We start from the raw sequence: 72,089 nt of genomic DNA, 5'->3' as shown, positions 1-72,089 counted from the left end.
GAATCTGGATAGTGAGAGGAAGTCACCTTTCAGCAATAGAGATAGGGCATGAAAGCTATCAAACACTGAATAAATATTACAGCATTACTAGTGTTCAGAGGTGAAAAAAAAGGAAAATACTGCACAATTAATCACTTGCATACACACACGGACATGAGTTTTATTTTTGGATGGCACCATTCATTTTATCACGTTTTCTTTTCATTTTATAACCTCTTTGCTTAGGTCCGGAGATGGCTTTACCACCTAATTTTGCACTTATGGGACCAAGCTAAACATTTCAGTTCAATTTTTTATTTGCAGAATTGGATCTTGCCTTCATTAATTACAATTTTACGTTGAAATTTTGTAAAATATTGAAAAAAAAATATGATTTTAATATATTTATTATGTCAATTTTCTTCACAAACTTTTGTAAACTCGTCAGATAAGTTCGGTATACCCAAACTCCTACCAGGTCTGTACCAGTGAGTCTGCATAAATTAATCTTCTAACCTATCTCCCGCCAGTTGTTTAACCGCGAGTTGCATAAATTAATTCCATTGTTTATAGCGTTTTTCAGGAACCATTAATTAAGCGGTTTGGGTATTCACAATCCTAATTATTTCTGGTTTCACTGATTTAACTAACTTTCCTTTAAGAAGTCGATCTCTTTGCTCATCACGGGGCTCGCGTCTCCTGCTCGTCAGGTATTTTCGACATTCTTATATTTACTTATTGATTTGTAAAGAGCATTTAGTATCTCTTTATTGTTATTGATTTGGGATATGCTGAACTTCAATATATTTAGCATGATATTGACTATTTTGTCATCTAGTCTGTAGGACGCCAACATTTTTTTATTTATTTTTTTATTTTTTTTTACCGATTTATTTTAAAATTGTGAACGTGAGTCCTTGGGTGAAAATTTTAGCTGAAAATGAAGAATTGTTTATTTTTTTTTAAACTGCTGCTTATTGTTATGGATTTATGATCCCTGAAAAGGAAATTGTCATCTGGGTTTCCCCGCAATAGACTTTTGTTGCACCAACTAAACAGCTTTCTAATATCACCACCGAAGCTCGGCATGCCATAGAAAAATTACTTTCTGCATCTGCGGCGCTGTATGTAAGCCATCTATTAGGGCACAGTAAAGTACTGCAGTTCGCAGGTGCCAGGGCTCTTTGACCTTTCCTGGTGCCTGCACACTGCACGCCTGTGTGGAAGTGGAGAGACTGTGTGGATGACCTAGGGTTGCCTAATCCACATCAAGCAAGAAGAACGGCATCACAAGAAGAAGGGAGGCGCCGGACCAAGATGAGCGACACCCCTCGGACTGGACCGCCTCCCAGGTGAGTATAATAAAAGCTCTTTTTCTTGTCTTTACAGGTCATATCAGGGGCTTATATCCAGTATTATAGAATGCTGTATATGAGGGCTGAAAGGTGGTGGCCGTATCTCATATCGGTCAAACCTATTGACACGTTCCCTTTAATGCTGAAGAGCAGATGGTTCAGATGTGCCCATTCTTACCTTTTCTTTTGGCTTCACATATCCTGAGATTTGTGGTGCATGGCGTAACAATGCTCCGCTGGGAGACGTTTAAAGACTCGCTTCCAAGGTTCTGTCAATTGTCAATGACGAAGCTGTTTACGAATTTCATTAGAGGCTTGTTGGTTTGGTGAAGGATGGTAAAATCCATGATGAAATTGGTTCCTTTTGTTCTCGAAAAAATCTTGATTTTTTTTTTTTTTTTTCTAGAATGCTATGAGACTTTGGGTATGTGCACACGATGCAGAAATGCTCAGGATTTTTTCCTGAGCGTTTCTGCATCTCTCTGGCAGGAAAAAACGCATGCGGATTGTACATGCGGTTTCCTGCCAGGGACATGCGGAAATGAAGCGGTCTTCACTTTCATTTCCGCATGCGGGTTGACAAGCGCTTCCCAAGCGATTTTAGCATCACTTGGAAAGTGCTTGTCAACTTCACACTATATAAATCCGTGCAACCGGCATGGATTTATATAGTGTGTGATGTCAAAAAATAAAAAATAAATCTATACGTTACCATCTGATGGCCCCCGGTGTCCTGCTTCATCGGTCCCGGCTGCCGGCAGTGAAGACTGTAGGACCTTCCGACGTCAGCGTCACGTGACCCGTCACATGACTCTGACGTCAGCGAAGGTCCTTCATTCAACCGCGAAGTGCGCGGGAAGCCGGCAGGACGCAGCGCGGGCCGTCAGAAGGTGAGAATATATGTATTTTTTATTTTATTCTTTTTTTTTTTAATGGTACCTGGGTCTGGATGAGAGTCCTCTCATCCACACCCGGGTACCATCTGCACATTAGACCGCACGGAATGCGCATCAACATATACAGTGATGCGGATTCCATGCGGTCTAATGCAAGTCAATGGCGGCAAAAGAGCAGCGTTTCCGCAAAATTAATTGACATGCTGCAGATTTTTGACCGCAGCGTTTACGCTGCGGAAAAATCCGCATCATGGGCACAGCACATGCGGATTTCCATTGGGGAACATTGCTGCCCTTCTACCATGCGTTTTTCATGCGTTTCCGCGGCGTTTACGCAACTGCAAAAACGCCGCGGAAACGCATGAAAAACGCATCGTGTGAACTCAGCCTAAATGTCAGTTTTTCCTCAATTAGATTGGTGTGACGCTAGTCACTACTCAGAGACAAGCCATGAGGCAGGGTAGTCAAACATTTCGAGATCAGATACCAGGAGAGCACCTCATAAACTAAACGTGAAAGAGAAAGGCTTAGTCAGGTCACAGTCGGCAGTCAGAATACCCAGAAGATTGCGGATAAGAGCAAAGGGGCTAGGCAAACGGTCAGCATGAGGTCCAAGGTCAGGCAGCAATAGTTCAACAAACAGAGCACAGGAATACAAGGCAACATTTACCACAGAGCAAATGCTACAACTGGCAAAGATCTGGGACTGACAGCTGAGCTAAGTACCTGGGTATCACTTAGAACAGGGAAGACATGAAGGAAGCTCAGCACCTCCCAGTCTCAGATTGGACGGTTGAGCTGTCTATCAAAATACCGAGAGCTCAGCACGCACTAGATTGGGCAACTGAGCTGTCACTCCAAGACACACTGAGCGGAGGAATCGTGACATTTGGGTTAATCCACTGTCGAATTTGGGTCTGGTGATCCTACCGTTTTGTTTGATTTTTTTTCTTTCTAGGTTTTATCAAGAAGAAGTAAAATAATAGGTTTAATTTTATTGTTATATATTTTTTTTTAGATTTGTTGGAGTGTTTTAAGTTGTCTGCGTTCAGTGTCAGTCTTGGTCAACATAGCACAGATGCTTTACTAATCTTACATAAAGAGAAACAGATGCCCTTAATACTAGAGAGGAGCTAACCTGATGAAATTTGCATTTGGCAGATTTGCTTGAATTTGGCGGAGAAATTTGCATTGACTTTATTTGATGCAAACAGAATGTGACTGCTTATGCTCAGAGTTCTCTTCAGACCCCAGAAGAGCAGAATAAATGTCGAGTTTAAATTATAACAATTATACTTACCTTTTCCCGTTTTTCACCTGTCACTCAGCACAGCTCCCTGTCCTTTCTTCTGGTCCTCTTCTAGGTGCCTCTGATCCTCTTTCACAATGATCTTTGATGACTTAGGTGCTGACTAGAGCTCTCAACGTCATGATGTTGATTGAGGCTTTGTCAGTGGAATCTCTACTTAAGATTAAAGAATTTCTGTGACTTAGGCCCTGATTAATTTAGACTGATATTGCACAGGCCAGTCCTAATGAGCGGAGCCACTGGAGTAGGATGCGCCTAATTCATTAAGAAGCATGCAAAACTTAATAATTTAGGTTCATCCTATAGGACATTTGCGTCTTCGGCGTAAATGTATTCCAATCAAGGATTGGAGTAGATCATGAAGTAAGTTACGGCACTAAAGTGACATAACTTTTCATGAATTTGACAGGTGGGCTCAGCCACGTCCCATCTCATACATGCTCCATCCATATTGGTGTAACTATCTGGGACTGGCGTGAAAATGCCAAAAGTTTCAATATTTTTGCCCAACTTCCAAATCTTACTTATTAAGATGTTTTATGCCAGAATTCTAGTGTAGTCCCCATAATGAATTGGTCCTTTGAAGGGAACCTGACAGCTGATACATGTAGCCTAATCCACGGCAGGACGTATCAGACCGTGGCTGCATGATTTTAGACACCTATGTTTAATTTTGAAACATTCCAGAGAAAATCATAGTTTAATAGTCTCCGGGCACTGATCAGTGCAGACAGGTGGGTCCCCAGTGGCTTCTCCCCACCCATTTCTTTAGAGTGACAGGTGCACCCACAGGAAGAAACCTGTCAGTTACTGGCAGTAGATGGGGAGAATCCACCAAGAACCCGCCTCTCTGACTAGTCTCCCCATGCAGCTCGGTCCCCATAACCAAAATGCCAAGTTTTTCCTTAAAGAAACCACTGACTTCATTAATTAGATTAAAATCTCATAATTGAGGATTTGCTATGATTGCATTCTGGCCGCCATGATTTTCAGCCTATATATCCATAGTCCCACTGAACTCAATATCTCTGATGTCAGCAAGAAGGAGCTGAGTGCACCAAGGTCGAGATCAACTTTATCACGGCTCCATTATCCCTTGTTTTAATTGACAATTATTTTCTGTTGAAATCAGCAGGTTGCAGGGACCACCATGGGCTGTTATATTGCACCTACAAATGTTATAAGCTATTTTCGGGATCATTATGGGAAATTTTTGAGTCTGATGTAATTTCCTGCTATCGTTATAACAATCATGTTTTTCTTGTTTTGCAGGGATCTACTAACACTTTCAGCAGCTTTTATAAATACTTTAAAGGAGCTTTTGTTTTGCAGGGATCTACTAACACTTTTAAGGAGCTTTTATTGTTGTTTTAATTTTTTTGTCACAAATCAATGATACATGTGAAAATAAGAAACGTATATATATATATATATATATATATATATATACTGTATATTAGTAGTGAAATCAGCTTTTTTTTCTCCTCCTGGATGCATTATTCATTTTCAACGTTCTCAATTCATGGGTGAAATGTGTCTTCAGTGAATACAAAATTTACCATTACTGTGATAGGAGATGACAGTTGAAGCTCATAGAGTTCTATGGAGAACTGTATGTCACACCGGTGACTAGCACGCCTTCTCAGTACCACCCTACACACTGCATTCGCCGCTCTGCTCCTCCCTGTGTCAGGCTGCTGTGCTGAGTCACCATGCAGCACTTCCAAACTCTGCTGCATATCACTGCTGTCTCAAAGTGGCTATACGAAGGTGGGCCAGAGTCTGCCGGAATTGAACCCCTTAAGAATTTAAGTATCTTGTAGTTTCAATGAACCACTCAGGTTGGCTCCTACCTTCCAATATCCCTTGCTTCTGCCATCCACACTTCCTGCTATTGAGCTGAAGCAAGTGGAGCAGGCCAAACATTCTTTTCAAGAGAGACAGCGTTGGCATAAAGAGAATGTGAGCATGTACTGTGGAAGCAAGCAATATTATGTTTGTCAGTGCCCATTGAGGCTCGGAGGCCCCTAGCACCTTAGGATAGTTGGAGTGACGACCCTAAATAGGAAAGTTAGTTCTCCAAACCTTTTGGCGCAAGTCACCTTGGTCTGGGGAGAGGGTCTTCACAGCAACCCATTTAGACTCCGGCTCCCCTGCAAACTCTATCCCTCTGGACCTGGTTCTTCAGTTTCAGCTTGCTACGCAACAGCTAGATCGTTCCCTGTTTATTGCCTCCATTGACGGACAATCCTACCACAGTGTATTTGTCATTTCACGCTGCCTGTCACCCTGCAGATTGGAACCCAGCATTCTGAAATAATCTCTTTCTATGTGCTACCTAGTTCTGTAAACTCTGTTCTTCGGGGTTTCCCATGGTTTCATTTGCACCCATTGGTTGTTGACTGGTCCACTGGTCAGGTGCTTCAATGGGGGCCATCTTGTTCTACTAATTGCTTTGTCAAGGTCTTGCCCAAGTAATCACCTTCCATGCCTTTGGACCTGCCTTCCCTTTCCTGAGACTGGTGTCTTTTCTTGATCCTTTGACGCTTCTGATTCCGAGGAGGAATCACAGCACATCTTAGCTAGGATTGTTGAAGCAGCTCCTGTTCTCGTAAAAGACGTCCCTCTGGACAATTCCTTTGCTTTGACTAGGAGGAGGAGAATTCTGGGAACACGAATCCAAGCAGGCCAAGGCTGTTTGGCACTTTAAAACCACCTGTCCACAGTGAGCTAGAAATAAGGCATCCAGGAACAAGCCTGCCGAAAACGTCTGTACACCTATCATTCTTGGTAGGTATCCTCAGAAGTCTGGCCTAAAAAGTGGGGGACGTAAGGGTGGGTACTGTCATGCTGGCGACTCTCATGCCTTCTGAGCACCACTCTACTAATCGTGTTTCCCGCTCTGCTCCTCACAGTGTCAGGTCGCTGCGCTGAGTCCTTATGCAGCACTTCCAAACTCTGCTGCATATCTCTGCTGTCTCCACGTGGCTATAAGGAGGCGAAAACAGATCCTTTCATGAATTTATTCCTGCTATGTCCTGCAGAGTTGGTCTTCGCCAGCATATCCCCTGCATCTCCTCCCTCCTCACCTTGCCTGAGCTTAGGTTCTAGTTGCATTAGTCTCTAGGCTCCTGTCAGGTGTACCTCTGTTTAATCTCCTCTGTTATCAACCTGGCTTGTCTACTTGTCTATTCTGATCTCTCCATTCCTGACCCCGGCTTGTACAGTGAACCCGTGCTGCCTTTCCAAACCCCGAACTGTCTGCAAACGCCTCTGTCTTACCCTTCTGTACCTCACATATCTACTCTGCCCCGTGAGTCAGCTGCTGCAAGCTCGGGGACTAACCTGGAGTGACACTTGATGGCTACCTACAGCCAAGCCTATCCTCACCATCAGAGGATCTAGTGAAAACCAGGTAGTCTCTTAGTCATGCAGCTCCAGGGTAAGCCCGGCCCGTGGTGCAGTGGGTCCACACTCACATCCGTCACACTGTAATTGTCGTGTTAGGAGAACTTGCAGCAGAATGTCCACGCTTGCTACCAGCTCTTCCTCCTTTCTCCATAGAATTTTAAAAGCACCAACTGCCATCTACCATCTCAGAAATAAGAAAATATATCTTCAATAAATTCAGATTTCAACCATGGATTGATATTTTTTTGAGAGTGAAAGATCAGTCCGGGAGATGAAAGACACAAATATCTCTGATAAGATATACTATAAAGTTACTTATTTTCATGTGTTCTGTTGATTTATGAAATAAAAATGAAACCTTATTTCCATTCAATTTAATTTCTTTTGAAGTTCAGCAAATCCAAGGTTTCCTTCTTAGATGTTTCAAAGCAAACTCACACTTCATATACTAAATCTACATGAAAGAAGAATATATTGAGATAGTGTCGCAGGCATCGATCAGAGAGCAATAAGTCCCATCTTAATTTTTCAATGTATCAGGAAAATGCAAATATTACAAAAGGACGTCCAAAAATCTTTAACAAAGCATTTTTGACGACGAGGGAATTAAAAAACCTATATGACAATTGAGTTAGGACCAATGTTGATCCCGTAATAAACATTTCATAATTCATGATCATGGGTAGTGATGAGCGATCACTAAAATGCTCGGGTGATCGATGCTCAGGGTCGAGCACATTGGAATACTCGGGTGCTCGACCCGAGCAACGAGCCCAATGTAAGTCTATGGGAAACTCGAGCATTTTTCAGGCGGCTTCACCCGACGGTCTGCAGAGGGCCTAAAAATTGCCCAAATCGATGGGAACAGTGCTCAAATGACATGGAAACAGCATGGGGAAGACCCCTGGAAGCATTTCTGACCCCCAGGTCACTGCTGTCAACAACGTTGTCAGAGTATTACGCCACTTTTACGGACTCACAAGAAAACATACAAAAACGAAACCAAAATGGATTTTCCTGGGAAATATGTTAAGGAACATCCATTCCAAGGTAATGACTTGTATATAAGGCAAAATAACCAAAACCAAAAATACTCCTCCACACCTTGGGCTATGTTCACACGTAGCGTTTTTTATGCGTTTTTGCACTTTTGCATTGCTTTCAACCAAGACAAATGCATTCACCAGGAAATGTCATTTTAACATTTTACAACCTTATCTGGCCATGTGGTATATGACACATCATCAGACACATGCATACAGTGCTGAAAACACATGGTAACAGCATGGGGAAGACCTCTGGAAGCATCTCTGACTCCCAGGTCACTGCCTAAAAGTGTGCCCATCATAAGTGATCCTTTGCGCATGTGAAGATGCCTCCCGCCATGCACCTGTCATTGCAGACTTGCATTAATCACCATCCACGTCCTTGTCCCAGTGCAGAGTTCAGTTGTCCCTACCCCATTCCTTGGCATGCAAGCGCAAGTATGCAGCCAGCCACCCACCCACAGGCTGCAATACTATACTGCCAAATTTTTGACAGCTGCTTGTGACGCGCCCCTGGGCCTGTGTCGCGCTGCGGTGCGCACGCGGGAGCTTACCCGGAGCCGGATCCGTGGAGGGTTGCAATCTCGTGGCGGTGACCCGGTCCGTGCCCAGGGAGTCAAACTAGACGGCAGTCTATTAGTAGTAAATAGTTGATGACTACGCCACCCGTTGAGTGCAGCCAGGAAGCTGCTGCTGCAGGGCAGACCGCTGAGGCCGGTGGTAGGATTGTGCAGCGTGATAGTATAACCCCCAACGGGAGGGGTATGGCCTCAGGGCAGCCGACGTGGATGATGGGGGTAGCAGGAACCACTCAGAGACGGTACGGTGTAGTTCAGGGTCTTTACTGGTAACAACGACAGACCCTCCCGGAGTACTTGCTAGCAAACGGGGCCTGGTCAGTCTTTGAGCAGATGGGATCTCCCCTGGCCAGGCGTAGTTGTAGGCCTCCCAAACTGACTGTACTCTTCTGGCTACCTTGCTAGAAGCTGATGTAAGTAGCCCACGTCCCTGAGTGTACCGTGTGGTGCTCACCCGTATGGCCGGTGACTCGGGGCCTTCTAATGGCTTCCGCTCCACGATGGCGGTGCTGGTCCCACGCGTGTGACCGTGCCTTCGGGCTTCTGGGCCAGAGGACCTGAAATCCCCTGCCCGATGGATTCTGCTGCTGGGTAGGAGTTAGTCCCCACAGCCTCGGACTCCGGGTCCGGTAAAGAATCTTCTTAGTCAGGGCGAGCTCTGTAGCTGCCAGCCCCTGACTCCTTGTAACTCTGCTGTTTCCTATGCTGCTTCTCTTCTCCACTCTCCTTGTCTGACTCACCCTGCCTCAGCCCCGGGTTTATACAGGGGAAGTTCTTCCCCTCCCAAGACTGGGCAGGAGGTGTGGCATGCACAGGATCCCTGACCAAAGGACCTCCCACCTGCTCTCAGACATAATATCTCTATCACTGTGGCAACCAGACCCCTGGGGTGTCACATTCCCCCCTAGTGAAATTTAGTACTCCGGGACTAAACACATTTAGAAAAACATAACAAAGTATAACAATAACAATACTATAAGAAAAACACATAAGATGGTTACGGCGTGTCCGCAACCGGATGCAGTCTTTGAAGAAAAGCAAAGGTGTCCATTTCACCAACACAGGGAGACGTAACCAGGTAGGGGTCTGTCCTACCCCGAGTCCTTAACAGTCTCTAGTCCATCCTGGGTTACGCTCCAACTATATACAAGGATTCCCGGTAAATCCACCAAGGTTTCCTAAAAATAACTAGAAACACAAAATTATACACAAGCAACAAGACACAGAAAAACATAAATAAAACAATTTATACACTTTAAATTCTCCAGCGTGCGGGTAACTGGCCTCTAGTGGCCCGAGTGGACCTACGGAGCTGACTGTCTGGCCCTGAACTACAGGGTGTAGGAGCTGTCAAGGGTAAACTGGGCAGCTGTCTACCGGCTCTTTGTCTCACTAGGGGTACGGCAGGCTCACTATAAGCAGAGGGTTGATTCTCCTGTTCTGCTTGTGTGGAGTCTTCTGCCTCCTGGACCGGCTGTTCTTCCAGCTCTACCCGTTGCTCCGTAGGTTCTTGGGATGATGGTTGGAGGAAGGTGAGTACGGGTACCACAACTGCACCATTGACTTGAGTCCAAGACTGAGGAAAGTCCCCGAGCACGGTACTAACCATATCTTCCCTTTCTTCCACGGGTCGATGGTCTTCTTGTTCCTCTTCAGGGTTCCTCAGTTGTTCGGGACACTTCTTCAGGTGGTCCCGGGATACAATGGCTGTGGTTTCCCCTCCGTCTTTACTGATGGTACAGACCTTCGGGTTCTCGTGGCTTGAGGGCAGTACGGTGTACGGGTCCTTCTCCCACTGGTCGTCCAACTTGTGGAGCCGTCTCTTCCTCTTCAAGACCTGCTCTCCGGGTACCAGGGGAACAGCGGGAGCATACTGGTTGTAAGTTTTCTCTTGTCTTTCCCTAGCCTGACAGAGACTTCGCTCCACGCTCTCCTGTACTCTCCGGTACTGCTGCTGCCTCTCTGTGTCCCAGTCTGTTTCTGGTGAAGTGTCCTCGGGGGTCAGGACTCCCATTTCCAGGTCAACAGGTAACTTACCAGGTCTTGCCCTCATTAGGTAAGCCGGGGTACAGTTGGTGGAACCTACCGGGATGTGGTTGTATAGGTCCACCAGATCGGGCAACTTTTCAGGCCACAGACTGCGTTCTTCCAGGGGCAACGTTTTTAGAAGATCCATTACCACCTGGTTCATTTTTTCACAAAGTCCATTAGTCTGCGGATGGTAGGGTGTCGTCCTTATCTTCCGGCAGCCATACAGATTGCAGAATTCCTGAAAGACCTCCGCTTCAAAGGCAGGTCCCTGGTCCGTCAGCACTTGGTCCGGGTACCCGTGTGGACGGCAGAAGTGCTGCTGGAAGGCTCTAGCTGCTGTTTGAGCCGATAAGTCCTTGACGGGGACGACAACCAAGAACCGGGAGTAATGATCCACGATGGTTAACGCGTAGACGTAGCCACTTCTGCTTGGGGTCAGTTTTACATGATCCAAGGCTACCAGTTCCAGCGGCTGCCGGGTGACGATGGACTGCAGGGGAGTCTTCTGGCTGGCTCGGTCCTTCCTTCTCAGGTTGCACGGGCCACAATCTCTGCACCACTTCTCGATGGTTCCCCTCATGCCTACCCAGTGGAACCGCTCGCGCAGCAGGAACTCCAGCTTTTTCCACCCAAAGTGTCCAGCTCCGTCGTGGTATGCCTCCATCACCATGGCTGCGTCTCTTCGTGGCACCACTACTTGCCAGAGTAATTCATGCGTCCGGGAGTTAACCATTCTGCGGCACAACTTCCCTTTGTAAAGGAACAGTCGACTCTTCTCTGCCCATAGTTGTTTGGCTTCCTCCGGAGCATCTGGTTCAAGGCGAGCCTCCGGCCGAGTCAGCATCTCCTTCACCAGTCGGACGGCAGGGTCGCTGTCTTGCGTTTCCGCCCAGTTGTAGTGGGGTAAGGGGTTCAACGTAGCAGCCTGCTTACTCCTTACCCGGTGGGAATACTGAATAGTCCCATGACGGTGGAACGCAGGGAGTTCAACTTCTTCCAGTCCCTCCGGATCTTCTCCTCCGTCCGGCAGGTTGGGCATCCTGGACAGGGCGTCCGCGTTGGTATTGGAGCGTCCTGCCCGGTATTTAATTGTGAACTCGTAGTTGGACAGACGGGCCATCCACCTCTGCTCCAGGGCACCGAGTCTTGCCGTGTCCAGGTGTGTCAGCGGGTTGTTATCCGTGTACACGGTGAACCGGGAAGAAGCGAGGTAATGCTTAAAGCGCTCAGTGATTGCCCATACTACGGCCAGGAACTCTAACTTAAATGAGCTGTAATTCTCGGGGTTCCTTTCGGTGGGTCGCAGTTTTCGGCTGGCGTAGGCGATTACTCGTTCCTTCCCCTGCTGGATCTGGGACAGTACGGCTCCTAGCCCGATGTTACTGGCGTCGGTGTAGAGGATAAAGGGCTGGCTATAATCCGGGTACGCCAGGATTTCGTCCCCCGTGAGGGCCATCTTCAGCTGGCGGAAGGACTCTTCTTCCAGCTCTTCCCATTTGAAGGGCGGCTTCTGGTTCTTGGCCTTCCGGGACTGGCCTATCAGGAGGTCCTGCATAGGTGCTGCCTTTTTGGTGAAACCGGGAATAAACCTTCGGTAGTAGCCTACCAACCCGAGGAACTGCCGCACTTCTTTTACGCTGGAGGGGCTTGGCCATTCCTTAATTGCGGTGATTTTATCAGGGTCGGGAGCCACTCCGTCAGCGCTCACTACGTGTCCCAGGTACTGCACCTTTGGTTTCAGGAGGTGACACTTGGAGGGTTTCACCTTTAGGCCGTAACTCGCCAGAGCCTCGAACACTTCCGCCAGGTGTTTCAGGTGGTCCTCATACGTCTTGGAATATACGATGACATCGTCCAGGTACAACAGGACCGTCTCGAAGTTTCTGTGGCCCAGACAACACTCCATTAGGCGTTGGAAGGTTCCTGGTGCGTTGCAGAGTCCGAACGGCATGCAGGTGAACTCGCTAAGTCCCATCGGGGTGGTGAATGCGGTCTTCTCCCGGTCCGCCTCTGCTACAGGAACCTGCCAGTAACCGCTAGTGAGATCCAAGGTAAAGAAGAAGTTAGCAGATCTTAAAGCAGCCAATGACTCCTCTATCCTTGGTAAGGGGTACGCATCCTTGTGTGTGATACGGTTGATTTTCCGGTAATCTACACACATCCTCATGGTGTTGTCTTTCTTTTTGACTAAAACTAATGGGGCTGCCCAGGGGCTACAACTATCCCGGATTACCCCAGCCTCCTTCATGTCTCTAAGCATCCCCTTGGCGTGTTGGTAATGTGCAGGGGGTACGGGTCGATACCTCTCTTTTATGGGAGGATGATCTCCCGTGGGGATGCGATGTTCTACCCCCTTGACTCGCCCGAAGTCTAACGGGTGTTTACTAAACACTCTCTCATACTCTTGAACCACCCGATAGACTCCTTGTTTCTGATGTGAGGGAGTGGAGTCAGTACCCAGATGTAGTTGCTGACACCAGTCCTCCATGTCTTTCTTAGAGCCGTTACCTTCCTCCGGGTGAGATGGAGGCAAGGGTTCCACAGATTGTATAGAATTTTGATTAGTGATATATAATTTGGCTAGCGTGGCATACCGGGGCAGGTACACTTCCCTCTCCCCGATATTTATTATGCGAACGGGCACCCTCCCATGGCGTACATTGACGACCCCCCGTGCTGTCAAAATGGTGGGCCTACTGTCTGAGTAAACTGGTTCTACCATTGCCTGGTAATCTCTACCTCTCAGACCAATAGCTGCCCGGCACCAAATCATCATTTCACTTTTTGGGGGCATGGCAATAGGAAAAGGGTCACACATTCTTACGCTACCAATCTCACCGCCGGAGAGTTCCACTTGTTGCCGTTGCATCAGTGCCCGGATCTCTTTCTGGAGCACCCGCTGCTCGCCGGAGCTGGCATTCTTGGCAACCTGCTGTAAAAGGAAAATCACCTCTGCAAGACAATTTTCAATTACATTAGTTCCTAGAGTTATTTTTGGGTGACTCTCATGTTTATCAATATCTACAATGATCAGTCCCTGTGCGGCCAGTTCGACTCTACCAATTTTGATGGTCACCTCTTTAAATCCGATCTGTGGCACGGGCTGACCATTGCTGGCGATGATACTCAAGTCGTCGTCGGGGTAGCGGGTAATATCCGAGTCATTCCAGTACTGCTTGAAGAGCACGTACGGGATGGTGGTGACCTGTGACCCGGTGTCCAGTAGGGCACTCATGGGAATGCCATCCAGTACCACAGGCAAGACTGGACGTCCTCCCACATATCTGTCGCGCCAGTTCGATGGGCCTGGTGATCTTTTTCCTGGGGGTTGGCCCTCTACCCCAGGTTGTGCCCGTTTAAAGAACAGTACCTTGCCATATGTCCGGGTTGATTGCAGCGGCGGCAGATGGGTCGTCCGTCCTCACTGTATCGGTCACTGGGTCTTCCTCTGGCCGGTGGGGTCCTCCTTGGTCGACGCCACGGGATGTCCTCCGGTCCGGATGCCAGCTGGATCTTCCCTGGGGTGGAAACCTGTAAAGACTGCACAGTTCGGGTTAGCGCAGCAACGCTCTTAGCCAGCTCTTGGACCTGATGGTGTAGGTCTGGAGCCGGGTCATTGTCCAAAGCCTGCGCATCAGCTCCCACAGGCCCTGCTGACAAGGGCGCCGCCTCCTGGTAGTAAGTGGTAGTGGGGCGTCTGTGGGTCACAACGCCACCTGGTGCCGGTTCTCGGAGCACCCGGATGGCTCTGTCCTTGAACTGTGCAAAGTCCAGATGGGGATCCTGTAAGGCCATTGCCCGCAACTGGGTTCGGTGGGCATTGCAATATAAACCCTCTATAAATTGTTCAGTCAACAGCCTGTCCTCGTTTCCCACCCCATCAGGGTCGGTCTGCTTTATGGCCCTCAGGGCCTCTTGTAGGTTTAGTGCATAGTCCCTTATACTCTCATGCGCTCGCTGCTTGCACCCGTAGAATCTAAGCTTAATCTCGGCTGAGGTGCGGGTATCAAAGGTGTCCTTCAGCCGGGTTAGTATCCCTGCGACAGTCTTCCTCCCAGGTGGCCAGGATTTTACTTCCCTTTTGGCTGCCCCTGTTAGTTGGGCCACCAGGATGCTCACTTTTTGCTCTTCTGTGAGGGGGTACACCTGGAAGAGGCTATCCAGCTTTTCTCTAAAGTCATGCAGGGTATGTGACTCCCCTGAGTACTGGGGTAGCCAAGCTGCTCCCGGGATATAGGGCATGGTGAAGGGCATAACTGCAGCAGCGGTAGCGCTGGCGGGGGTTGAGGCAGTGAAGCTCTCCTCCGTATCCGACATCTTCCTCCCCCCTAGTGGACCGTGGCCTACCTTGCGATGATCCTCTTCCGTAGGCCGCGGCTCCGCAGTGGATCGTCAGGGTTGAGGACCTTCCGTCGCGCTCCTGTGACGTCGGCGTCTGCTGGGCTCCTTCCAGGACCTTACGCAGCGTCCGGACGTGAGGCGGGGCTTCAGTTCTCGCGCGCTTTCGGAGTCCACGCCCCTCTTCTTCCCGCGCGGCGTCCTCAAGATGGCGTCCAATGGCGGGAAAACTCCACGGATGGCGGGAAGAAGGTCGAAGATGGCGCCGGATGGCGGGAAAACTTCGCGGATGGCGGGAATCTTCACCACTGGTAAGTTTGAACAGTCTTTGCTTTTCAGGCACGCAGTACCCGGTGGTTGCGGACACGAAATCCTGCCGACTACGCCAAAGTTGACGCGCCCCTGGGCCTGTGTCGCGCTGCGGTGCGCACGCGGGAGCTTACCCGGAGCCGGATCCGTGGAGGGTTGCAATCTCGTGGCGGTGACCCGGTCCGTGCCCAGGGAGTCAAACTAGACGGCAGTCTATTAGTAGTAAATAGTTGATGACTACGCCACCCGTTGAGTGCAGCCAGGAAGCTGCTGCTGCAGGGCAGACCGCTGAGGCCGGTGGTAGGATTGTGCAGCGTGATAGTATAACCCCCAACGGGAGGGGTATGGCCTCAGGGCAGCCGACGTGGATGATGGGGGTAGCAGGAACCACTCAGAGACGGTACGGTGTAGTTCAGGGTCTTTACTGGTAACAACGACAGACCCTCCCGGAGTACTTGCTAGCAAACGGGGCCTGGTCAGTCTTTGAGCAGATGGGATCTCCCCTGGCCAGGCGTAGTTGTAGGCCTCCCAAACTGACTGTACTCTTCTGGCTACCTTGCTAGAAGCTGATGTAAGTAGCCCACGTCCCTGAGTGTACCGTGTGGTGCTCACCCGTATGGCCGGTGACTCGGGGCCTTCTAATGGCTTCCGCTCCACGATGGCGGTGCTGGTCCCACGCGTGTGACCGTGCCTTCGGGCTTCTGGGCCAGAGGACCTGAAATCCCCTGCCCGACGGATTCTGCTGCTGGGTAGGAGTTAGTCCCCACAGCCTCGGACTCCGGGTCCGGTAAAGAATCTTCTTAGTCAGGGCGAGCTCTGTAGCTGCCAGCCCCTGACTCCTTGTAACTCTGCTGTTTCCTATGCTGCTTCTCTTCTCCACTCTCCTTGTCTGACTCACCCTGCCTCAGCCCCGGGTTTATACAGGGGAAGTTCTTCCCCTCCCAAGACTGGGCAGGAGGTGTGGCATGCACAGGATCCCTGACCAAAGGACCTCCCACCTGCTCTCAGACATAATATCTCTATCACTGTGGCAACCAGACCCCTGGGGTGTCACACTTGCACTTGAAATTTGTCCTTTTAGGCATGTGGAGGCGGAAGCTTTTCATAACCTCATGCCGTCGGTGGCCGGGTGTCCATACTCGGTCCCCAGCCGCCATTCTTTCTCCCGGTATCACCTCTGCCTTCCACAAGCACGGGTCCCACAACATTACCCGTGCCCTCCCCAGTGCACTTACTGGGAAGGACCGCCTAACCACAAACACGTGGACAGGTGAATGTGGCCAGGGACGGTACGGAGCCAGTCCACAACTTTTTTTGCTGAGAGTTGTATTTAGCTCGGTGAAAGGACTGGCATAGAGGGAAACCGTATCTATCCTGCGTGTCATTTCTCCCACGAAGTCCTCTAATGCAGCTTGTTGCAGAAGCAATGGCAGCCCGTCCAACATCAACTTGCACTTGTCGGTGGTGCTTTGACACACACACATCTTTCTTTGCGCATTTCATTTCTTGAATACAGAGTTGTACAATTTCCTGATCTGTAATGCGGTTTAAGAAATAACATCAATAAGCATGGCCTATCCACATTAAAAAAGCAGCCATACAGTGTCCGGGAACCTTCCGCCACACTTTTCTTAGCCAGGGCTGCTTCTCGGCAGGGTTGGACGGGCCCACCAAAGAACGGGAGACTCCTCCGGTGGGCCCTGGCTCCTCCTTCAGGAGAGTTCATAGTGCCAAGGTGAGGCCATGATGATGATAGAGGCCACCATCTGCTTAGTTTTCTATTACTTGAAATGCAAGTGCAAGTATGCAGTCAGCCACCCACCCACCCACAGGCTGCAACACTAAACTGCCAGATCTCTGGGCCTCTGCTTGCACTTGAAATATGGCCTTTTAAGCTCATGGAGGCGGAAGCTTTTCACAACCTCATGCCGGTGGCGGCCGGGTGTCCATACTCGGTCCCCAGCCGCCACTGTTTCTCCCGGTATCGCCTCTGCCTTCCACAAGCACGGGTCCCACCACATTGCCTGTGCCCTCCCCAGTGCACTTACTGGGAAGGACCGCCTAACCAGAAACACATGGACAGGTGAATGTGGCCAGGGACGGTACGGAGCCAGTCCACAACTTTTTTTGCTGAGAGTTGTATTTAGCTCGGTGAAAGTACTGGCATAGAGGGAAACCGTATCTACTCCGGCTGTCATTTCTCCGTCACCAGGTTCCGCCCATTGTCACACACGACCATGCCTGGCTGTATGTTCAGCGGTGAGAGCCACAGATCAGGCTGCTGTGTTACAGCTTTCAACAACTCTGCAGCGCTGGGCGGTTTGTTAATTAAGCATTAAGCATGTTATCTTCAGCACAGCCTGTTGCCGCTTGGCCAAGGCAGTGCTGCAGTGCTGTCAGCCTGTGACTGATGTGGTGATTTCGGAGATGGAGGAGGAGGTGCATGAGCTGAACAATGTGATTACATTGAGGTTAAATTGGTGACGCTATTTTTTATACTAAAGAAAGATCCTATTGTTTTGGTTTTTTTACGTTATTTTTTAAGACAAATGCATTCACCGGGAAATGTCATTTTAACATTTTACAACCTTATCTGGCAATGTGGTGTGTGACACATCATCAGACACATCCTGTTTTATTTATAATGGAGGGACTCTGAAAGTCATAAAGCCTATTTTTATAGGGACATCAGACGACCCTTACTATTCTTAAAAGGCCAGCAGTCAGCCCTTGCTATTGTTAGAGAGCAATCAGCTGGCTATGTTTTGTTGCTCCCATTATTAACAAGTGGGTCTCCTATACTGTTATTGCGCATCCAGTGACTGCAAGGGCTGCCAAAAATTTGGACGCAACCCAATACCCCTTTGAAGAGACATAGAGGAGGGTCCCAGTAAAAAAATGTTCCCAATATAAAGGAGCAGGTCTCCTTAGGTTGTAATGGCAATGCTATGACTGCAAGGGCTGCCAAAATTTGGGAAAAACCCCACTACGAATTTAAAGACACATAGAGCAGGGCCACAGTAACGACAAATTCCCATTAGAAAGGAGAGAGTCTGCTATACAGTTATAGGGTATGCAATGAGTTTAAACGGCTGACCAATTTTAGGAAAAACCCTACTAAGAATTTAAAGACACATAGAGCAAGGCTACAGTAACGAGTACGACATGTTCCCATTAGAAAGGAGAGGGTCTGCTATACAGTTATAGGGTATGCAGTGAGTCCAATGGCTGACCAATTTTAGGAAAAACCCCACTAAGAATTTAAAGACACACAGAGCAGGGCCACAGTAACGAGTGCCACATGTTCCCATTAGAAAGGAGAGGGTCTGCTATACAGTTATAGGGTATGCAGTGAGTCCAACGGCTGACCAATTTTAGGAAAAACCCCACTAAGAATTTACAAATTTAAAGACACACAGAGCAGGGCCACAGTAACGACAAATTCCCATTAGAAAGGAGAGAGTTTGCTATACAGTTATAGAGTATGCAGTGAGTCCAAAGGCTGACCAAATTTAGGAAAAACCCCACTAAGAATTTAAAGACACACAGAGCAGGGCCACAGTAACGAGTGCCACATGTTCCCATTAGAAAGGAGAGGGTCTGCTATACAGTTATAGGGTATGCAGTGAGTCCAACGGCTGACCAATTTTAGGAAAAACCCCACTAAGAATTTACAAATTTAAAGACACACAGAGCAGGGCCACAGTAGCGACAAATTCCCATTAGAAAGGAGAGAGTTTGCTATACAGTTATAGGGTATGCAGTGAGTCCAAAGGCTGACCAAATTTAGGAAAAACCCCACTAAGAATTTAAAGACACATAGAGCAGGGCCACAGTAACGAGTACGACAAATTCCCATTAGAAAGGAGAGAGTTTGCTATACAGTTATAGGGTATGCAGTGAGTCCAAAGGCTGATCAATTTTAGGAAAAACCCCATTAAGAATTTAAAGATACACAGAGCAGGGCCAGAGTAACGAGTACGACATGTTCCCATTAGAAAGGAGAGAAGCTGCTATACAGTTAAAGGGTATGCAGTGAGTCCAATGGCTGACCAATTTTAGGAAAAACCCCACTAAGAATTTAAAGACACATAGAGCAGGGCCACAGTAACGAGTACGACATGTTCCCATTAGAAAGGAGAGGGTCTGCTATACAGTTATAGGGCATATGTGGCACCCCAGAGGGTCTGGTTGCCACAGTGGTAGTAATACCATGTCTGGGAGCAAAGCAGGAGTTTCCTGGTCAGGAACACATTACAAGCAACACCTCCTGCCCCAGACCAGAAAGGGGAGGATCCTGTCCTTTATAACTGGGTCTGGAGGCGGGGTTAGTCAGTCTAGTGTCAGGGGTCAGATAGGACACAAAGGAGCAAGGAGATGAGGACTGGAGCTGGCAGAGCTCGTCCAGGCCAAAGTACTTATAGAGAACCGGACACCGGAGTCTGAGGCTGTGGGGATTGCATACCCAGCAGCAGAAACCACACGGCAGGAGATTGTAGGTCTCCTGGCCCCAACAGAAGCCCGGAGGCTCAGCCACACGAAAGGACCCGCGCCGCCACAGAGGAGCGAGGAATACATGGGATCTGAGTCGCCAGCCATACGGGTGAGCACAGCACGTTATACTCAGGGACGTGGGCTACAACACGACTATAAGCGGGATAGCCAAAGAGTTTAGTCAGAACGGCAGGCCTACAACTTCACCTGGCCAGGAAGACTCTTGGATTGTTCCCAGACTGACCAGGCCCTCATCACTAGCCGGTACTCCCGTTGGGGCCTATATAATTGCCACCAGTAAAGACCCTAGGACTGCACTGCAACGACTCCCTGTCATCATTACTGATCCCGGCACTATCACCACCATCATCCATACAAGCTGCCCTGAAGCTCCACTCTTCCTGTGGGGAGTCACACACCATCAGCTTCAGTGGACTGCTCCGCAGCGGCGATTCCCAATAACCGCATTCCACAGGTGGCGTAGTCGGACTATACACAAACTACCCTGGTTTGATCGCCCTGGGTCACGGACTGGGTCGCCGCCACGGTGACTACAACCCCCAGCATCTACAGGCCCGGCTCTGGGTACCCCACGGCCCCGGGGGCGCGTCAACATTGGCGTAGTCAGCAGGATTGCGTGCCCGCTACCACCGGGTACTGCGCGCCTTTGCAGACTGTGTCGCATACCGTGGTGAAGATTTCCCGCCATTCGTCGCCGGTTTCCCGCCATTGGCCGCCATTTCTGGATCGCCGCGGGGGAAGAAGAGGGGCATGATCGCTGGAAACGCGCGAAGTCCAAAGCCCCGCCACGGACGCAGCGCCAGGTCCTGGAAGGAGCCACAGCGAACGCTGACGTCAGACGCGTGCGACGCCAGGTCCTCGACAGAGACCATTGCCTACGGAACTGCGGCCTACAGAAGAAAAGAGAAGGAAGGTAGGCCACGGTTCACTAGGGGGGAGGAAGATGCCCAATATGGAGGGAACTTCAACCACCGGCGCGGCCGCTGCCGCGGTAATGCCACTCTCCATGCCATATATACCGGGGGCGGCGTGGTTGCCCCAGTACTCAGGAGAGTCACACACCCTGAGTGACTTCAAGGAGAGACTAAGCAGTTTATTTAAAGTATATCCCCTGTCCGAGGAACAGAAAGTGAGCATCCTCATAGGCCAGTTGATTGGTGCAGCCCAGAGAGAAGTAAAATCCTGGTCAGCCAGAGAAAAAGGCACTGTAAAAGAGATACTGGCCCGCCTAAAGGACACTTTTGACACCCGTACTATGGCAGAGATAAAGATGAAGTTTTATGGGTGCAAACAACGGGCACAGGACAGTGTACGGGACTATGCTTTAAACCTGCAGGAGGCGCTGAGGGCCATCAAATAGGTAGACCCTGACAGTGTGCGTGATGAAAACAGACTGTTAACTGAGCAATTTATTGAGGGTTTACTGTCCAGCGCCCACCGAACCCAGCTGCGCATAATGGCTCTGCAAAACCCTGACTTGAACTTTGCTCAGTTTAAGGACAGGGCCATCCGGGTGCTACGAGAACCAACACCAGGTGGCGCTACAGCTCACCGGCACCCAGCTATCACCTACCACCAGGAGGTGGCACCCTTTTCCCCGGAGCCTGTAGGAGCTGATGCATAGACTCTGGACAATGCGCGGTCTACAGACCTGCACCATCAGGTCCAAGAGTTAACTAAAAGTGAAGCTGCGCTAACCAAAACTGTGCAGTCCTTGCAGGTGTATCCCAAAGGAAAAATCCAGCTGGCTTCCAGTCCGGAGGATGTCCCGTGGCGCCGACAGAAGAGGATTCCACCATCCAGAGGGAGGAACAGTGACCGCTACGACCAGGACGGACAACCCATCTGCCGCCGCTACAACCAGCCAGGACATTATGCAAGGTACTGTCATTTAAACGAGCAAAACCTGGGGCAGAGGGCCAACCCCCAGGCATAAGACCACCAGGTCCATCAAGCTGGCGAGACAAATATGTGGGAGGACGACAGGTCCTACCTGTCTTGCTGGACGGCTTTCCAATGAGCGCGTTGCTGGACACTGGATCCCAGGTGACCACCATCCCCTACATTCTTTTCAAACGGTACTGGACTGACTCTGACATTACCCGCCGTCCAGATGAACATTTGAGCATTTATGCCAGCAATGGTCAACCCGTACCTCAGGTGGGGTTCAAAGAAGTGACCATAAAGGTTGGCAAGGTTGAACTGCCAGCACAAGGACTGATTATTGTCGACATTGATCGCCGAGAAAGTCATCCCATGATAACCTTAGGCACTAATGTCATTGAAAATTGTCTTGCAAAAATAATTGTCTTATTACAGCAGGGATGCGGAGACCGCCAGTTCCAGCCAGCAGCGGGTTCTACAAAGAGAGATCAGAGCCCTGATGAAAAGACAACAGGTAGAACTGTCTGGTGGTGAAATTGGCAGTGCAGGATGAGTGACCCATTCCCTATTGCCATGCACCCAAGAAGTGAAATGCTGATATGGTGCCGGGCAGCAATCGGTCTCCGGGGTAGAGATTACCAGGCCCTGGTAGAGCCCGTCTACTCCGACAGTAGGCCCACCATTTTGACAGCCAGGGGGGTGGTTGATGTCCGCCATGGGAGAGTGCCAGTCTGCATCCTAAATATTGGGGAAAAAGAAGTCCATTTGCCCCGGTATGCCACCCTGGCCAAACTATTCACCGTCAGTCACAATTCTATAAAGACAGTGGAACCCTTGCCTCCATCCAAACAGGCGGAGGATAATGGCTCCAAGAGACAGATGGAGGACTGGTGTCAGAAGCTGCATGTGGGCACTGACTCCACCCCTCAACACCAAAAACAAGGAGTATACCGGGTGGTCCAAGAGTATGAAAGGGTCTTCAGTAAACACCCACTCGACTTCGGGCAGGTAAAGGGGGTTCAACACCATATCCCCACGGGAGACCATCCACCCATTAAAGAAAGGTACCGGCCTGTACCGCCAGCACACTACCAAAATGCCAAAGGGATGTTGCGAGAGATGAAGGAGGCTGGGGTAATAAGAGACAGTCGTAGCCCCTGGGCAGCTCCATTAGTTCTTGTAAAGAAAAAGGATGCACAATGAGAATGTGTGTAGACTACAGGCAAATTAACCGCATAACACATAAAGATGCATACCCGCTACCCAGGATAGAGGAGTCACTAGCTGTGTTAAAATCTGCTAATTATTTCTCTACTTTGGATCTTACTAGTGGGTATTGGCAGGTTCCTGTAGCAGAGGCGGATAAGGAAAAGACCGCATTCACCACCCCGATGGGCCTCAGCGAGTTCAACTGCATGCCATTTGGGCTCTGCAACGCCCCAGGAACCTTCCAGCGGTTGATCGAGTGCTGTCTAGGGCATAAGAATTTCGAGACAGTCCTGCTGTACCTGGATGACGTCATAGTATACTCCAAGACATATGAGGATCATCTGAAGCACCTGGCGGAAGTGTTTGAAGCCCTGGCTGGCTTTGGCCTGAAGGTGAAGCAGTCAAAGTGCCACCTGCTGAAGCCCAAAGTAAAGTACTTAGGACATGTGGTAAGCACTGACGGTGTAGCACCAGACCCCGATAAGATCACCGTAATCAAGGACTGGCCGAGACCTTCCACCATCAAAGAAGTGCGGCAGTTCCTCGGATTAGTAGGCTACTACCGAAGGTTCATACCAGGCTTCACCAAGATGGCGGCACCTATGCAGGACCACCTGATAGGCCAGTCCTGAAAGGCCAAGAACCAGAAACCACCATTCAAATGGGACAAGCTGGAAGATGAGTCCTTCACCAGGCTGAAGATGGCTCTCACAGGAGACGAGGTCCTGGCCTACCCTGATTACGGATAGTCCTTCATCCTTCACACGGACGCAAGCAACGTGGGACTAGGAGCGGTGCTGTCCCAGATCCAGCAAGGCAGAGAAAGGGTGATAGCCTATGCCAGCAGGAAGCTCCGGCCCACAGAAAGAAACCCAGAAAACTACAGCTCCTTCAAGTTGGAGTTCCTTGCCATCGTCTGGGCTGTGACTGAGCGCCTCAAACATTATCTCGCCTCGTCCAAATTCACTGTGTACACGGATAATAACCCGCTGACACACCTGGACACTGCAAAACTTGGTGCCCTGGAACAAAGATGGATGGCCCGACTGTCTAACTATGAATTCACCATCAAGTACCGGGCTGGGCACAAGAATGCAAACGCAGATGCGCTGTCCAGAATGCCTAACTTGCCAGAAAGACCCAGAGGAGCGGGAAGAGATAGAAATCCCCGCGTTACACCGCCATGGGATAAAGCAGTGCTCCCATTGTGTGAAGAACAGGTGATCTGCCAACAGAGAAGCCACGTTCAATCCATTGCCCCACCATGGATGGGCAGAAAAACAAGACAGTGACCCGGCTGTTCGCCTAGTCAAAGAGTTGCTGACACAAGCTGACTCATACCCTCATTCAGATGCTCCAGAAGAGACCAAACAGCTGTGGAAAGAGAAGAGCAAGCTGTTCATCTATGAAGGGAAGCTGTGTCAAAGAACTGTCAACTCCCGGACACATGAGCTGGTCTGGCAGGTGGTAGTCTCGAGGCGAGATGCGTCTATGGTCCTGGAAGCATACCACGATGGAGCGGGACATTTTGGATGGAAGAAGCTGGAAGTCCTGCTACGTGAACGGTTCTATTGGGTTGGCATGAGGAAAGCAGTCGAGAGGTGATGTTGAGAATGCGGACCATGCAACCTGAGAAGAAAAGACCGTTACAGCCAGAGGGCTCCCCTGCAGCCCATCATCACCAAGCAGCCACTCGAACTGGTAGCCCTGGACCATGTGAAGCTATCCCCGAGCAGGTCAGGCTATGTCTACGCTCTCCCCATCGTAGACCACTACTCCCGGTTCCTGGTAGTAGTGCCAGTCAAGGACCAAATGGCTCAGACAGCAGCCAGAGCTTTCCAACAGCACTTCTGCCGCCCGCATGGTTACCCAGAACGTGTGCTAACTGACCTAGGTCCGGCCTTCGAAGCAGAAGTATTCCAGGAATTCTGCAACCTGTACTGCTGCAAGAAGATCAAGACAACGCCTTATCATCCCCAGACCAACGGGATGTGTGAAAAGATGAATCAGGTGGTGATGGACCTACTGAAGATGTTGTCCCTGGAGGAACGCAGCCTGTGGCCAGAAAAGTTGCCAGACCTGGTGGATCTCTACAACCACATCCCAGTGAACTCCACCAACTGCACACCAGCTTACCTGATGAGAGCAAGACCTGGTAAGCTGCCCATCAATCTGGATATGGGAGTTCTGACACCAGAGGATGCCTCACCAGACGCAGATTGGGATACTGAGCGGCAACAGCAATACCGTAAGGTACAGGAAAGTGTTGAAAGAAGTCTGTCCCAAGCAGGAGAAAGGCAAGAGAGGACTTACAATCAACATGCACCTGCTGTTCCCCTGTCACCTGGAGAGCAAGTCCTAAAGAGGAAGAGGCGACTCCACAAGTTGGATGACCAGTGGGAGGAAGAGCACCGTTCTACCCTCAAACCATGATAACACCAAGGTGTGCCTCATAAGTAAGGATGGAGGTGAGACAACAGCAACAGTTTCCAGAGACCACCTGAAGAAATGTCCCGAGCAGCTGCAACACGCTAAAGAAGACCAAGATATCCCTCAACCCGCAGATGAAGTGGAAGAAATGGTCAGCACGGTACTCGGAGAATTTCCACGGTCGTGGACACAAGTAAATAATGCAATAGTTGTGCCAGTCCTTACATTTCTCCAACCAGCCCCTCAAGAAGCTGCAGAAGTTCCAGTAGAGTTGAAAGAACCATTGGCCCCGGAGGCAGAAGATTCCTCATCAGCAGACCAGGAGAATCTACCCTCTGCTAATAGTGAACCTGTCGCACTCACGGTAAGCCAAAGATTCCGTAGGAAGTTGCCCAACCTACCAGTACTACCTCAAAACACTAGTGATGCAGTTCACACTGAACCCACCACACCAGGGGAAGACACAAGGGACCAGGGTAGAGCACTGACAGATAGTGTACTCCGTAGATCCACCAGAAGTACAAAAGGTCAGCCCCCTGCTCGTTGGAGAATTTAAAAATGTAAAGTTTAAAGTATAGAAAAATTTTGAAATGTTTTATATGAGTGGACAAAACAGAATTCATCATCTTTCCGCCATCTCATTCAACCCTCCCAACTGACCTATCCATCATAGTCAATGGCTGCCCACTCTCCCCAGTCCCTCAAGCTCGCTGCCTCGGGGTAACCCTGGACTCGGAACTCTCCTTCAAACCACATATCCAAGCCCTTTCCACTTCCTGCCGACTCCAACTTAAAAATATCTCCCGGATCCGCACATTCCTAAACCATGAATCTGCAAAAACACTAGTGCACGCCCTCATCATCTCCCGCCTTGACTACTGCAACCTCTTGCTCTGTGGCCTCCCCTCTAACACTCTTGCACCCCTCCAATCTATCATAAACTCTGCTGCTCGACTAATCAACCTGTCCCCCCGCTATTCCCGGCCTCTCCTCTCTGTCAATCTCTTCACTGGCTCCCCATTGCTCAGAGACTCCAGTTCAAAACCCTAACCATGACATACAAAGCCATTCACAACCTGTCTCCTCCATATATCTCCGACCTAGTCTCCCGTTACATACCTGCACGCAACCTCCGATCCTCACAAGATCTCCTGCTCTACTCCCCTCTTATCTCCTCCTCCCACAACCGTTTACAAGATTTCTCCCGTGCTTCCGCCCTACTCTGGAACTCTCTACCCCAACGTATCAGACTCTCGCCTACCGTGGAAACCTTCACAAGGAACCTGAAGACCCACCTCTTCCGACAAGCCTACAACCTGCAGTAACCACCGCTCCACCATACCGCTGCACGACCAGCTCTACCCTCACCTACTGTATCCTCACCCATCCCTCGTAGATTGTGAGCCCTCGCGGGCAGGGTCCTCGCTCCGCCTGTACCAGTCGCTGTCACATTGTGTTCAAGATTATTGAAATTGTTCTTGTATTATACCCCCTTTTTCACATGTAAAGCGCCATGGAATAAATGGCGCTATAATAATAAATAATAATAATAATAATATTAAATATGTTTTCCAGTTACCCGACAGGGTCCAAAAAGACTTTCAGGTTATGGAAAATGGATAACCAAAAACTTTGCTGTAAAATAGTTGCACCTGTAAAGGTGCCCCTTTGTGCCAGACCACAGAACAAAAACCCGTGGAGGTGGCTGAAGACGTGGTCCAACGTCCGGATCATCAATGCCCTGTAGCCACCCCAGGGCCTCCGTGGAGGGTTTGGGATGGGTCCCTCAAACTACATCTTCTTCAGTGGAATGGACACCTGGTTAAGGATGATACCGTGACCTAAAGAGACTATAATGCTTGTAAATATTCTAATGTACCTTGTATTTGCTATTGTATTTGTTACCTGTTGTTTTTGCAAAATATGCTCAGTCCCGGAGTACTGAAATTTACTAGGGGGGAATGTGGCACCCCAGAGGGTCTGGTTGCCACAGTGGTAGTAATACCATGTCTGGGAGCAAAGCAGGAGTTTCCTGATCAGGAATACATTACATGCAACACCTCCTGCCCCAGACCAGAAAGGGGAGGATCCTGCCCTATATAACTGGGTCTGGAGGCGGGATTAGTCAGTCTAGTGTCAGGAGTCAGATAGGACAAAAAGGAGCAAGGAGATGAGGACTGGAGCTGGCAGAGCTCGTCCAGGCCAAAGTACTTACAGAGAGTCCGAGGCTGTGGGGATTGCATACCCAGCAGCAGAAACCGCACGGCAGGAGATTATAGGTCTCCTGGCCCCAACAGAAGCCCGGAGGCTCAGCCACACGAAAGTACCCGCGCCACCACAGAGGAGCGAGGAATACACGGGATCCGAGTCGCCAGCCATACGGGTGAGCGCAGCACGTTACACTCAGGGACGTGGGCTACAACACGACTATAAGCGGGATAGCCAAAGAGTTTAGTCAGAACGGCAAGCCTACAACTTCACCTGGCCAGGAGGACTCTAGGATTGTTCCCAGACTGACCAGGCCCTGATCACTAGCCGGTACTCCCGTTGGGGCCTATATAATTGCCACCAGTAAAGACCCTAGGACTGCACTGCAACGACTCCGTGTCATCATTACTGATCCCGGCACTATCACCACCATCATCCATACACGCTGCCCTGAAGCTCCACTCTTCCTGTGGGGAGTCACATCACCTTGCTGCACATACCACCAGCTTCAGCGGACTGCTCCGCAGCGGTGGTTCCCAATAACCGCATTCCACAGGTGGCGTAGTCGGACTATACACAAACTACCCTGGTTTGACCGCCCTGGGTCATGGACCGGGTCACCGCCACGGTGACTACAACCCCCAGCATCTACAGGCCCGGCTCCGGGTGCCCCACGGCCCAGGGGGCGCGTCATATGCAGTGAGTCCAAAGGCTGACCAATTTTAGGAAAAACCCCACTAAGAATTTAAAGACACACAGAGCAGGGCCACAGTAACGACAAATTCCCATTAGAAAGGAGAGAGTCTGCTATACAGTTATAGGGTATGCAGTGAGTCCAACGGCTGACCAAATTTAGGAAAAACCCCACTAAGAATTTAAAGACATATATAGCAGGGCCACAGTAACGACAAATTCCCATTAGAAAGGAGAGGGTCTGCTATACAGTTTTAGGAAATGCAGTGAGTCCAAAGGCTGACCAATTTTAGGAAAACCCCAACTAAGAATTTAAAGACACATAGAGCAGGGCCACAGTAACAAGTACAACATGTTCCCATTAGAAAGGAGAGGGTCTGCTATACAGTTATAGGGTATGCAGTGAGTCCAGCGGCTGACCAATTCTAGGAAAAACCCCACTAAGAATTTAAAGACACATGTAGCAGTGCCACAGTAACGAGTACGACATATTCCCATTAGAAAGGAGAAAGTCTACTATACAGTTATAGGGTATGCAGTGAGTCCAATGGCTGACCAATTTTAGGAAAAACCCCACTAAGAATTTAAAGACACATAGAGCAGGGACACAGTAACGACAAATTCCCATAAGAAAGGAGAGAGTCTGCTATACAGTTATAGGGTATGCAGTGAGTCCAAAGACTAACCAATTTTAGGAAAACCCCCACTAAGAATTTAAAGACACACAGAGCAGGGCCACAGTAACGAGTACGACTTATTTCCATTAGAAAGGAGAAAGTTGTTATACAGTTATAGGGTATGCAGTGAGTCCAATGGCTGACCAATTTTAGGAAAAACCCCACTAAGAATTTAAAGACACATAGAGCAGGGCCACAGTAACAAGTACGACATGTTCCCATTAGAAAGGAGAGGGTCTGCTATACAGTTATACGGTATGCAGTGAGTCCAACGGCTGACCAATTTTAGGAAAAACCCCACTAAGAATTTAAAGACACACAGAGCAGGGCCACAGTAACAAGTACGACATGTTCCCATTAGAAAGAATAGAGTATTCTATACAGTTATAGGGCATGCAGTGAGTCCAACGGCTGACCAATTTTAGGAAAAAGCCCACTAAGAACTTAAAGACACATAGAGCAGGGCCACAGTAGCAACAAATACCCATTAGAAAGGAGAGAGTCTCCCATAGTGTTGGCTTATGCAGTGAATGGAAGGGCTGCCAAAAATTTGGAGGCACTTCAATGCCCTTTGGAAGAGACGTGGAGGAGGGCCACATAAAAAAATGTTCAAATTAGAAAGGAGCAGGAATCCTAAACGTTTAATGCCCATGCACTAAGTGTATGGACTGACAAACATTTACCCCTGGGGGGTATACATGAACATACTGTGTAAAAAAAATTTTTTTACGGGCATCATAAACACCCTCTAAAAAAATTATGTGGGTGTTGCATCACGGACCACTGTCACCCTGGTGATATGGTGGTGGAGGATGAGGAGAAGGAGGAGGACAAGAGCAAATAACCAAAATCAGGAAGCGTATACCCATGTGTGGGTGTGAAAAGGTGCATGGGAATACACTGTGGCGCCCCTGACGGTTCAGTCACCACAGAGTTACTGCACCTCACCCAGAGTTGTAGTGTCTCCCTTCTCTCAGGTAAGATGGGAGTACTGCACGAAACCCCAAAACACCTGCATCCAACACTACACTGCTCCAGGCCGGTCGGAGGGGCAAGACGCAATGTATTTTTTCTGCTGAGCCCTGACCCTGGCTGGAGTGGGGGGAACCCAAAGGTAGGGGGAACCAGTAGTGGGTGTGGGTGGAGGAAGTAGTTTGAGGGAGCACTTTAGTAGGAGTATAAAATAGGGAAGCCATCTTAGGGTGGCAGATCAGAGTTAGGGAGCAGTTCAGAAGAACAGCTCGGGACAGTTCAAAGGAACAGTCCGGGGGCAGAGTCTCATTAGGAGATCTGCTCCGCAAGTAGGGCCAAGTCAGAAGGCCCCGGAGGGGAGCAGGGAGTAGGCTCCGTTCTACAGAAAGGATCCCAGGGGGTACGGCGCGTGCAGGACGGCACCCGTATGCCCCGCATCTGTCAGAAGACAGAGGGATTACTGCGGCATTCTAATCCCCCAGGAGGGTCCAGTAGGTCCCGGATCCGACGTACATGAAGGACTTCAGAGCACCTGAGCGAGATTGAGAGTGGGCAGCGCAGAGCAGGAGGGAGAAGGACCAGAGTAAAGACGGTCAAAATAGGAACACGAGGAAGAGGGGTTCTGCCAGGTACTTCCAAGTTGTCTGAGGAAGGATTGAACCTCTGCCCGGTGAACGCAGCGCGACGTGGGAGGCCTTTACCTGTATAGTGCACCTGTGAAGTGTCTAAAGAACTGTGAGTAAAATCTTGGCTGACTGCACTGCACTGCCTCTGTCTATTCTTCATCGGCACTATCGTTCCCCCTACACTACAATGCCCAGCATGACCCACTCTCTACTACCACACTGCCCTGAGGCCTGCTCCACCTGTGGGGAGCCGTCCTATCTCAAGCTGCCCTAACATCTGCCTCAGAGGACTGTAGCAGCGCTGGTGATCTTCACCAGGTACCACAGGTGGCGTCACGAACTTTCCCAAATCCCTATATATGTAATATCCCCCTTTTTGAGTGACCGCCCTGGGCCACGGACCGGGCCAGCCACCGTGAAATACCCCGGCTATCGGAGGCCCGGTTGCCGAGTACCCCACGGCCATGGGGGCGCGTCAACACCTCCCAAGAGAAGACACTGGATTTGAGTTTATGTTTCGCTGCTATCATTCGGTGGTGTTGAGAAGTCTGGCACAATCCAGCCCTTTTATAAGAGTCAGCCTGTCAGCATTTTCAGTTGACAGGCGGATGCGCTTATCAGTTATAAATCCACCAGCGGCACTAAAAACCCGCTCTGATAAAACGCTGGTGGCAGGGCAGGCCCGGACCTACAAGGCATAGAGAGCCAGTTCATTCCACGTATCCAGCTTGGATTCCCAATAATTATAAGGCATAGCGGAATCAAGGAGGACGTTGGTACGGTCGGCAAGGTACTCCCTCAGCATCTTCCCAAACCTTGCACTCCTTGTGAGAGTACCCCGCGCTTCAGGGCCTGTTCGATGGGAGGGTCTGAGAAAACTCTCCCAGAACTTTGACAGTGTTCCCCTGCCTCTGCTGGATTGAAGTTGTGTTTCTCTCGCCTGTACTCCTTGGTTGTCCAACGAAGTGTGCCCTCTGCTGCCAGAGTTTTCAGATGGGAATTTTTTTAATAGTTCCGCAACAAGGGCCTTCTGGTACAGCCCCATTTTTGTAGACCTGTCCGCCTCAGGAATAAGAGATATAAAGTTCTCCTTGTAGCGTGGGTCTAGAAGTGTCACTAACCAGTAATGACTGTCACCCAAAATTTTGAGAATTCGAGGATCATGGGAAAGGCAGCGTAACATAAACTCAGCCATGCGTGCCAGACTACTAACAGGCAAGACTTCCGTGTCCTCACCAATAGGATGACTGACCATGCTCTCCTCCTCCTCCTCTCTGTCCTCTGGCCATCCACGCTGAACAGATGGTATGACAGCTGTGCAGGTAGTACCGTCTATAGTGAATGAAACTAGCTCCTGTCCTTCCTCCTCCTCCTCTTCCTCATTGTCACCCAATCCATGTTGGGATGAGATGAGGCTGGGCTGTGTGTAATCACCCTGTATGGTTCCTTGTTCCATCCCATCGTGCTCCGCCTGCAATGCATCCTCTTTGATTGTGAGCAGAGAGAGTTTCAGAAGACAGAGAAGCGGGATGGTGATGCTAATTATGGCGTCATCGCCGCTCACCATCTTGGTGGAGTCCTCAAAGTTTTGGAGGATGGTACATATGTCTGACATCCATGTCCACTCCTGAGGTCTTATGTGTGGAGTCTGAACTGAATACCAATGGCATTGTTGATGCTGGTACTCAACAACTGCCCACTTCTGCTCACAAATCCTTCCCAACATCTGCAATGTAGAGTTCCAACGTGTGGGAACATCACACACCAATCTGTGAGCCTGAAGCTGCAAATGCTGCTGAAACACTGCAAGGGCGGCAGAAACTGTAGCTGACTTTCTAAAATAGGCACACAGGAGGCGTACTTTAACAAGCAGATCCAGCAGCTCCGGGTAGGATTTGAAAAACCACTGAACCACGAGGTTAAGCACATGGGCCAGGCATGGTACGTGTGTGAGCTTACCTCGCCTCAGAGCCGCCATCAGGTTCTGGCCATTGTCACACACGACCATGCCTGGCTGTAGGTTCAGCGGTGTGAGCCACAGATCTTCCTGCTCTTTCAGAGCTGTCCACAACTCTTCAGCATTGTGCGGTTTGTCACCTAAGCATATTAGCTTCAGCACAGCCTGTTGCCGCTTGGCCCAGGCAGTGCTGCAGTGCTTCCAGCTTCTGACTGATGTGGTCATTTCAGAGATGGATGCTGAAGAGGAGGAGGAGGCTGAGGAGGATGAGGTGCAGGAGCTGTAGACCGTGGGGGCAACCCTGATTGACCTAGGGCCCGCAATCCTTGGCGTCGGGAGGACGTGTTCCGTCCCATGGTCCGACTGGGTCCCGGCTTCCACTATGTTAACCCAGTGTACCGTTAGTGAGATGTACCGTCCCTGCCCACAAGCAATTGTCCACATGTCCGTGGCTAGGTGGACTTTACCGCTAACTGCGTTGCTGAGGGCCCGGCTAATGTTTTGGGACACATGCTTGTGTAATGAGGGGACGGCACACCGGGAGAAATAGTGGCGGCTGGAGACCGAGTACCGTGGGACGGCCGATGACATCAGGTTGCGGAATGCTTCCGTCTCCACGAGCCTAAAAGGCAACATTTCAAGCGCAAGCAGTCGTGAAATGTGAGAATTTAGTAGTGTGGCCTGAGGGGCATTGGCTGCATATTTGCGCTTGCGTTCCAAGTACTGGGGTATGGACAACTGAACGCTGCACTGGGACAAGGACATGGACTTGCTTCCTGATGCTGCTACTTGAGAGTGTGCAACGACAGGTGCAGGGCAGGAGGCATCTTTGCATGCACCATGGACAGGGGATTGGCTTGCATGCACAACAGCGGAAGAAGCAATGGTGCCACCCACAGACACTGTTCCTGGACCCTGGGGTTCGGCCCACAAAGTCGGGTGCTTTGCTGCCATGTGCCTGATCATGCTGGTGGTGGTCAGGCTGTTCGCTTTGCCACCTCTGCTGATGCTGGCCTGGCTGGTGGTGCAAATGGCCTTTTTGGGGGTATCGGCAGAGTCTTTTAAAAACAATCAGACTCGGGAAGACCTAACAGTTGTACTGGCAACTTCCTTCGTGTTGGTGTTATGGGGAATGGTTGCCTGCCTTCTGTCTGTGACCACCACACTGCTTCTTCCTGCCTGTTGGGGTGCCCTGCCCCCCCCTGTGTGCTGCTGTCCTCGCTCTGCATGTCCTCCTGCCAGGTTGGGTCAGTTACTATATCATCCACCACCTCGTCTTCCACTTCCGCACCCTGGTCCTCCTCCTGACTTTCTGGTAATTGTGTCTCATCTTCGTCCACCTTTTGTGACACTGTCCCACCATCGCCTTCATGTGACCGTGGCTGCTCAAATATTTGGGCATCGCTACACGCAATCTCCTCTTGCCCCGCTTCAAGTAGACCGGGCTAGAGGCCCGAATCTATAAATGGAAAATTGAACAAATTTTCAGAGTGTCCAAGTGTGGGATCAGTTGTCTCTAGGTACTCGGCATGGTGGGAGGAAAGAGGATCAGGGTGAGGAATATGCGGTCCAGACTCACGGCTACTAAGACTTGACCGTGTGGAAGACAGGGTGTTGGTGGTGGTGGCTAAGTGACTGGAAGCATTATCCGCTATCCAACCAACAACCTTTTGACACTGCTCTGGGTTCAATAGTGGTGTGCTGCGGTCCCCTAGGAATTGGCATAGGAAGGTCGGGCGAGAAGATGTGGGTGTTTGTTGTGGCACAATTTCAGCTTGCCCACGGCTTTGTCCTCGGCCTCTGCATGCACCATTACCATCACGTCCAGTTCCCTGTCCATGTGACGGAGAAAACAGAGTTTTAAATACCTGGCCTGTAGGTAAGTAGTTTAACCAGCAAACTGCGGTGAATTGCTTCACTGACACACTAAAGGAAATTTTTAGTGGAGGCCAAAAATGGCAGCATTTTCTGACAACGTATATGTGATCCGTTTGACGGAGAAAACAGAGTTTTAAATAGCTGGATTTCTAGTGCTGTAATATGGAAAGGACCTGGCTGTATTCTGCAGTGCCAACAAGCAAATGGCGCAGAAAAACGGTGTTCTCTGGATTGCTCTTTAAGCAAATAATGAGGATTAAGATCCAATGAAAAGTATTCCTGGCCCCTGAGACCTGGGCCTTTGTATAGCAATATCTAACAGCAGCAGAAGGCAGAACGGGAATGGAGCCTATTGTGCTATATGCATTGCAGTCTGCTATATACACTGCCTGCCTATATACACTGCCTGCCTGATATCTCTGCAGATGGATTAGTCCTCAGAAGGACTGCTTGTTAAGATAGATATGTGTAATGTACGGTTTTTCTCCCTACACTACCTAATACACAAGCAAATCTCTCCCTGACGCTGCAGCAGTTCTCCCTACACTGTCTGATCCGGAGTGACTGTGACAAGCATGGCGGCGCCAGGTCTGATATAGACCTGATGACACTGTGTGACCAGCCAATCACTGTAATGCCACATCCAACATGGCTACGGCATTACAGTGCCTGGCAGGCAATCCCTGCATGTTCATTGGCTCTCTAAAGAGCGCCAAACATGCAGGGAGGGGACCCGAGTTCCCGCCCGAGCACCGAGCAGTAGCGAGCATGCTCGCTCATCACTAGTGATCACGTGTCAACTAGATTCTCACTTTCTTCAAGATTAGATTAGAGTATATTATTTTGAGAGAAGCAAATAAAAATATTCAAATTGCATCATTGCAATCGCATGACGAACGCATGAACCTGTTAGTGAAGTTGAATCCTAACAATGCATAAATCACACAGTTAGCATTCAAGAAGTTGCACTGCTTACGAAAGTTTGCCCTTGGGTGGAAATCTCTTTCAATAAACTGTAACATGAACTTCACCCTTGATAGATCCATCTCTTTTTGCCTTATTAGAAAATGTATTATGGAACTCACGATACAGCAACAACACCGGAAGTCAATAGGAGAATAGCTATGGGCAAATCAATAATGAAGTCACTGGACAAGTTCTTCAAATAGAGGAACATTTCACTGGCGATGAAGACATGGCTCATACTTAGACTGGTCTTTTCTGTGGTAACAGACAGATGCGAAACCTGGACGATAAAGAATCAAGACAGAAGAAGAATCATTGCCTTCAAAATATGGAGCTGGAGAAGGATGTTATCAATACCATGGGTGGCAATGACACGCCCAGGGGATGATGGGGACGACTCGGCGCCCGGGCCTTTCTGTTAGTTTTGGGGGATGTCGCAGTGGCTGGCTCCCAGGCCCGTACCCTGGGGTCACTCTTAAAAGCAAGGAAGGGGGAAAGGTGTATGGGATTGGGGAATGTTCGTGACGCCACCTGTGGTGTCTGGTGAGGATCACCAGCGCTGCAACAGTCCTCCGAGGCCGGTGTTCAGGCAGCTTAGTTGGTGCAGCTCCCCACAGGTGGAGCGGGGCCTCAGGGCAGTGTAGAGAGGGAGACAGAGTAGAGCGTTAGCGGGTGCAGAGCCGCGAAGGAAAGAACAGACAGAGGCAGTATTTGAAGTCATCCAAGTCTTTTACTCACGGCAGTGTTTTCTCAGCTCAGAGCTTCTCTCTGCTGTCACACGGCGAGCTGCGGCCACCAGGGTGGGGTTCAGCACACTCCAGGTAGTTTAGGAGCACTTGTGAGGACCCCCGCTCTAGTGTGTTCCTCTCTAGTTGAACATCTCCCGCCTTGTGTCCCCCACTGTGTCCCGTACGGGTTCTGCGATGTCCTTGATGGGTAGCGTATAGCTCCCGGACCAACTGGGTGTCCTTCTTGGTGACTAGTGGTGAGAACATGGCGTAAGGCCGGGTCCCTCTGGATAAACTCAGATTAGGGTTTACAGGTGGCGACTCCGCTCCGTCCATATCCCCCTGGGATCCACATTAGAGATGAGCGTTCTTCTACTCGAACTGTTCGCCAATCTCAAATTCGAGCTGTTTTGGGCGGTGTTCGAGCCGTTCGGCGAACACGAACAATTTGAGAAAAATTCGGCTGTTCGAGGTTATGTTCGATAACTGTTCGTGCACCAAAATCATAACTGGATTTTTTCTCAGTAATGATGAAAATTAATGTTAATACGCAGTTTGAGTGTACAGCGGGGTGGGGGGAGGGGCAGGGGATGGATCTCTGCAGGAACAATGAAGATCTCCATTTTTTTTTTCTCTTTCCCGCATTTACAGTGGGGAGGTGCAATCTGTCAGCCTATCAGCAGCGCACACACGGAGCGAAGTGCTTTTTTTCACACAAGCAAGGGCATGTGTCATTGGCAGTGTATGTCACATGTCCTTGCCCTATAAGACCAAGCCATTTTCCCCGTCGCCACCATTTTCTCACTGATGCAGCTGCATGTTAGACGGCACCGCTGTTCCTATGTGCGCTATACCTTCTTAATTTCAAGCCAATTTTCGCACAAATCTACAGATAGCTTGGGAGTAGGGAATAGTTGTGATTGCAGTCCTTTTAAGGACTAGGTTACAGCATTTCTTACGACTTTTATCAGGCAGGTCTGTGCTCTTAAATAGATAGATTGTGGGAGTAAAGACTAATTGTAATTGGAGTCCTTTTCAGGACTAGGCTACATCAGTTCCTATCAGTTTTTGCCAGGCAGGTCTGTGCCAGTGCTGTGCAAGTTTTTTTCACAGCATTTGGCTGAATCTAGCAAAGCTAATCCTTTTTGGCCTATTGCAGAGTGTGTTAGTCAGTGGAGTAGCCTATCTGTGTTGCAAGATATACCACCTGTGTATAGAATACCAATTTTTTTACTGCACCTAGTGAAGTAAAATCTTTTGGGCATAGCATCATTCTATTAGTCCATCTATACTGACCTCCATCAGGTTGCAAATTGAATATAATTTTTTTCTGCATCTAGTTCTGAAAAAATATTTGGGCTTCTAGCAGTGTGTGGGACTTGTTCTATTAATCCATCTATACTGACCTCCATCAGGTTGCAAACTGAATATATTTTTTTCTGCATCTACCTCTGAAAAAATATTGGGCTTCTAGCTGTGTGTGGGACTTGTTCTATTAATCCATCTATACAGACCTCCATCAGGTTGCAAACTGAATATATTTTTTTCTGCATCTACCTCTGAAAAAATATTGGGCTTCTAGCTGTGTGTGGGACTTGTTGTATTAGTCCATCTATACTGACCTCCATCAGGTTGCAAACTGAATATATTTTTTTCTGCATCTACCTCTGAAAAAATATTGGGCTTCTAGCTGTGTGTGGGACTTGTTCTATTAATCCATCTATACAGACCTCCATCAGGTTGCAAACTGAATATATTTTTTTCTGCATCTACCTCTGAAAAAATATGTGGCCTTCTAGCAGTGTGTGGGACTTTCTCTATTAGTCCATCTATACTGACCTCCATCAGGTTGCAAACTGAATATAATTTTTTTCTGCATCTAGCTCTGAAAAAATATTTGGCCTTCTAGCAGTGTGTGGGACTTTCTCTATTAGTCCATCTATACTGACCTCCATCAGGTTGCAAATTAAAAATAATTTTTATCTGCATCTACAGTACCTCTGAAAAAATATTTGGGCTTCTAGCTGTGTGCGGGAATTGTTCTATTAGTCCATCTATACTGACCTCCATCAGGTTGCAAATTGAATATAATTTTTATCTGCATCTAGCTCTGAAAAAATATTTGGCCTTCTAGCAGTGTGTGGGAATTTCTCTATTAGTCCATCTATACTGACCTCCATCAGGTTGCAAATTGAATATAATTTTTATCTGCATCTAGCTCTGAAAAAATATTTGGCCTTCTAGCAGTGTGTGGGAATTTCTCTATTAGTCCATCTATACTGACCTCCATCAGGTTGCAAACTGAATATATTTTTTTTCTGCATCTACCTCTGAAAAAATATTGGGCTTGTAGCTGTGTGTGGGACTTGTTCTATTAGTCCATCTATACTGACCTCCATCAGGTTGCAAACTGAATAAAAAAATTTTCTGCATCTACCTCTGAAAAAATATTGGCCTTCTAGCTGTGTGTGGGACTTGTTGTATTAGTCCATCTATACTGACCTCCATCAGGTTGCAAATTGAATATAATTTTTTTCTGCATCTAACCCAGCCAATAGTTTTGGCCTAATACCACAGTTTGGCCACTCAGCTCTGCTCGGTTCCCATCCATTGTTTTTTTGTGCAAACAACGCCAGAGTTGTGAATTAGTTAACCACCAAAATGAGTGGAAAAAGGCCTGCTGCTGGTGGAAAGGGGAATAGGCGTGTTGGGAAGGGGAAATAAGGTTGTGTCCGTGGGGTAGGTGTTGAAGCAACAGTAACATCTGCAGAAGAAAGACCATCTTCCAGCCAAACTAAAATGTCTACTTCTTTTAGCGGACAATGTGATAAGATCCCTTTCTTACGGCCACGCCAATCGCTACAAATTCCAGATGAGGCACAAAAACAGCAGGTGCTTCAACGGATATCAGGTGCTCCTTTAAGTGGGCTCTCCTCCACATCAACTTCAACATCACAAATACTCCAGGAAATGATCTGCACTGATGCCCAGAATCTTTATGAGTCGGATCCAGGACCAGACGCAGAAGGTTCTGACCATAATGTAGACCCTCATTCCCAAACTGTAACTCCTGTTGGTGGAGACAATGAGGAAGACGATGATAAGACTCAAATACCTGATTGGAGCGACAACTTTAGTTTTTTGTCAGGGCAGGAACAGGTTGGCTCTGAGGACGACGGGTGTGATAACGCACAGGGTGATGATGATGAGGTTGGAGATCCCACTTACTGTCAACCCACAGTCAGCCAAGAGATGAGGTCAGCAGAGGAGGTGGAGGAAGATGCTAGTGACGACAAGGTCAGGTTGCGCCTTCCTGGACAGAGACGTAGTACTGGAAGCACGTCAACAACTGCATCCTCAAACACAACTCTGCCTCTCACCACAAGTCGTGGTGGCTCTTCAGGTCGCATGGGTGCTAAGCCTTGCATAGCCTGGGCATTTTTTCAGATCGATAAAGATGACCCAACTCGTGTTATCTGTAACATTTGTCAGCAAGAGCTAAGTAGAGGCCAAAAAATACATAGTTTGAGTACTTCATGCATGAACCGGCACATGGACATGAAGCATAAGTTGCAGTGGGAAGCTCAGTGTGCTACAATGCGGCCTAGCCGGCCGGGCCAACCACCGTCTGCCATATCTTGTGCATCCGCGGCCTCTTCATCCTCTGTGACTGGGGGGACAGCAGTCACACCTGTTTTGGGGCGCAGACCTGCCACCTCTTTACCCGCAACAGCCAGCATGATTGGCAGGTCATCATTTTCTTTGGAGGTGGTAACACCAGCTGGTCTTGAGCGCTGTCCGACATCGATAGCACCACCTTTGGATCAAGGCAACCTAACATGTCCGCCTGCATCTTCCTCACAGACCGGCAGTTTGCCGGGGACACCCTTATCAACCCCGTCTAAGCACAATAGCCAGCCCTCGGTCCCTCAGATGTGGACAAGTAAAAGACCATTTCCTCCTAGCCATGAGAAAGCTAAGAGGTTGAATTTCACCATCTGCAAGCTCTTGGCTACAGAAATGCTGCCTTTCCGCCTGGTGGACACAGAGGATTTTCGAGACCTTATGTCCGTCGCAGTGCCCCAGTACCAGATGCCCAGTCGGCACTACTTCTCAAAGAAAGGTGTGCCTGCGCTCCACCAGCATGTCGCACACAACATCACCGCTTCTTTGAGAAACTCTGTGTGTGACAGGGTGCATTTCACCACAGACACTTGGACGAGTAGGCATGGACAGGGGCGTTACATGTCGCTGACTGGGCACTGGGTAACTATGGTGACAGCAGGACAAGGGGCTGCTGTCCAAGTCTTGCCGTCCCCACGAGTTGTGCGTCAGTCCTCTTTATGTCAAAGTTCCTCCACTGCTTCTGCCTCCTCAACCTCCTCTCGGTCTTCCACCTGCACCCAAAGCCTGTCTGGTCATGCCACAAGCTTTCTAACTGCGCAGAAGGGATCCTGCACACCTCCTTACTATGCTGGCAGTAGGGCTCAACGTCATCAGGCGGTTTTTACATTGAAATGTCTGGGAAATGTGAGTCACACAGCTGAGGAGTTGTGGTCAGCTCTGGAGAACCAATTTCATGAATGGTTGTCTCCACTGGACCTGAAACCAGGGAAGGCCGTGTGCGACAATGCTGCAAACCTGGGTGCGGCCCTTCGCCGGGGCAATGTCACACACGTGCCTTGTATGGCTCACGTGTTGAACCTGGTTGTCCAGCAATTTTTAGCCCACTATCCCAGACTAGATGGCCTTCTGCAGAGGGCACGGTCGCTGTGTGCTCACTTCCGCCATTCGCATCCCGCAGCTCAGCGACTTACATCTCTACAGAAGTCGTTGGGCCTGCCACTTCACCGGCTAAAATGCGATGTGCCTACCCGGTGGAATTCAACTCTGCACATGTTGCAGCGACTGTGGCACCACCGACAAGCCCTGGTGCAATACGTTCTGACGTATAGCCTGGGCCAACGAGATCCAGAGGTGGGGCAAATCACGCTGGAGGAGTGGTCTCAGATCAGGGACCTATGCACCCTTCTGCACAGTTTTGAAATGGCGACGAAGATGTTTAGTGCTGACGATGCCATTATCAGCATGACTATTCCGGTGATTTACATGCTGGAGCACATGTTAAACAGAATTCGGAGTCAGGTGGTGGCACAAGAGGAGGTGGAGGAAGTAGAGGAGGAGGAGTTGTATGCGGAAGGGCTAACATCTGCAAGGTCCAGACGGTCGGCAGCACCAAGGCGGCAGGCATGTGAGGGTGGGGGAGATGGTTTTACCAGGGCGCATGGTAGCAGCCAAACTAGTGAGGAAGGTGCAGGAGCCCAGGAAGAAGTGGAGGACGAACTGATGGAAGACTCATCAGATGAGGGAGACCTTGATCACATTTCTGTTGTGCGAGGTTGGGGGGAGAGGACAGAGGAAGGAAGCATGATTGTTACCTCGCCACCAACACAACAGGGACTTGGTGCTCCTGGATGCCCAACACACATGAGTGCCTTCTTGCTGCACTACCTGCAACATGACCCTCGAATTGTGCGAATTAGAAATAATCCTGACTACTGGGTTGCCACACTGTTAGATCCCCGGTACAAAAGTAAATTTGCAGAAATTATTACTGCCATAGAAAGGGATGCACGCATGCAGGAGTATCAGCAGAGACTGTTGCAGAATCTTACATGTGCTTTTCCACAAAATACCAGTGGTGCACGTAGTGAATCTCACAGTTCCAACTTGCCAACCGTGGGACCGTCAAGTGTTCAGCACTCAAACCGTAACAGAACCACAGTATCTGCTGGTAACATCAATTTTGCGGAATCATTTCACCACTTTTTTAGCCCATCCTTTGCAAGGCCACAGGAGATAAGAAGTCTGACACATAGTCAACGCCTAGAGACGATGGTACAGGAGTATCTCCAAGTAAACATTGAAGCCATGACTGTGTCACTGGACCCTTGCTCTTTTTGGGCTTCCAATCTGGATAAATGGCCGGAGCTAGCCACTTACGCCTTGGAGATCTTGTCATGCCCCGCAGCCAGCGTTCTGTCTGTGTGACACCCCAGGGGTCTGGTTGCCACAGTGATAGAGATATTACGTCTGAGAGCAGGTGGGAGGTCTCTTGGTCAGGGATCCTATGCATGCCACACCTCCTGCCCAGTCCTGGGAGGCGAAGGACTTCCCCTATATAAACCTAGGGCTGAGGCAGGGTTAGTGAGTAGAGAAGAGGTAGAGAAGAGAAGCAGCATAGGAAGAAACTACAGGAGCTCTGTAGGAGCAGTGCAACAAGGAGTCAGGGGCTGGCAGCTGCAGAGCTCGCCCTGACTGAGAAGATTTCTCACCGGACCCGGAGTCCGAGGCTGTGGGGACTAACTCCTATCCAGCAGCAGAAACCGACCGGCAGGGGATTGCAGGTCCTCTGGCCCAGAAACCCAAAGGCACGGTCACACGCGTGGGACCAGCACCGCCGTCGTGGAGTGGAAGCTACTAGAAGGCCCCGAGTCACCGGCCATACGGGTGAGCACCACACGGTACACTCAGGGACGTGGGCTACTTATACCCGCCTCTAGCAAGGTAGCCAGAAGAGTACAGTCAGTTTGGGAGGCCTACAACTCCGCCTGGCCAGGGGAGATCCCATCTGCTCAAGGACTGACCAGGCCCCAATCGCTAGCCAGTACTCCGGGAGGGTCTATCTTTGTCACCAGTAAAGACCCTGAACTACACCGTACCGTCGCCGAGTGGTTCCTGCTACCCCCATCGTCCACATCGGCTGCCCTGAGGCCATACCCCTCCCGTTGGGGGTTATGCTATCACGCTGCACAATCCTACCACCGGCCTCAGCGGTCTGCCCTGCAGCAGCAGCTCCTTAGCTGTACTCAACGGGTGGCGTAGTCGTCCAACATCTACCGCTGATACAGCGCCACTTAGTCTGACTCCCTGGGCACGGACCGGATCACCGCCACGAGACTACAACCCTCAAGAGATCCGGCTCCGGGTAAGCTCCCGCGTGCACAACGCAGCGCGACACAGGCCCAGGGGCGCGTCAACTTTTGGCGTAGTCGGCAGGATCTCGTGCCCGCAACCACCGGGTACTGCGTGCCTGAAAAAGACTGTTCAAACTTACCTGTGGTGAAGATTCCCGCCATCCGGCGCCATCTCCCGCTTCCTTCCCGCCATTGGTGGAGTTTTCCCGCCATCCGGCGCCATCTTCAGCCTTCTTTCCGCCATACGTGGAGTTTTCCCGCCATTGGACGCCATCTTGAGGACGCCGCGCGGGAAGAAGAGGGGCGTGGACTCCGAAAGCGCGCGAGAACTGAAGCCCCGCCTCACGTTCCGACGTTGCGTAAGGTCCTGGAAGGAGCCCAGCAGACGCCGACGTCACAGGAGCGCGACGGAAGGTCCTCAACCCTGACGATCCACTGCGGAGCCGCGGCCTACGGAAGAGGATCATCGCAAGGTAGGCCACGGTCCACTAGGGGGGAGAAGGATGTCGGATACGGAGGAGAGCTTCACCGCTTCAACCCCCGCCAGCGCCACCGCTGTGGCGGTCATGCCTTTCACCATGCCCTATATCCCGGGGGCAGCCTGGCTACCCCAGTACTCGGGGGAGTCACATACCCTGCATGACTTTAGAGAAAAGCTGGATAGCCTCTTCCAGGTGTACCCCCTCACAGAGGAGCAAAAAGTGAGCATCCTGGTGGCCCAATTAACCGGGGCAGCCCAAAGGGAGGTAAAGTCCTGGCCACCTGGGGGGAGAACTGTCGCAGGGATACTAACCCGGCTGAGGGACACCTTTGATACCCGCACCTCAGCCGAGATTAAGCTTAGATTCTACGGGTGCAAACAGCGGGCACATGAGAGTATAAGGGACTATGCCCTAAACCTACAAGAGGCCCTGAGAGCCATTAAGCAGACCGACCCTGACGGCGTGGGAGACGAGGACAGGCTGTTGACTGAACAATTTATAGAGGGTTTATATTGCAATGCCCACCGAACCCAGTTGCGGGCAATGGCCTTACAGGACCCTCATCTGGGATTTGCACAGTTCAAGGACAGAGCCATCCAGGTGCTTCGAGAACCGGCACCAGGTGGCGTTGTGACCCACAGACGCCCCACTACCACTTACCACCAGGAGGCGGCGCCCTTGTCGGCAGGGCCTGTGGGAGCTGATGCGCAGGCTTTGAACAATGACCCGGCTCCAGACCTGCACCATCAGGTCCAAGAGCTAGCTAAAAGCGTTGCTGCGCTAACCCGAACTGTGCAGTCTTTACAGGTTTCCACTCCAGGGAAGATCCAGCTGGCATCCGGACCGGAGGACATCCCGTGGCGTCAACCAAGGAGGACCCCACCGGCCAGAGGAAGACCCAGCGACCGATACAGCGAGGACGGACGACCCATCTGCCGCCGCTGCAATCAACCCGGACATATGGCAAGGTACTGTCCTTTAAACTGGCACAACCTGGGGTAGAGGGCCAACCCCCAGGAAAAAGATCACCAGGCCCATCGAACTGGCGCGACAAATATGTGGGAGGACGTCCAGTCTTACCCGTGGTACTGGATGGCATTCCTATGAGTGCCCTGCTGGACACCGGGTCACAGGTCACCACCATCCCGTACGTGCTCTTCAAGCAGTACTGGAATGACTCGGATATCACCCGCTACCCTGACGACGACTTGAGTATCATCGCCAGCAATGGTCAGTCCGTGCCACAGATTGGATTTAAAGAGGTGACCATTAAAATCGGTAGAGTCGAATTGGCAGCACAGGGACTGATCATTGTAGACATTGACAAACACGAGAGTCACCCAAAGATAACTCTAGGAACTAATGTAATTGAAAATTGTCTTGCAGAGGTGATTTTCCTTTTACAGCAGGTTGCCAAGAACGCCAGCTCCGGCCAGCAGCGAGTGCTCCAGAAAGAGATCCGGGCACTGATGCGACGGCAACAGCTAGAACTCTCCGGTGGTGAGATTGGTAGCGTGCGAATGTGTGACCCTTTCCCTATTGCCATGCCCCCAAAAAGTGAAATGATGATTTGGTGCTGGGCAGCTATTGGTCTGAGAGGTAGAGATTACCAGGCAATGGTAGAACCAGTTTACTCAGACAGTAGGCCCACCATTTTGACAGCACGGGGGGTGGTCAATGTACGCCATGGGAGGGTGCCCGTTCGCATAATAAATATCGGGAAGAGGGAAGTGTACCTGCCCCGGTATGCCACGCTAGCCAAATTGTATACCATCAATCAAGATTCCATACAGTCCGTAGAACCCTTGCCTCCATCTTCCCCGGAGGAAGGTAACGGCTCTAAGAAAACGATGGAGGACTGGTGTCAGCAACTACATTTGGGTACTGACTCCACTCCCTCACACCAGAAACAGGGAGTCTATCGGGTGGTTCAAGAGTACGAGAGAGTGTTTAGTAAACACCCGTTAGACTTCGGGCGAGTCAAGGGGGTAGAACACCACATCCCCACGGGAGACCATCCTCCCATAAAAGAGAGGTATCGACCCGTACCCCCTGCACACTACCAACACGCCAAGGGGATGCTTAGAGACATGAAGGAGGCTGGGGTGATCAGGGATAGCTGTAGCCCCTGGGCAGCTCCACTAGTCTTAGTCAAAAAGAAAGACAACACCATGAGGATGTGTGTAGATTACCGGAAAATCAACCGTATCACACACAAGGATGCGTACCCCTTACCAAGGATAGAGGAGTCTTTGGCTGCTTTAAGATCTGCTAACTTCTTCTCTACCTTGGATCTCACTAGTGGGTACTGGCAGGTTCCTGTAGCAGAGGCGGACCGGGAGAAGACCGCATTCACCACCCCGATGGGACTTAGCGAGTTTACCTGCATGCCGTTCGGACTCTGCAACGCACCAGGAACCTTCCAACGATTAATGGAGTGCTGTCTGGGCCACAGAAACTTCGAGACGGTCTTGTTGTACCTGGACGATGTCATCGTATATTCCAAGACGTATGAGGACCACCTGAAACACCTGGCGGAAGTGTTCGAAGCTCTGGCAAGCTACGGCCTAAAGGTGAAACCCTCCAAGTGTCACCTCCTGAAACCAAAGGTGCAGTACCTGGGACACGTGGTGAGCACTGACGGAGTGGCTCCCGACCCTGATAAGATCACCGCAATTAAGGAATGGCCAAGTCCCTCCAGTGTAAAAGAAGTGCGGCAGTTCCTCGGGTTGGTAGGCTATTACCGCAGATTCATCCCCGGTTTCACCAAAAAGGCAGCTCCTATGCAGGACCTCCTGATAGGCCAGTCCCGGAAGGCCAAGAACCAGAAGCCACCCTTCAGATGGGAGAAGTTAGAAGAAGAGTCCTTCCTCCAGCTGAAGATGGCCCTCACGGGGGATGAAATCCTGGCGTACCCTGATTACAGCCAGCCCTTTATCCTCTACACCGACGCAAGTAACATCGGGCTAGGAGCCGTGCTGTCCCAGATCCAGCAGGGGAAAGAACGAGTAATCGCTTACGCCAGCCGAAAACTGCGACCCACCGAGAGAAACCCTGAGAATTACAGCTCATTTAAGCTAGAGTTCCTGGCAGTGGTGTGGGCAGTCACCGAACGCTTTAAGCACTACCTCGCTTCTTCCCGGTTCATCGTGTACACGGATAACAACCCGTTGACACACCTGGACACGGCAAGACTCGGTGCCCTAGAGCAGAGATGGATGGCCCGTCTGTCCAACTACGAGTTCACAATCAAATACCGGGCAGGACGCTCCAATACCAACGCGGACGCCCTGTCCAGGATGCCAAACCTACCGGACGTAGGAGAAGATCCAGAGGGACTGGAAGAAGTTGAACTCCCCGCGTTCCACCGTCATGGGACTATCCAGTATTCCCATCGGGTAAAGAGTAAGCAAGCCGCTACGTTTAACCCCTTGCCTCACTACAACTGGGAGGAAATGCAAGACAGTGACCCTGCCGTCCGACTGGTGAAGGAGATGCTGACTCGGCCAGAGGCTCGCCTTGACCCAGACGCTCCGGAGGAAGCCAAGCAACTATGGGCTGAGAAGAGTCGACTGTTCCTTTACAAGGGGAAGTTGTGCCGCAGAATGGTTAACTCCCGGATGCATGAACTAATCTGGCAAGTAGTGGTGCCATGAAGAGACGCAGCCATGGTGATGGAGGCATACCACGACGGGGCTGGACACTTCGGATGGAAGAAGCTGGAGTTCCTGCTGCGCGAGCGGTTCCACTGGGTAGGCATGAGGGGAACCATCGAGAGGTGGTGCAGAGACTGTGGCCCGTGCAACCTAAGAAGGAAGGACCGTGCCAGCCAGAAGACTCCCCTGCAGTCCATCGTCACCCGGCAGCCGTTGGAACTGGTAGCCTTGGATCATGTAAAACTGACCCCAAGCAGAAGTGGCTACGTCTACGCACTAACCATCGTGGATCACTACTCCCGGTTCTTGGTTGTCGTCCCCGTCAAGGACTTAACAGCTCGAACAGCAGCTAGAGCCTTCCAGCAGCATTTCTGCCGTCCACACGGGTACCCGGACCAAGTGTTGACAGACCAGGGACCTGCCTTTGAAGCGGAGGTCTTCCAAGAATTCTGCACTCTGTATGGCTGCCGGAAGATAAGGACAACACCCTATCATCCGCAAACTAATGGACTTTGTGAGAAAATGAACCAGGTGGTAATGGATCTTCTGAAAACGTTGCCCCTGGAAGAACGCAGTCTGTGGCCTGAGAAGCTGCCCGATCTCGTGGACCTATACAACCACATCCCGGTAGGTTCCACCAACTGTACCCCGGCTTACCTAATGAGGGCGAGACCTGGTAAGTTACCTGTTGACCTGGAAATGGGAGTCCTGACACCCGAGGACACTTCACCAGAACACCAGAAGCAGACTGGGACACAGAGAGGCAGCAGCAGTACCGGAGAGTACAGGAGAGTGTGGAGAGAAGTCTCTGTCAGGCTAGGGAAAGACAAGAGAAAACTTACAACCAGTATGCTCCCGCTGTTCCCCTGGTACCCGGAGAGCAGGTCTTGAAGAGAAAAAGACGGCTCCACAAGTTGGACGACCAGTGGGAGAAGGACCCGTACACCGTACTGCCCTCAAGCCACGACAACCCAAAGGTCTGTACCATCAGTAAAGACGGAGGGGAAACCACGACCATTGTATCCCGGGATCACCTGAAGAAGTGTCCCGAACAGCTACGGAACCCTGAAGAGGAACAAGAAGACCCTCGACCCGTAGAGGAAAGGGAAGACATGGTTAGTACTGTGCTCGGAGACTTCCCTCGGTCTTGGACTCAAGTCAATGGCGCAGTTGTGGTACCCGTACTCACCTTCCTCCAACCAGCATCCCAAGCACCTACGGAGCGACAGTTAGAGCTGGAAGAGCAGCCGGTCCAGGAGGCAGAAGACTCCACACAAGCAGAACAGGAGGATCAACCCTCTGCTTATAGTGAGCCTGCCGTACCCCTAGTGAGCCAAGGAGCCGGTAGACAGCTGCCCAGTTTACCCTTGACAGCTCCTACACCCTGTAGTTCAGGGCTAGACAGTCAGCTCCGTAGGTCCACTAGGGCCACTAGAGGCCAGTTACCCGCACATTGGAGGATTTGAAGTGTATAAATTGTTTTATTTGTGGTTACCTGTTTTTCTTGTTGCTTGTGTATAATTATGTGTTTCTAGTTGTTTATAGGAGTCTTTGGTGGATTTACCGGGAATCCTGTGTACATAGTTGGAGCGTAACCCAGGACGGACTAAAGACTGTTAAGGACTCGGGGCAGGACAGACCCCTACCTGGTTACGTCTCCCTGTTTTGGTGAAATGGACACCTTGCTTTTCTTCAAAGACTGCACCCGGTTACGGACATGCCGTGACCACCTTTATGTGTTTTTCTTATTGTATCATTATTGTTATACCTTGTTATGTTTTTCCAAAAATATGTTTAGTCCCGGAGTACTAAATTTCACTAGGGGGGAATGTGACACCCCAGGGGTCTGGTTGCCACAGTGATAGAGATATTACGTCTGAGAGCAGGTGGGAGGTCTCTTGGTCAGGGATCCTATGCATGCCACACCTCCTGCCCAGTCCTGGGAGGGGAAGAACTTCCCCTATATAAACCTAGGGCTGAGGCAGGGTTAGTGAGTAGAGAAGAGGTAGAGAAGAGAAGCAGCATAGGAAGAAACTACAGGAGCTCTGTAGGAGCAGTGCAACAAGGATTCAGGGGCTGGCAGCTGCAGAGCTCGCCCTGACTGAGAAGATTTCTCACCGGACCCGGAGTCCGAGGCTGTGGGGACTAACTCCTATCCAGCAGCATAAACCGACCGGCAGGGGATTGCAGGTCCTCTGGCCCAGAAACCCGAAGGCACGGTCACACGCGTGGGACCAGCACCGCCGTCGTGGAGCGGAAGCTACTAGAAGGCCCCGAGTCACCGGCCATACGGGTGAGCACCACACGGTACACTCAGGGACGTGGGCTACTTATACCCGCCTCTAGCAAGGTAGCCAGAAGAGTACAGTCAGTTTGGGAGGCCTACAACTCCACCTGGCCAGGGGAGATCCCATCTGCTCAAGGACTGACCAGGCCCCAATCGCTAGCCAGTACTCCGGGAGGGTCTATCTTTGTCACCAGTAAAGACCCTGAACTACACCGTACCGTCTCCGAGTGGTTCCTGCTACCCCCATCGTCCACGTCGGCTGCCCTGAGGCCATACCCCTCCCGTTGGGGGTTATGCTATCACGCTGCACAATCTTACCACCGGCCTCAGCGGTCTGCCCTGCAGCAGCAGCTCCTTAGCTGTACTCAACGGGTGGCGTAGTCGTCCAACATCTACCGCTGATACAGCGCCACTTAGTCTGACTCCCTGGGCACGGACCGGATCACCGCCACGAGACTACAACCCTCAAGAGATCCGGCTCCGGGTAAGCTCCCGCGTGCGCAACGCAGCGCGACACAGGCCCAGGGGCGCGTCATCTGAACGTGTGTTCAGCGCTGCTGGTGGTGTGCTGACAGATAAGCACACGCGGCTCTCCACTGATAATGTAGACAGACTCACGTTCATAAAGATGAACAAATCATGGATCCGAAACGACTTTTCTACCCCTGTGTCATCCTGGGGAGAGTAAAAGCTTGATGATTGGTTAAAATCACCCTACCAACCGTTTTAAGCTTTCAAATTACTAATCATGTTTATCTGTATCTTGGCTGGAAAATAATTTGGGCTTTGTAGCAGTGTGCAGCACTGATTCTATTAGGCCATCTATAATAAGCTCCACCAGATTTAAAATTACTAATCATGTTTATCTGTATCTTGACTGGAAAATAATTTGGGCTTTGTAGCAGTGTGCAGCACTGATCCTATTAGGCCATCTATACTAAAGCTTCACCAGATTTAAAATTAATAATAATTTTTAGCTGCATCTAGCCCGGAAAATAATTTTGGGGCTCCGAGATGCGCAAGACACATAAGTGCCTTCTTGCTGCACTACCAGCAGCATGACCCTCATATTGTCAGAATTCGAAGTAATCATGACTACTGGGTTGCCACACTCTTAGATCCCCCAAACTTTTCGATCAACCTTTTCATTTTAATAAAGACCAAAAAAATGGTCATTTTTGAAATTATAAGCATTAGCAGGTTGTTAGAAACTGAAATCAAACAGTTTTCAACTCAAAACTTTATTCTAGGTGATGTTACATTTTCACATAGGACCCCTTGTTCGAAAGGAGCTTCTGAACTCTCTCGTCCATTGAATTTGTCAGGTTTTGGATGGTTTCTGCTTCAATTGTTTTGCATGAGGACAGAATACCCTCCCAGAGCTGTTGCTTAGATGTGAACTGCCTCCCGCCATCATAGACACTCCTTTTAATGATGCTCCAAAGGTTCTGAATAGGGTAGAGGTCAGGGGAGCATGGGGGTCACACCATAAGTTTGTCCCCTTTTATGCCCATATCAGCCAGAGATGCAGATGTTTTATGTGCAGCATGAGATGGTGTATTATCATGCAAAAAAATGATCTTGCTGTGAAATACACGGTTCTTCTTCTTGAACCATGGCAGGAAGTGCTGTTTGAGAAAATCCACATACATTATGGAGTTCATCTTTAGCACCTTCAGGAATCCTAAAGGGGCCGACAATCTCTCTCCCCATGATTCCAGCCCAAAACATTACTCCACCTCCTCCTTGTTGGCGCTGTAGCCGTGTTTGCGTGGGGTGTCCATCAACCAGCCATCCTCCACTCCATCCATCTGGACCATCGAGCGCTGCACGGCACTCATCCGTGAACAAAACAGTTTTGAAATCAGTCTTCATGTAATGTTTGGCCCACTGGAGCCGTTTCTGCTTGTGTGAAGTGGATAGAGGAGGTCGACAGGATGGCGTATGCACAGCTGCAAACCTCTGAAGGACCCTGCATCTTGTTGTTCGGGGGACGTTGGAGGCACCAGCAGCTTCAAAAACTTGTCTGCTGCTATGACAAGGCTTTTTTGCCGCTGCTCTTTCAACCTGACGTAATTGCCTGTAGGAAAGAGTCCTCAATTTGCCCTTATCAGCACGCACACGTGTGTACTGTGAATCAGCTACATACTTCTTGATTGCCAAGACACTTCATCCTGATCATCGCACAATGTTGATTGTAGTCATGCCTTGACCTAAACACTCCACAATTTGTTGCTTCTCAGCAGCCGACACATCCTTTTTCTTTCCCATTTTGGCAGAAAATGTAGGCTGCTTAATAATGTGAGACAGCCTACTTAAGTAGTCTTGCCTTTCATTGGACACACCTGCCAAACTAATTAGCACAGGTGTCTGCAATTGCTTACAGTGATATAAAGAGCCCTGACACACATCACCATCAATGAGTTTAACTGACAAACAAACAAATTCTTCCCTTATCACTCCTAAACACTTTTTGCATAATAATTTGGAACACAGTGTACATGTGCTTTTCCACAAAACACCAGTGGTTCACGTAGTGAATCTTACAGTTCTAACTTGCCAACCGTGGTCTGTATGGAGTTGTTCAATAAAGGGCCCAAAATTAAGATAACATAGATGGGAGAGGTCTCTATGAATAGGAATTCCTAAGTATTTGATACCCTGTGAGGGCCAGGCAAAGGGAAAGTTGGACTGGATGGAATCCTATATGGATTTGGGGAGGGAGACATCGAGGGCCTCAGACTTCGCTGCATTGATTTTAAAATTTGACCATGTAACAAAGTGATCTATTTCAGCCATAACAGCAGGGATGGATATATGTGATTGAGTGATATATACTAGGACATCATCAGCAAATAGAGAGCACTTGTACTCGGTGCCTCCCACCTCAATCCACCTAATATTGGGGTTATGGCGAATTGATGAGAGCAGGTGCTCCGTCACTAGGATGTATAAGAGAGGGGACAGAGGACATCCCTGCCTTGTCCCATTGGTGATTGTGAAAGGTGATGAAAATGTTCTGACGCACCCCCTGGGCCTTGGGACACCCGGAGCCGGACCCTTTTTGGTGGATGCTGGTGGTTGTAGTCTCCGTGGCGGCGACCCGGTTCCGTGGCTCAGGGCGGTCAAACCAGTGGCGGAACTATTTATGTGGTTTTGATGTTTAAATGTCCGACTAATCCACCCGTGGATTGCGGTCAGAGTGAACCGCCGCTCCAGGGCAGACCACTGAGGCTGGTGTTGTGGGTGCAGCAGAGCGTAGCATAACTCCCCACGGGAGGAGTATAGCCTCAGGGCAGTGTATGCGGAGGATGGGGGTGATGGTGGAGGGCAGCAGCAGTAATGACACGGAGTCAGTGATGCAGTCCAGGGCCTTTAATCACAGTTCTTATTATCCAGACCACGTCTGCAGGTAACGGCTGCCCACGTCGTACTGTGCTCACCAGGTGAGGGGCTCAGACAACTCCCAGATAACTTTGGAGCGCTTCACAGGACCCCCTTTGTGTGTCCTTTGTCTGGCCTTTCTTACCAACCCTTCTGTCCGGCTGGCTCGGGCCTCCTCTTGGTAAACTTGGCGCCAGTTTCCCTGACCCTATGTGGTGCCTTCCTAGCGGGTGTAGCGAGGGGCTGCGCCACATAAAATGTCACAGCCTCCTGTTTCTAGCTGTGGGTCGTTTCCTGCCTCCACTAGTTTCGGGGACCGGTCTCCCCCTTTGGCCTGACCCCTCCACGCAGGTGGATTCAGGCGTGCGGTGGCGACTCGCCCGTCCGCACCCCTTGGATCCCTTCGTTCCTCGTTCCTGGAGCCTTCTCCGCTCCTCTTCCTTCCTTCTCCCTCTTCCAGGCCTGGGCCTCTGTTACTAGGCCCGCCTCCGGAGCAGAGCTCATGCAGAGCCCCTGCTCCCTGCCACTTCTGCTCAGACTTCTCTGCACTGAACTAAGATGGTGCCCACCTTTTATACTCCCTTCTCAATGCACCCAGGAACTGCTTCCTCCCTGCTCCTGCACTACAGGGTTCCCCTTCCTCAGTGTTCCCTCCCCCCACTCCAGCCAGGGACAGGGACTGTCGTGCCCATCTCAGGGGCATATTGGTCGCCCTGCCCCACGGCAATGTGGTGTAATGCATGCAGGTGTCGGGTCCTGATCCACACTATATCCTTACCTGAGAGTGAGATATCACACCTCTGGGTGAGGTGCAATACCTCTGTAGCAACCGAGCCCTCAGGGTGCTACAGTTCCATTTATCTTCAGCCTAGGTGACGTATTGCGATACAGGGCCGTGATTTTGGCTATAAAAGGGTCCCCTAGACCCCTACCCCAAGCTTTTTAAGAGAATCATATATGGCGTGCCAGGAGACTCTATGGAATGCTTTCTCAGCATCCAACGAGAGTATCTAATTACAAATTTTTAACTGCATCTAGCCCAGGAAATACTTTGTGCCTAGTAGCAGTGTCTGCTAGTCAGCGGATTATCCCGGCTGTTAAGCAAGCTACACCACCTGTAGTTTGGACACTTAATTTTTTCAAAGGAAATGCTTCGGGACCACGGGATACTCAGTGAAGAGCATCAGGAGGCACCCCAAGGCATAGGGGCTGGGACTGGCAGTAGGATGCCTTGCGGTGGACAGCCGAGCTCGATCCTTATAAAAGCTTTTTAACTGCAGCAGCTTTAGTGGACGCTACTGGAGCTGGAATTACGCGGCTGCTGGCATGAGACTTGCCCTCCAATAGATCCTTGTAAATGGATTTAAAGTGTATTCATTCAAATTAGAGAGACAATTTAAATTAAAAAGCTTAGAGCTGCCTCCACCACAGGGGGGCTCGCTCGACCCACCAGCGGACAGGCACCAGTATTGGGAGAGGGGGGCTGGCCGTCAGGGTTCACCGCGGCTCTGGCACAAACCCGGCGACGCGGAGGTGGCACGGGCAGGAGCGGACTGAACATGTCGGCTTCTCACTTTTTGGATTTTAGAAGGGCATGACATGCCTATATCTGTGTCTCCCCCTCCTTTTACTCCTCCACCTCTTTTCTTTTCGCATGACTATATGTACTTGTCACTTTTCCATGTGTTAGTTGTGTCTTCTGAGCAGTTTGTCAGCTTTTGGACACCTTTGAAGGTGTTTTCTATGTGTTTCTATGTGTTTTTGTTTGCCTGCCATTGGTTTTAACGGTGTTCGAAGGTGTTCGCCGAACAGTTCGACGAACAGTTCGGCGAACACACGGGTGTTCGACGAACCGAACCGAACTCGAACACTACGGGGGTGGCTCAACACTAATCCACATAAGCCTCCGGACTTTTCCGACAGAGACGTGAAGTGCAAAGTCAGATAATCGGGGACCGGTACCCTCTCTTGCGGCAGGGTCTCTCTGGCCGAGCCAGAATAAGGCATGCAGGTGGCGACTTCGCTCCGTCCGCACCCCCCTGAGATCCTTTCGCCTGTGGAGCCTATCTGCTCTGCTCCCCTCCTGGGCCTTCTTGGTTGGACTAAGACCGGGGACAGAGCTGGTTTTAACTCTGCCCCAATCCCCCGTCTCGAGGCCTGAGACCGGGAACCGCGGACCCTGAGCCGGCTGCAGCCTTGTGCTGACCTGCCGTCCCAAAGACCCACGACCAAACACCCGGTTCTTAAAATGGCCTCCAGTTATATATGATTCTATTAAGTGCTAAAGTAAAGTGCTTCCTCCACCCTCACTCACTACATGGTTCCCCCTAACTTTGGTTCCCCCCAACTCCTCCATTCAGGCCCGGGGCAGCACTATGGAGCTTTAGGCCCCCTTCAGAACTGGAGTGGTGTAGTGTTAACTGTGTGGTTGGGGTCCTGTGTGGTGCTCCATCCTTACCTTGGAGAGGAGATACCACACCTCGTTCTGAGGTGTAGTACCCCTGTGGCGACTGAACCCTCAGGGGCACCACAGCAAGAAGAACAAACAAATCAATCTTGCAAAGAATCAAGTGAGACATGTCACTCAAAGCAATGATCACCAAGCTACGACTTGCCTACAGAACCCATCATACGAAGAGAGCAATCACTGGAGAAGGAACATCATGGCTTGATACCATCAAGAGAACGTCGGAGAAGACCCTGGTGGACCTATCTACACCTGCACAAGATGGATCTTCCTACAGATCGTTCATCCATCAAGTCGCCATGACTCAAGATCGAGCCGAATACCGTTAACTGCTATTATATAGCAGTTACCTAAAAAACGACAATGTGACACAGAAGAACAATAAGGAAGGACACATCTGAAATCCCTAACCTTAATTTTTTGTAAAAAAAAACATAGCTCTTCACTAATGCAAGGGCTGAAGCACACTAGATACTTTTAGGGGAAATTGAAAAAAATGCCAGTGAAGTTCCACAACTGGATGCTCCATCGTCTGAAATTAGGAGTCAGGACATGAATCTCATTTTCCCTGTGCCCACTGGATCTTTGTAAAGTTCTTCTCCGTTACTTTATTACCAGATAATCTCGAAAGTGATTTTATGGTCGGAAGAAAATCATTAGCAAATTGCCTTAAACTACCTCTTAAAAGCTCCTTATTCTTCTGGTTGTAAATATTCTGAATGTTTTGTACAGAACGTTAAAAATCACAGCATATCATCTCCAGCCGTAATATTATCTGCCTAGAACACATTTCTTATTCTCTCCACAACAAAGCCCGCTCTGAAGTATTGATGTTAAAGAAGAAAAAAAAAATGTTATGGATTAATCTCCCCTAAAACCATTTCTTTATTATTACCCAAATATCAAAAATTCATCAGAAAATATGACAAATTTTTTTTTTATTTTTAAAAATGGCAACTATAGGTTCCTCATAGTGGATAGTCCCATCGTCCCTTGTGGAGACCTTTCCTTTGCTACTTTTTTGCCCCATGCTGAGCAATGAACTTTGGACGAGTGGGGGAAAGTAAAGTGACAACAGCTCTGAGCTTATTTTCTGGATTAGAACAGTGGTTGTCACTTTTCTCTGACCTAAACTTGTACGTGCATCCCTAGCGCTCATGCCCGTGGCCACTTCCCATCTGTATTTTGTATAAAGCGTCCCTAGAATTAATCTCTACACTGTACTTTTGTGCACCTTTTATTGGATATAAATTACTAAAACAAATCTCGGCAGTTTCCATCAGACTCTGTGTGATAGTCACAACTAATAGCCTTGGTTCTTGGGGAAAACATAATGAACTGACTTCGTCACAGCCCTGTGCCTTTCTTCCATCCCCGTCGCTGGTGCTTTTTTATTCTGGATGGCACATGCACAAGTGCGATTGGTAGCCCCCCTGATATAAATGACAAGAATGACAAACCCAGTCATCCAGATGAGCAGCCAAGCAGTGGAGCTGGTCAGCTGGTGGAAATTGATGGTCATGGGTTCAAATCCCACCAAGGACATCATCTTCATGGAATTTGTATGTTCTCCCCGTGGGTTTATGTGGGTTTCCTCCAAGTACTCCAGTTTCTTCCCACACTCCAAATACATACTGTACTGATTGCTCTTGCCGGCAATTCAAGTGCTCCCCATCAACAGAGCAGCTCTTCTTCTTCTTCCTCTTTTGATGAGGCAGAGCAGAAGAGAAGCCATTGCCCTGTCAATGTGATGTCAGTGGAAGCCGCTGAATCAACAGAAGGAGCTTTCTGTGACCACTCTGTGCCGGCAGAGATCGGTGCCATGTGTAATAGCCATGAAGTTAGCAACTACCTGCCTGTTAGTTCTTCTTAGGCTCATAGTAAAACAATTAAATAGTCCTGGATAATCCCTTTAACTTCTGGTTCTGAATTGGTACCTGCTAGTGATCCTCTTGTTTGACTTTGGCTACTTACTTGTTTCCTCGGCTCTCTCCACCAGCCTGACTACTTTGCAGACACAATCTGGAAACCATTGCATAAAAGTCTAGATACCTCTAGAGGTGTTAAAGGGTGAAAATCAAGGAATACTTTGATTCCGACCAACAACGTGAACAATGCAAAGTCTAACTGTTCAAGTCTGACGCATGAAGAAGTCCGGGGAAGTCATCAATACCGACGCTGATTTATGGAAATATCCATGTGGTCTCTAAGACATATTAGTAAAAATAAAGTCTCAAAGTTTGTGAAAAGTTTTGTGAACATGTCTCCAGACTGTTCAAAATGTGACACATTTTGGAATGTGACAGTTAAACACGTGTCAAGAGTCTCGATTACTGAAGGGACAATGTTTATACTATCATTCTAAACATGTGTCTATGTATAAACCTAGAACAAGCGGGAATTGGACCTGTCGGCCACACTCGACACCTTGTGTTTGCTGCGGTGTACGATGTCTTATATCCAATTCTGTCCCTAGCTCCCGATTAAATATTCAAGCCAAAACATAAAACAAGAGAGCCAACAAACACAACCTTACATCTGCTCAGGGTGAGTCTTTGGTAGCCATTAATTATTCATTTTCTTCCCGCAGTGAAAGTGAATATTTCAGCACCTCGGCTTCTGTGGACAGCGTCGCCTCATCATGAAAAGTTTGACTTTCCACACCTAACGATACAATGCTACTGAGCCCGGCTCGCTGCTTGTAGATGAAGAGAAGGAGTTGGATTATGTTTTTTTTTAAACAGAACTCTCCGGAGGGCGCTCAGCGTGGGATGACCTTGTATCACCCGCGAGACTCAGGCGAAAGCGTCTTGCAAAGCGTAAAAAATATTAATTCAAAGCAGCGTCGCGCTTGTGTCTGTTTATTCTTCTGGACATCACATTACGGCAGGATAACTGGCGAGTCAAGGATCAAAACTCAACCAGATGAAAGCGTTTCACCGCCATTGTTTACTAGGGGAAGGAGGGAAGCAGCGGTTTGATAGGAATGTAGCAAAACATATGGTAAGTGCTCGGTGAATGTCTCCGGAGATTTGGGCTTTTCTGCTGTTGTTTACTTTTTATTTCTTTTTTCTTTTCTTTAAAAAAAAATAAAATAAAAATAAATGATTACGGCAAATTTATTTCCTCATACTCCTACTTTCCTTTTACACCTTGTATATGGATAATTCACTAACTTTTGTGTTAATATTCAATTTATAAAAATATGAGCTTATAATGGCCCAACATGGCAGCAAAGTGACTGCCCTCTCTGAGCTTACTTTTTAGGGTATTGTTGAAGCCAACATGCTTTGGTGGTAAAAAAAAAATGCTTTAACTACAGAATTATATAACAACAGACAGCATTGTCTCCTGGTACATGATGTTGGCACAGATAGTACTGCTTTCCCATTTCTCCCCCAAAATATTGTAGGAATAAATATCACTGCCTCCTTGTCTCTGACTCTAAGTGATGTTGGTACAGATAGCAATTCCTATTGTATCGCCTCACAAGTAATGTAGATACAGATAGTACTGCTTCTCTTTCTCTCCAAGAAAATATCGTAAGTAAAAATAGTACTGCCGCCTTGTCTTTCCTTGTAAATGATACTGTTACACATAATACAGCCTGCCTACCTCTACGTGTAAATGATGTAGGCTCAGATAGTACTGCCTCCTAGCCTCTCTTGTAAATGATAAAGGTACAGATAATACAGCCTCCTAGCCTCTCCTTATAAATGATACAGGAACAGATAATACAGCCTTCCTTCTTCTACATTTATTAGCATCCTGAATAGGACCTGTGCACAACATATACCCTATGGGAATAAACATGCTAGAAATAGGAGGAAACCACTATGGCTAAATAGAGCTGTAAGGGGCGCAATAAGTGACAAAAAGAAAGCATTTAGAGAACTAAAGCAAGTAGGTAGTGATGAGGCATTAAATAAATACAGAAAATTAAATCAATTCTGTAAAAACCAACTCAAGGCAGCAAAGATTGAAACAGGGAGACTCATTGCCAGAGAAAGTAAAAATAATCCCAAAATATTTTTTAACTACATAAATAGTAGAAAACTAAAAAATGATAGTGTTGGCCCCCTTAAAAATAGTCTGGGTGAAATGGTGGATGAGGATGAGGAAAAAGCCAATATGCTAAATGATTTTTTTTCAACAGTATTTACACAAGAAAATTACATGACAGAAAACATGATTAGTGATAATAAAAATTCTCCAGTAAATGTCACTTGCTTAACCCAGCAGGAAGTACGGCGGCGTCTAAAAATCACTAAAGTTGACAAATCTCCGGGCCCGGATGGGATACACCCGCGAGTACTGCAGGAATTAAGTAACGTTATAGATAGACCATTATTTTTAATCTTTAAAGATTCCATAATGACAGGGTCTGTACCACAGTATAGCAAATGTGGTGCCAATATTCAAAAAGGGGACAAAAACCGAACTTGGAAATTATAGGCCAGTAAGCTTAACCTCTACTGTGGGTAAAATCCGGGAGGGTTTCCTAAGAGATGCTATACTAGAGTATCTGAAGAAGAGGGACCGTTCCTGTCAGACTAATCTGATCAGATTTTATGAGGAGGCAAGTTCCGGACTGGACCGAGGAAATGTAGTGGATGTTGTGTATATGGACTTTTCAAAAGCTTTTGATACGGTTCCACACAAAAGGTTGATACATAAAATGAGAACAATGGGGATAGGGGAAAATATATGTATGTGGGTTAAGAACTGGCTCAGTGATAGGAAACAAAGGGTGGTTATTAATGGAACACACTCAGACTGGGTCTCAGTTAACAGTGGGGTACCACAGGGGTCAGTATTGGGCCCCCTTCTTTTTAACATATTTATTAATGACCTTGTAGGGGGCATACAGAGTAATATTTCAATATTTGCAGATGACACTAAACTCTGCAGGGTAATCAATACAGAGGACAATTTTATATTACAGGAGGATCTATGTAAACTAGAATCTTGGGCTGATAAATGGCAAATGAGATTTAATGGGGATAAATGTAAGGTAATGCACTTGGGCAGAGGAAATAAAATGTATAATTATATGCTTAATTGTAAAACACTGGGCAAAACTGTCACTGAAAAAGACCTGGGTGTACTGGTGGACGACAAGCTCACATTTGGTGGCCAGTGTCAGGCAGCTGCTGCAAAGGCAAATAAAATAATGGGATGCATTAAAAGAGGCATAGATGCTCATGAGAAGATAATTTTACCTCTATACAAGTCACTAGTGTGACCGCACTTAGAATACTGTGTACAGTTCTGGTCTCTGGTGTATAAGAAAGACATAGCTGAACTAGAGAGGGAGCAGAGAAGAGCGACCAAGGTGATTAGAGGACTGGGGGGTCTGCAATACCAAGACAGGTTATTACACGTGGGGTTATTTACTGTGGAAAAACGAAGGCTTAGGGGTGATCTTATTAATATGTACAAGTAATACTTTCTACCGATCTTTTTTACTCTGAGGCCTGAGACGGGGACAAGGGGGCATCTTCTACGTCTGGAGGAAAGAAGGTTTAATCATAATCACAGACGCGGATTCTTTACTGTAAGAGCAGTGAGACTATGGAGCTCTCTGCCGCATGATGTTGTAATGAGGGATTCACTACTAACATTTAAGAAGGGCATGGATGCCTTTCTTGAAAAGTATAATATTACAGGTTATAAATACTAGATTCCTTGATAGGGAGTTGATCCAGGGAACTAGTCTGATTGCCGAATGGAGTCAGGAAGGAATTTTTTTCCCCAATGTGGAGCTTAGTGTTTGCCACATGGGTTTTTTTTGCCTTCCTCTCAATCAACATGTTAGACTATGGGTTGAACTAGATGGACTTAGTCTTCCTTCAACCTTAAAAACTATGTACTATGTTACCTGTAAATGATGTAGGTGTAAGGGGGAAGACCGGGGTGTAAGTGCTTTCAGAGCAAGGGATCCGGAACTGAAGTAGCCATGCCTCTGGTTGCAGAGGGAAGACAGACTGAGAGCTGGGAGGTCAGGTGACTGGGAAGTTGGGGGCGTGTCCAGAGTGAGAGCTGGGAGGTCAGGTGACCGAGAGACTGGTAACGTGGGCAGAGAGAGAAAGAGACGAGGACATTTGCGTGGGAAAGCGGAGCTGGGTCCTGCTGAGCTGAGCAGTGTGAGAGGGTCCAGGCTCCTGGCTCCAGAACTGGGAGCAAGAGCCGAGTGCAGTGGACCGGAGGAGTCAAGCCGACTAGAGAAGAGATGCAGGGTCGGTGGAACCGGGGACGTGAGGTGCCGTGTTATGGACAAGGGGCTCCGTGGGTAAAACCGGAGACCACTCGCTGCCACCAGAAGACGGGGGTTCGGCGGGGAAGCCTGAAAAATCAACACCAGCATCAGCTGGCAACTGCCTTGTGAGGAGCAAGAGTCAGCTAAGTGAAAAAACTGTCGATTATAACTGGTTCGACTCTGCTACATCCAGTTAAACTGTGAACTGTCAGTGATAGACTTTTACCTGCTTTTCCCTTGTTTTTCCCCCATATTTTCCCGTGTTACTCCCTGTGTGGAGATTGACCCTGTTATCATAAACCTCCCCTGTTTATTAACCCCGTATTGGCTGCTCTGTGTTTCTGTGTCGCTGCATCTAAAGTACCTGTGTTACATTTGGCGCAGTCGGCAGGATGCAGTCGTTAGATACAGACACTACAGAGCAGTCCATCCTGGGAGCTCCTAAATCTAGTTTGCCGCTGGGGGGCCATGCTTAGCAATTTCCCAAAGTTCACCGGGGACAGTATGATGCTGTGGGACTGGATTGAGAGAGTTAGGAGTATGTTACGAATGCATCCGATGACCCCAGCTATGCAAGCCGAAATAGCCTTACTGGCCCTGGACGACGAAGCCCGGCACTCCATGATGTACCGCCCTCCTCATGACCGGGATACTGTAGAAAAAGTGGTGCGGATACTGGAGGAGATGCATGGGGATCCCACCAATGTAGGAGAGCTGAGGATATGACTGTTTCACCAAGTGCAGCAGGAGGGGGAGACTGTGACAAAGTATGTTAATGCCTTACAGAGGGTGCATGCCTATATCACTAGAAAAGATGACATGGGGAATTTGGAAATGGGTCCCCCTGACGTGATCTTAAGGGACCAGTTTTAGGCAGGCCTCAGGGATGTGCAGCTGAAGCAGGCCTTGCGGGAGCGCCTGCGCGCTAACCCACGTATGACTTTTCTAGAAGTGGGGGAGGAGGCACGTGTGAGAGAGCAGGAGATGAGGGTGACGGCCCTGGCAGGGATGGTCCGGAGTAATGAGGTACCCACCCCGCCTGCAGCTGAACCGAAATGGGCCCGAGAGATGCGGAAGGAGATACAGGAAATGCGAGATGAATGGTCCAGTCTCAAGAAGACCCCTGCCCCGACACCAGAGATACCCAGATCGATTGCCCCAGTTATGGAAAGAATTGAATTCAGGACCCCCCCTGCAGGAGAGTTCCGTAGAGAAGTGAGGCAGCCCTATACAGACAGAGACACGACCTGCTGGAAGTGTGGAGGCGCAGGACATTACGCCAGGGGCTGTGCTAGACGAGGGCGGCCCCTGTCACGGCAGCCGTTAAACTAGCAGGCTCCATGTTCGGGGGACACAGCACGGAGCCTGAGGAAGGGGAAAGGAAAAGAGGAAGTCCCAAGGACCTAGTTTCCAGCAGCCCGACTGTCTGGGCCGAAATAAGCGGTCGGGCTGTTCACTGCCTGATTGACACGGGATCCCAGGTGACTACGATGACAGAAGCCTACTTTCAACAGCGATTTCCAGAGATAGCGCGGCCTGAATGGGGACCAGTAATTAGACTCACGGCAGCTAATCAATTACCCATCCCGGTCGCAGGGGTGGTGTGGATGAAGATCCGAGTGTGTGGAAAAGATGTGGGAAAAAAGGGATTGTCCTGGTTGCAGGGGAAACCGGAAGTGGACCCCCGGTGACCCTCGGAATGAATGTGCTGAAAGAGATCTGGCAAATCCTGCTTAGTGAGCCAAAGGAGATTCCTCTAGACCATTGGGACCCGCAAACTCCCCAAAGGAGGGTCTTTCAACAACTAATCTGAGCTGCCCAGGCTCAGGAGACATCGATGAAGGGAAGATCCTGGGGAAAATAATAGTACCAGCAGCTGCGGCGCTCACCTTACCGCCCGGGCAAACTGTACTCACGTTACCCGCACGGGCCGGCACACCTCTTGAGGGGGTCGAAGTTCATATAGAACCAACATCGATGGACAAAGTACTCCCCGGACTCTAGGTGGCTCGAACACTGGCCACCGTCCAGGGTGGCAATATTATAGTGCAGTGTGTTAATCTGGGCGAAGATGATCTCACACTCCCTCCCAGGGCGGAAATAGCCCAAATTCTGGGAATGCCAGAGAAGTTGATGCGACCTGATGTGGTACAGCTGTCCACTGTATGAGGAGACCCCTGGACTCTGGCAGTCAACGTGCCGCCTGAATCCCACCAGGCTAGTGCGAAGGTGGGACGAAGAATCCTAGAACGAATGCGGGCTGAATTAACGGGACTTACACCTCGACAGGTGCAGCAGGTTGAGGAGGTGCTGGAGCGGCACCAGGAAGTCTTTGCTCACCATGAGGATGATTTTGGTTGCACCGAAGCCATTACCCACGAGATTCCCAAGGGGAGCACTGCCCCAGTGTGGGAGAGATACCGGCAGATACCTCCCCAGATGTATAAAGAGGTTAAGGAGATGCTAGCCCATATGTTACAGAATGGTGTGATATGGCAGAATCAGAGTCCGTGGGCAGCCCCGATTGTCCTTGTCCGGAAGAAAGATGGGACCCCGCGGTTCGGTGTGGACTATAGACGACTGAATGCCTGTACAGTACGGGACTCTTACCCACTACCCCGAATCGAAGAGTCCCTGTCGGCCTTAGGGAAGGCAAGATACTTCTCCTCTTTGGATCTGGCCAGTGGGTACTGGCAGGTGCCCGTGGCCGAACATGACCGTGCGAAGACGGCGTTCATATTACCCATGAGACTGTTCGAGTTCAATAGGATGCCCTTCGGCCTGACTAATGCCCCCGGGACGTTCCAGCATCTGATGGAGAGGTGCCTGGGTGATTTGAACTTCGAGGCGACACTGATTTACCTTGACAACATAATTGTCTATGCCGCCACCTTCGAGGAGAACCTTCAGCGACTGGAGCAAGTACTGAGTCGCCTACAGAGTCATGGCCTAAAGGTGAAGCCCCAGAAGTGCGACCTGTTCCACAAACAGATCGAATATCTCGGTCATACTGTGTCCGGTGAAGGAGTCAGGACCACCCAGGAAAAGGTGGCCACCGTACAGGAGTGGCCTACCCCGAAGACAGTGAAGGACGTTTGGGCCTTCCTGGGACTTGCCGGGTACTACCGAAGATTCGTGAAGAACTTCACCCGCATAGCCAACCCATTGCTGGAGCTACTTAAGGGAGTGCCGGTGAGCTCCAAGAATCAGGCGATTCGGTGGGGAAGCAGCCAGGAAGAGGCCTTCCGTGCCCTAAAAATGGCCCTGACTGAGGCCCCAATATGCCTATGCAGATTTCTCCCAACCCTTCATACTCCACACTGATGGGAGCCTACATGGTCTGGGAGCCGTGTTATCCCAAGTACAGGAGGGGAAAGAGCACGTGATTGCGTACGCCAGCCGCTCCCTTCACGACTCCGAGAGGAACCCAGATAATTAAAGCTCTTTCAAATTAGAGTTGCTGGCTCTGGTTTGGGCAATGACCGAGAAATTTGCAGAGTATTTGTCCGGGTCCGAAGTACTGGTGAGAACAGATAACAACCCGCTGACCAACCTGGAGAATGCAAAATTGGGGGCCCTGGAGCAGCGATGGGTGGCCCGCATGGCCAGGTACCGGTATAAGATCGCCTACCGGCCTAAGGCAGAGAATACGCACGCCGCCGCCCTCTCCAGAGTGACATATGAACGGCCTGATCATGACCGCGATGAAGATTTGGAGGCGGATGAGACCCCTAGCTTCCGAAGTTTCGTGGGACCGCTGGCCGCGGCGCAGGGACAGATCGGAGAGACGTCGGAAGAACAAGTGCTAGGGCGGTCAAGAGATGACTGGATCCGACTTCAACAGACTGACAGGGAAGTTGCTTAATTACGTCTATGGGTGACTTTGCGGTAAGTCCCCAGTCGAGAAGAGAGGAGTACCCTGTCCCCAGGAGCACTGAAAATGCTGGGACAATAGGAGAGACTGTGTTTGCGAGACGGGCTGCTGTACCGACGGGTGCAGCTACTGCGAGAGTTCGGGACCACCTGGCAAGTGGTGATTCCAGAAAAGTTGGTCGGAGTAGTGGCTAAGGAGGCTCATGAACGAGGGGCTCACTTCGGACCAGAGAAGACGTTTCAGTGGTTGCAGAGGCTGGTGTATCATCCCCGACTGCGAGCAACAATAGAAGACACTTGTCAAAGATGTCGGAGCTGTAAGCTGGTTAAGTCCCCGGAGCAGTGGGTCCCCATACAAACCATTGTGACTTCTGCCTCCTTGGAGGTGCTGATGATCGACTATTTGACTGTTGGACCGGCGCATCTTGGGTATGAACATTGCCTGGTAATGACAGACCACTTCACAAAGTTTGCGGTAGTGACCCCCACCAGAGACCAGACCGCCGAGTCCGCTGCGCAGGCCATCTGCCGAGACTTCATTCGGGTGTACGTCTGCCCAAAGAGGATTCATTCCGATCAAGGTGCCTGCTTCCAAGGATGGAAGAGCTGCACCGGTTGTACAAGATTGAGAAGTCAAAGACTACTCCTTACCACCCTCAACGAAATGGGGCCTGTGAACACTTTAATCGGACACTGATCCAAATGCTCCGCACATTGGAGGAAGATCGGAAGGTACGGTGGCCTGAGTTTGTGGCCGATCTGGTGTGGGTCTACAACAACCGAGTGAATAGTACGACGGGGTTCACTCCTTATACCTTGCTGTTTGGGCGAAAGGGGCGAGAGATTACCGAGTTAGAGCTGGACCCCGAGGAGGACTACCCACGGACGGGGGTGTCTACCTGGGTCCAGGAACATTGGCATCGGCTGCAGACCCTCCGACGGTTGGTTCAACAAAAGTTTCAGGAGCTCAAACATCATGAGACATTGCCTCTTCGAGGGACAGCTCTGAGGCCCGGGGAGTGGGTGTTGGTTCGCAAATTGAGTAGGTGATGGGAATGGACCCCGCACCGAGTGAAGCGTAGGATGGGCGCTGAAGAATCTGTGTATGAAGTTCAACCTGAGGGGGCTGAAGGAGCCCCTACCAGAGTGGTTCATTGTAGTATGCTGCGACCCTGTCTATCTAAAGATAACGAGGATGGAGAAGAATCACCTGCTTCTAGAGAGGGTCCTGTCACAGTTGCCCCAAGCCACAATGTGGATGAAGAAGAGTTGTTGATTCTACCTCCGAGCCCCAGAACTCGATTACCTGCAGTCCCCAGTGCAGGCGGTTAGGGAACAACATCGGTTGAAGCCACCGGGCAGGCAGAGATTGGGAATCCGAGTGACCCCGCAGCCCCCATCGGTCAAACTGAGTTACGCCGGTCAGAACGGACAACAGCAGGAGTGCCTCCTCACCGTTACGAACAAGATCAATTCATATGGTACCGTATCATCCAGGAAGTCCAAGAATATGAACGTTTGATGAAGGAACTCTCGCCCATGGAATGTCGAGTTAAAGGAGAGCGGGAGTGTAAGGGGGAAGTAAGTGCTTTCAGAGCAAGGGATCCGGAACTGCCGGGGCCGTGCCTCTGGTTGCAGGGGGAAGACAGACTGAGAGCTGGGAGGTCAGGTGACTGGGATGTTGGGGGCGTGTCCAGAGTGAGAGCTGGGAGGTCAGGTGACCGAGAGACTGGTGAAAAGGGCAGAGAGAGAAAGAGACGAGGACGTTTGCCCCGGAAAGCAGAGCTGGGTCCTGCTGAGCAGAGCAGTGTGAGAGGGTCCAGGCTCCTGGCTCCAGGACTGGGAGCAAGAGCTAAGTGTAGTGGACCGGAGGAGTCAAGCCGACTAAAGAAGAGACGCAGGGTCGGTGGAGCCGGGCACGTGAGGTGCCGTGTTATGGACAAGGGGCTCAACGGGTAAAACCAGAGACCACCCGCTGCCGCCAGAAGACGGAGCATTGTTTGGGTGGGGAAGCCTGAAAAATCAACACCGGCATCAGCTGGCAACTGCCTTGTGAGGAGCAAGAGTCAGCTAAGTGAAAAAACTGTCGATTATAACTGGTTCGACTCTGCTACATCCAGTTAAATTGTGAACTGTTAGTGATAGACTTTTACCTGCTTTTCCCCCATATTTTCCCATGTTACTCCCTGTGTGGAGATTGACCCTGTTATCATAAACCTCCCCTGTTTATTAACCCCGTATTGGCTGCTCTGTGTTTCTGTGTCGCTGCATCTAAAGTACCCGTGTTACATAGGCTCAGATAGAATTGCCTCCTGGCCTCCCCTTGTAAATGATACAGGTACAGATAGTACAGCCTCCCTTCCTCTACTTGTAAATGATGTAGGCTCAGATAGTACTGCCTCCTTGACTCTCATTATAAATTATGTAGGCACATTTAGTATTGACCACAGACCACAGAGCATAATAAACATAAGTAAAACACAATAAATAAAAATATTCTAGGCCTAGTGGACTTTATGTGACACCATATGAGAATAGCAACACAATAATGTTTGTAGCAATGTCATGATGACACAGGGCCAAGTCAGCAGCGAGATGCCAGAATATGGTCAAGACACCACATTGAACAGAAGAAGAGGCACAAATAAACCGAGGATGGCCAGGAAACTGAAGCTGGGCTGCACTGTGAGAAAGGTGAGGGTTAGTAAAGATGAGGGAATGGATTCAATGTGAATCGAATTCAAGACAAATTTTATGAAATTCACAGGTCCCTGGGAATTTCAAATTGCAATTCGCATCAATCACTAAAAAATTCCCACCATTTTCTATAAAGAAAAAGATTCCATCAGCCATAGAAGTCCAACATAATCTGAGGCGTGAATGTACAGGTTTTGCAGCTATCACATCACGTGGTATAGTTCAGCCGATCAGGAGGGACTATCATAGCCTGTATAAAAGGCAAGAAAGGGAATGCAGCAGCCATTTTAGAGTGATTTAGGATATTGAGGGGATGTCAGAGCTTATAGCTCAGCAAAAGAGATAGGCAGATAAATCCCTAAAACAGGGCTGCACAAAATTTCTGGTCCATAGGCCACATTGCCATACTGAAACAATCCCAACGGCCACAAAAAAATTTAAAGGGGTACTTACATGAATAAATCACCAGAACCATCATCAGTACATTAATACATCACTAAAAACAATTTTTTCAGTATTTCAGGAGGATTTGGAGAGTTTTCACGCTAACTTAAATTGAGTTTTTGGAGCAGAAACTCACCAAACTTTTCTCATAAGCTCAAATCTCTACGTTTTGAGAATTTTTAAGTGTTAACATAATCATGAAGCACATTATGGATTGCTACACATGTACAAGATCAGAACCACTGTGAGCTTATGAGTGCAGCGCCAGAACCACCATCAGTACATGATTACAAACCAAAACCACCATCAATACATGAATGCAGCGAAAGAACCTCATCAGTAAATGAATGCAGCATCAGAACCACCATCAGTACATGAATGTAGCGTCTGAACCATCATCAGTACATGTATTCAGCACCAAGCTTAATACAGCGATCAATTGCAATGTCAGGTAAGCTCCATATGCAATTGTATCGCATGAACCTACAACTCCCAGCGTGTCCTTAACAATGGTAAGGAGATGCTGGAAGTTGTTGTTATCAGTCATCATCAAACTGTAGTCCACACAGGGACCACAGTACTGATGAGACGTAGTCAGTATCAGAAATAAACATTTACATTCAGGTATCTTATAGGTGACATCTTCTCTGATTGAAGTTGTTTCCATCCCTTTTGTCCCCATGTAGTCCAGTTGCCATGATGAGATTTTATGCCCAAAGCTTGTCTCTGCAGACTTCCCTCTTCTCCATCTTCAGCAGCTCGATCTGACTCAGTGCCCTTAAACATAAAAGTATTATACTGCCCCATGAATAAAAATATCTCCCATGCTATGCCCCTGAATTAATAATTGCCCCTCAATGTGTTCTCTGTACAAAATATCCCCCACATTGCCCTTCTCCATAATGTTCCCCCCACACTGCCCCTCTCCAAAATATCCTTCACACTTCCCCTCTATTTATCACCCCCACTCTGCCCCTCTCCATAATATCCCCTCACACAACCCCTCTCCAAAATATCCTCCACACTGCCCATCTCTATATTATTTCCCCTACACTGCCTCTCTCCATAATACCCCCACACTTCCCCTCTCCAAAATATCCCACACACTGCCCCTCTATATGATATATCCCCACACTGCCCCTCTCCATATTGTCCCCCCACACACTGCCGCTCTCCATAATATACCCCCAACACTGACCTTCTCCAAAATATCCCCCAAAACTGCCCAATTCCATATCTCCCCCACACTGTCTCTCTGCATAAATTTTCTTCTTCATGGTGCGCTTACTAGTGTCCGCTGTTTCTGCTGCCTTAGCGGCACCAGATGAGGTGATGAGGTGAGAAACATGTTAACCTCATCATGCCTCTGCACGTCGGGGCCGGGACTCATGGGCGTCCCCCTGCCTCAGTCCCGATGCCCAAGTGTTTAATTGTATTCACGTCTGAAAGACACAAATACATTTGAATACACTAAGAAGTTTTTGCCAGCCACAACAAACCCTTTGTCGGGCCGCATGTGATCTGTGGGCCATATGTTGCGCAAACCTGCCCTAAAGCATTGGAGAGTAATGTTTTGTACAAATGCAGCACTGAAAAAGATAAATGTTGTAGTCTGTGAGGAATACAGAGATTCAATTGATAGGTGAAGAGAGAGACAGGAGAGGTGCCAGCAGCAGTGCCAGACTCAGTGTGATTATTCAGTGATATGAAATACCTGCCATCTGTTCTGCTGCATTTAAATTACAAATCCATAATTTTTACTTCATTCATAATGCACTGGAAAGCAGCAGCAAGACAGCACAAGACATGTTTAACAGAAAAAAATAAAATAAAATCAATGTCAGTCAGTGACGGTGTGCTTACTTGTCACAAGAGATTGTACAGAGTTTTTGCATTTCTTGTGCAATTCTTTTTGTGAAGAGGGAATAAATGTTTTTTAAAATTACAATTTTTTTACCAAAATCCAGATATTAAAAGGGAATCTTTCAGTAGTTCATTTGCATATAAGAAAAACATTGTTTTCTCTGGAATAAAACATAGGATCTCATATATCAAGGTATTATTTTATTCAGCTTCCTATGACCTGTGTGTCCATATCACCTTATTTTTGGAAAAAGGGTTGAATTTTGTTAACAATATAAAAAAAATGTTTAAAAAATATAGACATTTAACTGTGCATGCTTGTTTTTGCACACCTGTTTTACTTGTTCAACTTGACAACCTACACTGCAGCCTGCTGTCACATTTTGCATTTTACATGTGCCTTCCTACCTGCCATTTCTTTTACGTTCTTTTTTTGGCAAGTGTTGAATAATTCAGATTGAAAAGATTGTCAAAGTTTAATCTTAGTGCTATATAGAATGTATGGTAAAAGAAAAAGTTGCAATGGACAGATAAGTGTAAAAGAAAAACCTAAATCTCGCCTAAGGCTGTGGGAGCTGCGAGCAGAAGCACCACCACCCCTAACATTGACATAAGCCATCCAGGCAGTATTACTACTAAACGTGGGTCACGAATGACCCCCTTTGCCTCCAGCAAGTGTATTTGTGGGGTGCAAGCGTAAGGTGTTATGGAATATGTGTCACATCACACTCGTCTCAGAGACATTATTGATGTTGTTACCTCTGACAGTGACACTGTCAGTTTGAGTCAGTCTTCTGCAAAGAAAGGTTTGCTCTACACCAAATGGCTAGATGGATAATTGTGGAATATTTTTTAATAATAAAAATAAAAAAGTCTGAAAAGTCTGTCAGTGTACAAAACAAAACACATTATAATTTCTCTTCTTTTTCTCTAGGAAGTGTAGTTGTTAGGGAGGAAGCAGAAGATGTGTTAGAATATATGACACATCACTGGTCTTTGTCACAGTGGGATGATGTTAACTCTGACAGCGACACAGTCAGTTTGAGTCAGTGTTCCGCCAGAACTGTCTACCTGATCACAAATAAATAAGATGGATGATTTTTGGACATTTTTTTTTACTTGAAAAGTCTATCAGTGCACTGTGTTATTAAATGGGCTGTTGTTCAATACAAGTTACCATTTATTTCTATGGTAAGGTCATTTTTTACCAAAGCTGTGTTTGTTGTAATGAGCTTGAAAGGGGTTGGACACAGTCCTAATAAACTTTCCTTTTCAGGGCAATTGGAGGAGTTTCAGAATTGTGATTCACGGCAAATCAATTCACTGCAAATCACATTTTTTGTTAATTTCGATGAACCTGATGAATTAGAATTTCTTAAGAATGTATCATTTCTATGAGTGAGCACATTTTTAAAAAAATACAGCATCACGCGATTTGCAAGAAATTTAAATTCAGACAAATTCAAGTGCTGCAAGTGGACAATCCAATTTAAATGTAAATTGTTACGGATTCGGGTGGTGGAACCTCTGTGCTGCGGTGCAAGGAGGGACCAGAGAGGCGTAACTAGGTATCAACTCGGACTGACCAAGGTCGTACGGCGGCTCAATCGACTCCGTGACCAGGGAAGGACCGAGCAGAGGGACCAGGTGCTACTCTGGGGACCAACCTTGTATGAGAGCAGGTGACTCCCACGGGTCAGAAGGC

This window comes from Phyllobates terribilis, unplaced genomic scaffold (assembly GCF_046119375.1).
Source record: "Phyllobates terribilis strain yellow unplaced genomic scaffold, ASM4611937v1 Scaffold_3__8_contigs__length_932513732, whole genome shotgun sequence".
Lineage (NCBI taxonomy): Eukaryota > Metazoa > Chordata > Amphibia > Anura > Dendrobatidae > Phyllobates > Phyllobates terribilis.
The sequence above is the reverse complement of the archived record's forward strand: the minus strand, read 5'-3'. Positions refer to the sequence as shown.